This window comes from Papio anubis, chromosome 1 (genome assembly GCF_008728515.1).
Source record: "Papio anubis isolate 15944 chromosome 1, Panubis1.0, whole genome shotgun sequence".
Taxonomy (NCBI): domain Eukaryota; kingdom Metazoa; phylum Chordata; class Mammalia; order Primates; family Cercopithecidae; genus Papio; species Papio anubis.
The window spans coordinates 104321830-104393918 of NC_044976.1; the positions used below are offsets into that span (position 1 = coordinate 104321830).

At 33.9% G+C, this 72089-nt stretch overlaps 1 long non-coding RNA gene across 1 annotated transcript; it reads right to left on the reverse strand.

Moving 5' to 3' along the window:
• Positions 1-9024: 9024 nt before the first annotated feature.
• Positions 9025-49053, reverse strand: LOC108584440. Its single transcript, XR_002515354.2, has 2 exons — positions 46831-49053; positions 9025-12476 (listed from the first exon to the last, which is right to left on the reverse strand). It is a non-coding gene; the product is annotated as an uncharacterized LOC108584440 (long non-coding RNA).
• Between the last annotated feature and the right edge of the window lie 23036 nt (positions 49054-72089).

Below are 72089 nucleotides of genomic sequence, written 5' to 3' on the forward strand. Positions count from 1 at the left end.
CAGTCATGAAGCCATGTTATAAAGTGGCCTATCACACTTCAAAACCTTCATTTTGTCATTCTCAGAAGCTGTCTTCCTCCCTGAATATCAGATAGTGCTGACAGACTGAACCTGTCACCTCATTCCCTGTAGAGCTGCAGTCTGAGAGGGTATGCTGAAAGATCCAGAGTGACAGTGAAAATTGTTTATGTACTAACATTTTTCTATATATTTTAAATGAATGATTCAAAGTGCTGTTACAAAGCAGCTGTTAAATACTTGGAAGGAACTACCATAGAGTATATATTACATGTAATAATTTATTAAAATACAACCACAAAGCCTTAGAAAAAAGACTGTGTGTCTGAGTCAATTCTGATTAAGAATAATTTCTGAAACTTTGCAGGCAAAGTAAATTCATCTTCCTTTAATCAATAATCTTCTCTTTTTTGCCTCCACATCACTGCATCTACAATAGTTAAACAAATTATTATATTATTGTATTTGATTCCATCACGTATCTTTCCCACATTAGATTTTAAATCTATTAATGGATTTACCTGAGTACAATTATAACACTAGAGATACTCAAGTGTTTTTTGATTGAATCAATCTTACCTACCAATACTGGTATTATAAATAAATACAATTTATTCAAAATATATTTTGGGCCAGGTGTAGTGGCTCATGCCTGTAATTCCAGCACTTTGGGAGACTGAGGCAGGTGGATCATCTGAGATCAGGAGTTTGAGACCACCTTGGCCAACATGATGAAAGCCCCTCTCTACTAAAAATAGAAAAATTAACCAGGGTGGTGGCTTATGCTTGTAATCCCAGCTATTCAGGAGCCTGAGGCAGGAGAATCGCTTGAACCTGGGAGCTGGAGGCTGAACTGAGCTGAGTGCAGAGATCGTGCCACTGCATTCCAGCCTGAGCGACAGAGTGAGACTGTCTCAAAAAAAAATTTTTTTCGAGCACTTTATACAATTGTTATATATATATATATATATATATATATAAATAATGAAAAGTAAACATAGAAGTGTAAAAACAATGAATGTTCACAATAAACACACTTATAACATACATAAAGTGCAAAATATTTACATATATTATTCATTAATCTTACATATGTTTACACACATGGAATAACCACCAAGACTGAAATATAGAACATTTCCAACACAACACGAGGCCCTTTTTGTCAATCTTATCAGTATGCCTCCAGGGTTAAGCATTATTCCATCTTCTTTCTCCATAGATTAGAATTAGTTGTTCTTTTTGCCCCATTTTCTTCCTCTCAGTCCTTCCGTTTATACATTTTTGTGATGAACTGCCTTTATGTTTATTAATCCTGCAGTTAAATTCATCCAGTAAGTACTTAATTAAATTTTATACTTTTAAAATATCCATTTAGTTATTTTCAGCCATTTTAATTCCCTCTTGAATTTCTCTGTATTCATCAGTTTGTTCTCGTCTCTCATCCTCTGTTTTATTTAGCTTATCAATCACAGATATTTTTTTAAAAATCCCTTTCCGCTAACTCCAATTTTTGGATTATGTATAAATTTTCTTTCTTTTAAACTTTTCTTTGATTTTTGGTTATATTTTTCTAACGCTTCACATATATCAGAATTTTTTTTTTTTTAATTACATGACCAGACAAAGAACTATAGAGACTGCAAATGTTATCCTCTGCCAAAGAGACTTCTCCTTTAACTTGTTTGGCAAATAGGCTAAGGATCTGCTTCTTTCAAGTTGATCAGAGTAAGATTTAGTTCACCTTGCTCCTCAGAGTGGCTCTCCTGAAATTTTCAGCTGAGGCCCCGGTAGGTGTCTTATACTTCTGATCTGAGAAAGAGCAAGTGTTTAAGTTCTGCACGTAGAGATTGCATGTTTAACTTTTTACTTTCCTTCTCCATACAGATTCAAAATGTGATAGAAATTATTAAGGAGAAATTTACTTTTATGACAAACCCCATGCTTCTTTTATTTTTTATTGTGGTAAGAACACAATATGAGATTTACGCTCATGACACATTTTTATGTGCACAGTACAGTACTGCTAACTATAGGAACAATGTTATGCAGAAGATCTCTGGAACGTATTCATCTTTCATGCTGAAACTTTACACATTGAATAATTCCCCATTTTCCCCCTCCTCCAGCCCCTGACAGCCACCATTTTACTCTTTGCTTCTGTCAGTTTGATTTATTTAGATTATACTTATCAGTGAGATCATACATTGTTGGTCTTTCTGTGACTGGTTTATTTCCCTTAGAATAACATTTTCCAGGTTCACCCATGTTGTGGAATCTGCCTGGATTTTCTTTTTCTTTTTAAGACTGAGTCATCCATGGTCATTTAGGTTGTTCGCATACATTGGCAATTGTAAACAATACTGTAAGTTAACATGGGAGTGTAAATATCTCTTCAAGATCCTGATTTCAGTTATTTTAGACAAATATCCAGAAGTAAAATTGCTAGTTCATATAGTAATTCTATTTTTAATTTTTCAATAAACCTCCATACTGTTTTTCATAGCAGCGTCACCATTTTACCTTCCCAGAAACAGTGTACCAGGGTTCTAATTTCTTCACATCTTGCCTAACACTAGTTATCTGTTTTTTATTGTTTTGTTTGTTTGTTTGTTTTTTGTTTTTTTAACATACAGCCATACTAACATATGTATGATAGTTATAAATGTGGTCTTGATTTGTATTTCCCTGGTAATTAGTGATATTGAATGTAATTTTTAAAATTTTTTGGCCATTTGCTTTTCTTTCTTAAAGACATAGCTATTTTTAGATATGGGTCCCTTTTAAAATTTAGTTATTTGGTTTTTTATTGCTGTTGGGTTGTATGAGATTTTTTTATATGTTTTATATATTAATCGTTTATAAGATATATGGTTTTCAAATATGTTCTCTCATTCAATAGGCAGCCTTTTGTTTATTGTTTCCTTTGCTGTGCAGAGGCTTTACAGTTTGATGTAGTTCCGTAAGTTCCGCTGCCCATTTTTGCTTTTGTTGCCTGTGCTCTTGGTGTCATAACCATGAAATTACTGCCAACATTAATGTAAAACATTTTCCTATGTTTTCTTCAATAAATTTTACAGTTTTGGGTGTTATATTTAATGTTTTAAACCATTTTGAGTTTTGTGTGTGTGTGTGTGTGTGTATGGAATAAGGATCAAATTTCTGTGTGTGAATGTGTGTGTGTGTGTGTGTGTGTGTGTATGTGTCTGAGAGATAGCCAGTTTTCCCAACATCATTTGTTGGAAAAAAAAAAACAAAAAAAACTATCGTTTACCAATTGTGTATTCCTAGCACACCTATTAAATGTTGGTTTACTACATTTATATATGGTTTTATCTCAGGGTTCTCTAATGTTTTCCATTGGTCTATAGGTTTGCCTCTATGCCAGTACCAAACGGTTTTAATTAATGTGATTTTGTAATACATTTTGAAATCAGGAAATGTGATGCCTCCAGGTTTGTTCTTCTTACTCTTTTTTTTTTTTTTTTTTTTTTTTTTTTGGTCTATTTGGGACTTTTTTGCAGTTTTGTATAAATCGTGGTGTGTCAAGACGAGCGGCAGACAAAACTCCTCAGACACGAAGTTAAAGAAGGAAGGGGTTTATTCAGCTAGGGGCATTGGCAAGACTCCTGTCTCAAGAGATGAGCTTCCTGAGTAAGCAATTTCTGTCCCTTTTAAGGGCTCACAACTCTAAGGGGGTGCATGTGAGAGGGTCGTGATTGATTGAGCAAGCAGGGGGTACATGACTGGGGGATGCATGCACCCATGCACCCTTCTAAGATCAGAACAAAACAAGATAGGGATTTTCACAGTACATTTCTATACAATGTCTGTAATCTGTAGATAACATAACCGATTAGGTCAGGGGTCGATCTTTAACTACCAGGCCCAGGGTGTGGTGCTGGGCTGTCTGCATGTGGATTTCATTTCTGCCTTTTAGTTTTACTTCTTCTTTCTTTGGAGACAGAAATTGGGCATAAGAATGATATGGGGGGTGGTCTCCTCCCTTAATGGTATTTTTATTTTCAAATTCTGTAAAAACTGTATTTGGGACTTTGATAAAAATTGCATTGAATCTTTAGATAATTTTTGATAGTATGATGATATATGATACTATTTAGTCTTCCAATCCATGAATACTGGATGCAGGATGCCTTTCCATTTATTTGTGGCTTCTTTAATTTCTTTCAACAATGTGCTTCAAATTTCAGTGTATGTCTTCCACCTACTTGGTTAAGTTTGTTGCTAAATATTCCATTTCTTCTAGTGGAATGGAAGGCTATTTTTGATACTACTGTAAATACAGTTTTTTCAATTTCCCTCTTGGATAGTTTGTTTTTAATGTGTAGAAATGATTTAAATTTTTGATTTTATATCTTGCAAATTTGCAAATTTATTTATTAGTTCTTAGAGGTTTTTTTTAATTGGGTGCTTAGTTTTCTACATATAATATTATGGAATCTACAAACATGTCATTTAACTTCTACTTTTCTGATTTAGATTCTATTTATTTATTTATTTATTTTTAATTGCTTTGCCTAGGGCTTGTATTATGCTACATAGAAGTTAGAGTGGACATTCTTGCCTGTTCCTGACCTTAGGGGAAGCTTTCAGTTTTTTACTGTTAGGTATGACATTAGCTTTAGACTTTTCATATACGGCTGTTATTATGTGGAAGTAATTTCCTTCTATTGTTAGTGTTTTTTGTCTGTTTGTTTGTTTATTTATTTTTTTTTTCCATAGGTTTTTGGGGAACAGGTGGAGTTTGTTTACATGAATAATCTCTTTAGTAGCGATATGTGAGATTTTGGTGCACCCATCCCTGAGCAGTATACACTGTACCCAATTCATAGTTTTTTTAATCCCTCATCCACCTCCCACCCTGTCCCCCAAGTCCTCAAAGTCCATCGTATCATTCTTATGCTTTTGCATCCTCATAGCTTACCTCTCAGTTACGAGTGAGAATATACAATGTTTGGTTTTCCATTCCTGAATTACTTCACTTAGAATAATGGTCTCCAATTCCATCTAGGTTGCTGATATGCCATTATTCCATTCCTTTTTGTGGCTGAAGAGTAGTTCATGGTGGGTGTGTGTATGTGTGTTTGTGTGTGTGTGTGTATATACACACATACATGTATACATGTGAATCCATATATATGTGTATACATATATTCACAATATAAATATATAGTGATATATACATATATGCACACACACTATATATACACACACTATAAAAATATATATAGTGATATATATACACATCACAATTTATCATTGATTGATGGACATTTGAGTTGGTTACACATTTTTGCAATTGGTTATGGTGCTGCTATAAACATGCATGTGCAAGTATCTTTTTTGTATAATGACTTCTTTTCCTCTGGGTAGATACCCAGTAGTGGAATTGTTGGATCAAAAGGTAGTTCTGCTTTCAGTTCTTAGTTCTTTAAGGAATATACACACTGTTTTCCACAGTTGTTGTACTAATTTACATTTCCACCAGCGCTGTCACAGTTCTCTCTTTTCACTGCATCCCTGCCAACATCTATTTTTTAAAATTATGGCCATTCTTGCAGGAGTAAGTTGACATCACATTGTGGTTTTGATTTTCTAATGATTGGTGATGCTGAGCATTTTGATATGTTTCATAGCAATTTATATATCTTATTTTGAAAATTGTTCATGTCCTTAGTCCATTTTTTGATGAGATTGTTTGGGCTTTTCTTGCTAATTTCTTTGAGTTCCTTGTAGATTCTAGATATTAGTCCTTTGTCAGATGTATAGATTGTGAAGATTTTCTACAACACTGTGTGTTGTCTGTTTACTCTGCTGATTGTTTCTTTTGCTATGCAGAAACGTTTTAGTTTAATTAAGTCCCACCTATTTATCATTGTTTTGCTGCATTTATTTTGGGGTTCTTGGTCATGAAGTCTGCATCTGAGCTAATGGCAGAAGGATTTTCCCAGAAAATCTTCTAGAATTTGTATGATTTCAGGTCTTAGATTTAAGTCCTTGAGCCATCTGAGACTGAATTTTGTATAAGGTGAGAGAATTTGTAGGGTTTCAGGTCTTATATTTAAGTCCTTGAGCCATCTGGGGCTGAATTTTGTATAAGGTGAGAGATGAGGATCCACTTTTATTCTTTTACATGTGGCTTGCCAATTATCCCAGCACCATGTGTTGAATAGGATGTCCTTTCCCCACTTAATGTTTTTGCTTGTTTTGTTGAGGATCAGTTGGCTGTATTTGGTTTTATTTCTGGGTTTTCTATTTTGTTCCATTGGTTTATGTGCCTGTTTTTTTTACCAGTACCATGCTGTTTTGGTGACTATGGCCTTATAGTACAGTTTGAAGTCAGGTAATGTGCTGCGTCCAGATTTGTTCTTTTTGCTTGGCTTTGCTTTGGCTATGCGGGCTCTTTTTTGGTTGCATATAAATTTTCAGATTGTCATTTCTAATTCTATGAAGAATGATGGTGGTATTTTGATGAGAATTGCATTGAATTTATAGATTGCTTCTGGCAGTATGATCATTTTCACAATACTGATTCTACCCATCAATGAGCATAGGATGTATTTCTATTTGTTTGTGTTGTCTGTGATTTCTTTCAGCAGTGTTTTGTAGTTTTCCTTCTAAAGGTCTTTCAACTTCTTGGTTAGGTATATTTCTAATATTTTTTTTTGGCCACTATTATTAAAATGTTTGAGTTCTTGATTTGATTATCAGCTTGGTCACTGTTGGTGTATAGCAGAGCTACTGATTTGTGTGCATTAATTTTTTAATCTGAAACTTTGCTGAATCCATTTATTAGTTCTAGGAGCTTTTTGGAGGAGTATTTAGTGTTTTCTAGGTATAAGATCATATCAACATGTCAAGTGACATTTTGAATTCCTCTTTACTAACTTAGATGCCCTGTGTTTCTTTCTCTTGTCTGCTTATTCTGGCTAGGACTTCCAGTATTGTGTTGAATAGAAGTGGTAAGAGTGAGAATCCTTGTCTTGTTCCAAATCTCAGAGGGAATGCTTTCAACTTTTCTCCATTCAGTAGTATGTTGGCTGTGGGTTTGTCATAAATGTCTTTTATTATGCAATGTCCCTTCTATGCTGATTTTGCGGAGGGTTTTAATCATAAAGGATTCTGGATTTTGTCAAGTGTTTTTCTGCATCTATTGAGATGATATGTTATTTTTGCTTTTAATTATGTTTGTGGGGTGTATCACGTTTATTAACTTGTGGATGTTAAACTGTCCCTGCATCCATGGTATGAAACCCACTTGATCATGGTGGATTATCTTTTTTGATATGCTGTTGAATTCGGTTAGCTAGTGTTTTTTTGAGTATTTTTGCATATACTTTCATCAGGGATATTGGTCTGTAGTTTTCTTTTTTTGTTATGTCCTTCTCTGGTTTTGATATTAGGGTGATGCCAACCTCATAGAATAATTTAGGTAGGATTCTCTCTTTCTCTGTCTTGTGGAATAGTGTGATCAGGATTTGTACCAATTCTTTTTTGAATGTCTGATATAATTCAGTTGTGAACCTTTCTGGTCCTGAACTGTTTTATGGTGGCAATTTTATTACCATTTAAATCTTGTCGCTTTTATTGGTCTGTTCAGGATTTCTAATTCTTCCTGATTTAAGCTAGGAGGGTTGTATATTTCCAGGAACTTATAAATCTCCCTGAAGTTTGCTAGTTTATGTGTGTAAAGGTGTTCATAGTAGCCTTGAATGATCATTTGTATTTCTGTGGTGTCAGTTAAAATATCTCCCATTTAATTTCTAATCACGTTTATTTGGATCTTCTCTCTTTTCTTGGTTAATCTCGCCAACGATCTGTCAATTTTATTTATCTTTTCAAAGAACCAGCTTTTTGTTTCATTTATCTTTTGTAACTTTTGTTTGTTTTATTTAGTTTCATTTAGTTCTGATTTAATCTTGTTATTTCTTTTCTGCTGGTTTTGGGTTTGGTTTGTCCTTGTTTTTCTAGGTTCCTTGAGGTGTGACCTTAGATTGCCTATTTGTGCTCTTTCAAACATTTGATGTATGCATTTAAGGCTTTGAACTTTCCCCTTAGCACTGCTTTTGCTGTGTCCCAGAGGTTTTGATGGATTGTGTCACTACTACCATTCAATTCAATTATTTTTTAAATTTCCACCTTGATTTTAGTATTAACCTAATGATCATTAGGAGCAGGTTATTTAATTTCCATGTATTTGCATAGTTTTGAAGGTTCCTTTTGGAGTTGATATCCAATTTTATTCCACTGTGGTCAGCAAGAGTACTTGATATAATTTCAATTTTCTTAAATTTATTGAGACTTGTTTTGTAGCCTATCATATGGTCTGTGTTGTAGGATGTTCCATGCTCTGCTGAACAGAATGTATATTCTATGGTTATTGGATAGTATGTTCTGTAAATATCTGTTACGTTCATTTGTTCTAGGGTATAGTTTAAATCCATTGTTTCTTTGTTGACTTTCTGACTTGATGATCTGCCTAGTGCTGTCAGTGGAGCATTAAAGTCCCCCACTATTACTGTGTTGCTATCTCATTTCTTAGGTCTAGTAGTAATTGGTTTATAAGTTTGGAAGCTCCAGTATTAGTGCATATATATTTAGGATTGTGATACTTTCCTGTTGGACAGGATCCTGATATCATTATATAATATCCCTCTTTGTCTTTTTTAACCACTATTGTTTTAAAGTTTGTTTTGTATGACATAAGAATAGCTACTCCTGCTCACTTTTGGTGTCCATCTGAATGGAATGTCTTTTTCCACCCCTTTACCTTAAATTTATGTGAGTCCTTGTTTGTTAGGTGAGTCTCTTGAAGGCAGCAGATACTTGGTTGTTGAATTACTATTCATTCTGCCATTCTGTTCTTTTAAGTGGAGCATTTAGGCTATTTACATTCAATGTTAGTATTGAGATGTGTGGTACTATTCAATTAAACATGCTCTTTGTTGCCTGAATACCATATTTTTTCTTTCTTTTTTTATTGTGTTGTTATGTAGGTTCGGTGAGATTTATGCTTTAAGGAGGTTTTGTTTTGATATATTTTGAGAATTTGTTTAAATATTTAGAGCTTCTTTTAGTAGTTCTGGTAGTGCTGGCTTGCTAGTGGCAAATTCATTATTTACTTTTCTGAAAAACACTGTATCATTTCTTCATTTATGAGGCCTAGTTTCACTGTATACAAACTTCTTGGCTGATAATTGTTTTGTTTAGGAGGCTGCAGATAAGGCTCCAATTCCTTCTAGCTTGTAGGGCTTCTGCTGAGAAATCTGCTGTTAATCTAATAGGTTTTCCTTAATAGGTTACCTTCTGCTTTTTCCTCACAACTCTTAATGTTCTTTTTTTAGATAACTTGATGACTATGTGCTTAGGGAATGATCTGTTTGCAATGAATTTCCCAGGTGTTCTTTGAGCTTCTTGCATTTGAATGTCTATGTCTTCTTGTATTTGAAGTTTTTTGCAAGGTTGCAAAACTTTTCCTTGATTATCTCCCCCAAATATATTTTCCAAGCTTTTAGGTTTCTCTTCTTCCTCAGGTACATCAATTATTGCCAGGTTTGGTCATTTAGCATAATCCCAAACTTCTTGGAGGCTCCTTTAATTTTTTAAAATTCTTTGTCTTTGCTGTATTGGGTTATTACAAAAAGCTTGTCTTTGTGCTCTGAAGTTCTTTCTTCTGCTTGTTTGATTCTATTGCTGAGACTTTTCAGTGCACTTTGCATTTCTCTAAGTGAGTCTTTGATTTCCAGAAGTTGTGATTGTTTTTTTTCATTTTTGCTACCTATTTCACTGAAGATGTCTCCCCTCATAACTTGTACCATTTTTTGGATTTATTTCAATCAGACTTCACCTTTCTCTGGTGCCTCCTTCATTAGCTTAATCATTGACTTTCTGAATTATTTTTCTAGCAAATCAGGAATTTCTTCTTGGTTTGGATCCATTGCTCGTAAATTAGTAAGATTTTTTGAGAGTGATAAAGAAGGTTGTTTTGTCATATTACTAGAATTTTCTGGTTCTTCCTTTGGGTAGGCTGTGTCAGAGGGAAGACCTTGGGCTCGAGGAATGATGTTCAGATCCTTTTTTCCTATTGGGTGTTTCCTTGATGCAGTACTCTCCCCCTTTTACTAGGAACATGGCTTCCTGAGAGCCAAACTGTAGTGATCACTATTTCTCTTCTGGATCTAGCCACCCAGTGGGGCTACCAGGTTCCAAGCTGGTACTGGTGTGTGTCTGCACAGAGTCCTGTAACGTAAACCATCTTCTGGTCTCTCAGTCATGGATCGCAGCACCTGCTCCAGTAGAGGTGGCAGGGGAGTAAAATGGACTCTGTGGGTGTAATTAGTTGTATTATTGTTGTTTATTGCACTAGTTTTATGCTTATTGGCCTCCTACCAGGAGGCGATACTTTCAAGTTAGTATCAGCTGTGGTAGTACAGAGAGGATCAGGCAGTGGGCAAGACCCTAGAACTCCTAAGAGAATAGAATATGACCTTTGTCTTCAGCTACCAGGTTAGGTAGAGAAATACTACCAGGGTGAGTAGAGAAAAACCATCAGGTGGGAAAAATGTTAAGTGTGTCTGGGCTCAGATTCTCCTTGGGAGGGCCTTACTGTGTCTGCTGTGGAGGATGGGGTTTGTGGTCTCAGGTCAATGAAGTTATGTTCCCAAGAGGATTATGGCTGCCTCTGCTGTGTCAAGCAGGTCACCAAAAAAGTGGGGTAAAGCCAGCAGTTGCAAGCCTCACCCAGCTCCCATGCAATCCAAAAGGCTGTTCTCACTCCCACCGTACCCCACCCCTAACTGTACTGCGTTTGTTTCCAGTCAGTGGTCAAGCACAGCTGTGAGCCTCTGTGTCTCCCCGCCTGCCCATATCTGCACACCAGATTCGCTCCCTCCCCAGAGTTCTGTCCAAGAAACTTCATGTTCAGTTGGAATTGTTACCAAGTTCAGCTGGAGCATTCCTTCTCCCTGTGGCCTTTTCCCAGTTCCTCTAGCACCTCTGCCTAAGGACCCCTGTGAAACAACATCAGAAATGCCTTTGTTGAGCACCAGCAGAGCCCATAGGGCTCTTCCTGCTGCTGTCTCTAATCCTGTATTTTGTTTTCCTCTCTAAATTGTCTCAGCTCTAGGTAAGGTCAAATTTTTCTCCTATGATCTGGACCTTCAGTTTCCCCAGTGAGGATGTGTATTTGGGGGTGGAAGATCCCCTTTTCCCACTTTCACACTTTGAGCACTCACAGTGTTTGGGCTGTCTCCCAGGCCCTGCAGGAGCAATCTGCTTCCTTCAAAGGGCCTGTGGATTCTCTTGTCTTTCCTGGCATGTTCCTGCAGTAGTTCTTGGAGCAAAAGTTCACAATGTGAATCTCCACAAGCTACTCTCTGTCTAAATGGGAGTTGCAATTTAGCACTGCCTCCTATCCACCATTTTCCTATTACTAGTTTGTTGAGAGCCATCTTCTTCTTTTTAATGGAACTTTGTTTTCCAAGTAATATGAGACTGTGGGAGACTTCCCTTCACTTTGCCAGCTCTGCCTATTAGCATTCTCATCTGTCCTCAGAAATCGGCAAATGTTTAGTGGTGAGAACCAATTACGAATTTGGGGTTCTGAATAGTTCCAATTTTTCATACCAGCCCTCCCCACCTATCAGATTATTACTGTTTTGTTGTATTTTTCTGACCATAAAGGCTCTATGCCTAGGCAAAACCTGGCTTCTGCCAATACTAAAAAAGGGCAAATGCTGCAAGATTTTAAGTTTATCTTTTCCTGATTTATCTAATAGTTCTTCAAAGTTTTTAAAATATATAGTTATACAGTTTATTTATTTGTCTTTTGTAGCAGTTACATTAAGAGTGCTGGCTTGCCATGAACTTCTACATCTTACATCATAATATGAATACTTTTCATGTAAAGTTTAGTACTGTAGTAGATCATCTCCTTTTAGTTTTGATTTCTCCCACTTAAGCCCTGATCTGATCAGAGCAGTACTTAAGAAATATAAATTTTTAAAGATTACAAATGTGGTGAGCTTTAAATGAACATGTATTTGTGTGTATGTGTGTGTGCTGTGTATGTGTAGATGTTTGGAAAATAAAGATTCAACAACTTACTGTACATCACCATCTGAAGATTTTCAACAAGCATGTCAAATTCAATGTATCAAAGCAAAAATCTTTTCTATCCCCGCCATCCACCCACGTAACTGTTGCCTCTGTTCCTACTGTAATAAATGGTGCTCCTTATGGCTGCTAAAGCAGAAATGAAATTTATAGAACAATTCTGATATTATATTTGGTAAACTCATCTCTCCTTTCCTTCATTATGATTTACTTCAAGGTCATTTTTCGTCTTGCCTTCATTACAACAAACTTCCAATGGATTATACTATTCCAGTATGATTCTCTTCCTATCATTCTTCTTCATTGTTGCCAGAAATATATTTCTAAAACAAGAAAACAGTATTTCAATTTTTGACTTAAATCTTTTAAAAATAAATTTTACCTTAGTAAGTACAAATACACTGGCTTTGTACATAAGGCATTTAATCATCTCAATCCTGCCTACCTCTCTAGTGTATCTTTCACTCTTGCTTTATATACCCTTCACCGGAGCACATAATAGCCCTTGACTTTTTCTAAATGCATAATAATACTACCACCTCTACATTATTTTCTTCAACATTTATCTTAAGTTCTGGGGCACATGCGCAGGATGTACTTTTTTTTCTCATAGAAAAGCATGTGTTATGGTGGCTTGCTGCACAGATCAACCCATCACCTAGGTATTAAGCCCAGCGTCCATTAGCTATTCTTCCTGATGTTCTCCCTACTCCCACCACCCAGCAGGCCCCAGTGTGCTGTTCCCCACCTTGTGTCCATGTATTCTCATTGTTCAGCTCTTACTTATAAGTGAGAATGTGCTATGTTTGGTTTTCTGTTCCTGTGTTAGTTTGCTGAGCATAATGGCTTCCAGCTCCATCTATGTCCCTGGAAAGGACATGATCTCATTACTTTTTATGGCTGCATTGTTTTATGGTGCACTTCTCACTACCTGGACTCATTTGTTCTTTTCTCATTAGACATCTACTGTTCATTGGAATCACCTCCACATGCATGTCTTGATTGCTCTTTTATTATAGCAAAAGTAGAGTTTCCTCTGCTAAATGTCGAAAATATCCTCATGCATGCCTCTACCAGGGCTTTTTTTAGTCTTCTTTAATATGCGTATTGTATTGCTCACCCCAACTAGAAGGTAAATTCCTTGAGAGCATTTATTGGACTCCTTTTTTCCCAAAGCCAATCCCAGAATCTGTTACAGAGCAGGTGTTTAAATGTGTATTGAAAAGAGTGAGATTATGTTGATTAATAATCTGTAAATTAGTTTCTTGTGCCTTCATATATTCTCTATATTCTTCTTCTACAACAGTTTATGAACATTCCTCTATAAAACAACACATGGAAAAATATATTTTTTATTTTTGAATTTTTCATTTTGCTTATGTTCACTCTCTTTTTTCAATACAATTTTAGAATGCTTTTGGTGTGCTATGCTTGTTCTTGTCAAAAACTTTAAAAAATCAATATTTATTTAGTTAAACAATTATTAAATACAATTTTTGCTTAAGTATCAAATTGTTTTCCTGACTTCTGTTTATATCTGTGCTATTTATTTTTAAATAATGTTCATTTTTAGCATAGAATCAGAACAAGAGTATCTTATTTCCGCAACAGTTTCTTGCAGATCAGCACATACTTTCCAAGTTGTAATCTGACTCTGGAATTGGACAAACAGATTTTGATTTTAGCCACAGAAAGATATGACAACAGTGTAAAATCTTCACAATTTAATTAATTTGTTAGATTTTCTTATAATTATACTTTTCATATTTTATTAAAGTAAATTAAGCTTATACTTTTAAGCAAAGTCAAAGTTATCTTCTTGCATCCTTATTCCTTGAATATTCACTGAATTAAATATTAGAAGCAGGTGACACTAAACTGATTCCATCTGCTGTGATGCCAGAATTTTAACACTGTGACAACAATGTCATATCAAAATACAAAGACTGATAGGTTTGGGGAAAATGAAGTATGTGAAAATAAATGTTTAAACAATTAGTAAATGTGTTAATGTGCATTTATTTAAAATGTGAAAGGTAAAGAGATCTTGGCTGTATGATACAGATTTCATTTCTTGAAAATCTCTTCAATGGAAACATTTAAAAATGTTTTTATCACCTCCCTTTTATTTGCAGTAGTATTTTAATCAACATAAAATCTTTCCAATATGGTAATCTATTATTCCTGTGTACCTGCTCTGCAACATGATATATTTTCAGTGCCTAAATATTGATGATGTCAATTAATCCACACATGGGAACAGACCTGGGCTATAGAAGAAAAATTATTTAGTATAAGCTCAGTGGAACTTTGGGAGAAAATTAGTTTTACTAGTTATTACTGCTAAATATTTTCATGTTGCACAAATCAAGGACTGTAGTATCAAGAGATAGTTGGCAAGTATGGTCACTCATGGATTTCTGGGTGTTAATTTCAGAGTTATACTAATATCCAAGCTTAACATGAACAAAAGATTGATTGCATTTAATGTCAAAGCACATCTAAATTTCCACAGTGAAAAATTAACTTCGAAACTAGAAAATGATTATACCACAAACAAAACTCACGGAGTAAAATTTTAGGTGGATTACCTGTTAACTCTAAATGATATAGTATACCTGATAATATTTGGAAAAAAAATTCAAAAGAAACTTATGAAGGTGTAAGTTTTAAAATTTATGTAGATCACTTTAAAAAAACTTAATTTTATTAATCACTTAATATTTTAATAAATCTTATAAATTAAAATGACACAAATTTAAATGTAGCTCTTAATGTAATGCTATACAAAATGTGAAGTATTATATTCTCCCAAAAGTTATGCTGATAACATAAAAATAAATAAAATATTGTGTTAAAATGTATGGCATAGATAGGGGTTTATAGAAGGGAAAGAGACGAGTGCAGGTCAAATATTTGGAGAATATTTTGAGGAACAACTGGATTTTGAGCTGGACCTAAAATAATGCTTAGTTTTTGTGAAGTTGGCCATGACTTTGATAAAAATATACTATAATATGCAATACATATAAAATAACATTAATAGATGTGCAATAAATAGCATATATTTATTTTACAATAAAATGCATATACCTTGAATGTTTATATCAATGTTTTGACAGTCACATATACCTGCAGGACAGGTCCCTAGATTACCTTAGCTGACCCAGTTCTCCCTCGTCTTTCTTGCTTGTAGTTCTCAGAATAATTTTGTAGCATGTGCTATGAATGAAGCATCCTGAGACAAATAGGAACTGTCCAGAGCAGGCTGGCTGGACTCTGTTCTTCTTCTGGAACAGGATGTCCTGCCAAACTTTAGCCCAACAATGCCAATTATCCCCAGGGTATATAACCCAGAAGGGAGTGCTTTCTGGGATCCTTCAGCAGCAGTGCAATGAGGAACATGCACAGGTGAGATTCTATTTTCTTTAGATGGCTTTCCTGAGCCTTGGAAAACTGGCTCACCCGGAATTCTAGGCTTCTCTTGTCCCTTGCTTCCTATCTGTGAGTAAGAAATTTGCTTCACTTAATTTGTCATGTGATGTTTTGTTTCCTATAAATGGATTGATACTTAGTGCATGGTGAACTTGCTTCAAAATACCTGTATTATCAAGCATCGAAACAAGATATATTACATTTCTATCACCCTAAAACGCTCCTGTGTCCCGTTTTCCATTTCTTCTTTCTTAGCTACACACCTTCCTCCAATTTCTGGCAGACAAATTCTGCTGTATGTTGCAGTACATTAATTTATTTTATTCATATTTTTAATTGACACATAACATCATATATAGTTATGGGGTAGAGTGTAATATGTGGATGCGTGCATACATTGTGCAAGGTTAAAATCAGTATAATTATATCTTTCACCTCAAATATTTATCATTTCTTTGTGGTGGGAACATTCAAAATTCTCACACATATGTACATAGTGAGGTGGTATCTCACTGTGATTTTGATTTTCATTTCCCTGATAATTATTAAAGAACATTTTTTCATATAAGTATTGGAAATTTTTATGTCTTCTTTTCATAAATATCTGTTAAGGACTTTTGCCCATTTTTAAAATAATTACGTGCTTTTGCTATTGAGATGTTTGGGTTTCTTATTTATTCTGGATATTTACCCCTTCTCAGATGTATAGTTTGCAAATATTGTCCCATTCTGCAGGTTGCTTCATTTTGGTAATCGTTTCCATTGCTGTACAGAAGCTTTATAGTTAGTTAAAGTCATTCTTGTCTACTTTTGCTTTTGTTGCTTATACTTTTGAGATCTTATACCAAAAATTCTCAAAGACATGAAATATTTCCCCTACATTTTTCTTTTAGTAGTTTCATATTTGCAAGTCTTATATTTAAGTTCATAATTCACTTTGAGCTGATTTTTGTATGTGGTGAAAGATAGGGGTCCAACTTTATTTTTCTACATGTGCATATCCAATTTTTTAGGTACCAGTTATTGAGGAAGCTGTTTTTTCCACAATACGGCACGTTTTTGAAAAGGCACCTTTGCAAATAATCAGTAGACTGTAGATGTGTAGATTTATTTTTGAATTCTCTATTCTTTTTCAGAGATCATTGTCTCTAGTTTCATGCCAATTTCATGTTGATTTGGTTACTATAATGTGTCCAGAATTTATTCTTTCTGGTGGGTTCTTGGTCTCGCTGACTTCTAGAATGAATCCGTGGACATTTGCGGTGAGTGATACAGCTCTTAAAGATGGTGCGTCCGGAGTTTGCTCCTTCGGGAGTTTCCTCCTTCCAGTGGGTTCGTGGTCTCGCTGACCTCAGGAGTGAAGCTGCAGATTGCAGTGAATGTTACAGCTCTTAAAGGAGGCGTGTCCGGAGTTGTTTGTTCCTCCTGGTGGATTCATGGTTTCCCTAACTTTGGAATGAAGCCGCAGACCCTCGCGGTGAGTGTTACAGCTTATAAAGGTAGTGCGGACCCAAAGAGTGAGCAGCAGCAAATTTATTGTGAAGAGTGAAAGAACAAAGCTTCCACAGGTGGAAGGGGACCTAAGGGGGTTGCTGCTGCTGGTGTGGGTGGCCAGCTTTTATTCCCTTATCTGACCCCACCCATGTCCTGCTGATTGGTCCATTTTACAGAGCGCTGATTGGTGCATTTACAATGCTTTAGCTAGACACAGAGTGCTGATTGGTGCATTTACAATCCTCTAACAAGAGGGAAAAGTTCTCCAAGTCCCCACTCAACCCAGGAAGTCCAGCTGACTTCACCTCTCAATAGCATTACAGGATATTTTAATATCAGGTAGTGTGATTCCTCCAGGTTTGGTCTTTTTGCTTTGGCTGTTTATAGACTTTTGTAGTCCCATAAACATTTTATTTATTTTTTGTTTGTTTGGTTTTTTGAGACAGAGTCTTACTCTGTTGCCCAGGCTGGAGTGCAGTGACCTGATCTCAGCTCACTGCAACCTGTGCCTGTCAGGATCAAGCAATTCTCCTGCTGTCTCAACCCCCTGAAGTAGCTGGGAATACAGGCACACACCACCTTGCCCAACTAATTTTTATATTTTTAGTAGAGACATGGTTTCTCCATGTTGGCCAGGCTCCTCTCGAACTCCTGACCTCAGGTAATGCACCTGTGTTGGCCTCCCAAAGGGTTGGAATTACAGTCATGAGCCACTGTACCTGGCCTTAATTTTTTATTTCTGTGTAGAATGTCATTGGTATTGTGATAGAGATTATATTGAATCCGTAGATAGCTTTGTGGGTGCATGGCCATTTTAACAATATTAATTTTTCCAGTTCATAAATATGGGATATCTTTTCGTTTATTTTTATCCTCTTCAATCTCTTTCATCAGTATTTTATAGATTTCAGAGCAGAGATCTTTCATCTCCTTGGTTAATTTTTTTCCTTTTTTTGTATTTACTTAAAACTGATTTTTTTGCGACTTCTATTTTCAGATAGTTTACTACCTGTATATATAAAAGATACCAATTTTTGAATGTTAATTTTGTATCCTGCAAAATTACTGATTGTGTTTATGAGTTACAAGAGGTATTTGACATCATTTTTGGAATTTGCTATATATAAGCTCATGTCATCTGCAAACAGGGACGATTTGACTTCCTCTTTTCCAATCTGGATGTTTTTCATTTCTTTCTCTTGCTGAATTGCTCTGGAAAGGTTTTCCAGTACTATGTTGAATATCAGTAGTGAAAGTGGGCATTTTTATCTTGCTCTAGATCTTAGAGGGAAAGCTTTCAACTTTTTCCTTTTCCTATGTCAGCTGTGTGTTTTTTTATGTGACCTTTATTGTGTTGAGTTACATACCTATTAAGTCTAATTTATTGCAGTTTTTAACATGAAGTGAGGTTAAATTTTGTCAAATGTTTCTTCTGCATTTTTTGAAATAATCAGATTGTATTATTCTTCTTTCTGTCAATGCCCTGCATTATGTTTATTGATTTGTGTATACTGAACCATCCTTACATTCCTGCGATAAATTCCACTTGATCCTAATGAATGACTTTTACAGTGGATTGTTAAACTTGGTTTGCTGGTATTTTGTTAAAGATTTTTGCATCTATGTTCATCAGTCATATTGACCTGTAGTTTTCCTTTTTATTGTTTCCTTGTGTGTTTTTAGTATTAGAATCATACTGACCCCATAAAATGAGTCTGGAAGTATCCCCTCTTCTTCAATTTTCTGAAATAGTTTCAGAAGAATTCAATTTGGTTCTTAAGTGTTTGGCTGTTAAGCCATCAGATTTTTCTTTCATGGGAGACTTTTTGTCACTGATTACATATTTTCACTCATTATTGGTTTCTTCAGATTTTTCATTTCTCTACAGTTCACTTTTGGTAGGTTATATATGTCCAGAATTTTATCACTTTTTTTCTAAGTTATCCAATTTGTGTTCATGGCGTTGTCCATAAGAGTTCAGTGATGATCCTTTGTATTTTTGTAGAATTAATGGTAATAACTCCTTTTTTATCTCTGATTTCACTTCTTTAATCCTTTTTTCTTACTTTTGCTAGTGGTTTGCCAACTTTGTCTATTTTTAAGAAAAAAGCTATGATTTTTTTGTGTTATTTTTAGTCTCTATTTTAATTATTTTTGCTCTGTTCATTATTATTTTCTTTCTTCCACTAATTCAGGGTTTTGTTTGTTCTCCTTTTCCTAGTTCCTTGAGATGCAGTGTTATGTTGTTTTTTAAAAATTGCTTTTCTTTTTTGACGGAGGCATTTATTGCTATAAACTTTCCTATTACAACTACCTTTGCCATACCCAATAGGTTTTAGTATGTTTTGCTTATTATTTTTATTTGTTTCCATTTTTTAACTTTCCTTTTAACTTTGTATTGACCTACTTGTTATTCAGGAGCATGTTTTTTAATATCCATGTGTGTGTGTGTATTTTCTGTAGTTTCTCTTGTTATTGATTTCTGAACACTGTGACCAGAAAAGATACTTGATATGGTCTCTATTTTCTTAAATTTGTTAATATTTGTTTGTGTCATAACATATGATCTATTCTGGAGAATGTTCCATGTGTAGTTAAGAAGACTGTGTATTCTCGAGCTATTGGATAAATACTTCTATTAACGCTTGTTAAATTTTTTTGGTCTAGAGTATAGTTTAAATCCAATTTTTCTGGTTGATTTTCTGTCTGGATGATCTGTTAATTGCTAAAAGTGGAATGATAAAATTCCCAACTATTATTGTACTGCAGTCTATTTCTTTATATCTAATAACATTTTCTTTATATATATATAAGTCCTTCAGAGTAGAGTACATGTATATTTACAATTGTTATATCATCTTGCTGAATAGATCCCTTCTTATCTTTTCGTATAGGTTGTTAGTTAATGTCCATTTTATTTTACATAAGTATAGCTAATTCTGTTCAGGCTGAAACTGAAGGACAGAAAAAATATAATAATTAAACATGAATCTTAAGACAGCTTATATAAACTTTTTATATCAGATCAAAATTTTAGGCAGTAAAACAAAAATAAGGGAAAAGCTATATATATATATATATATATTCAGCCAGGTAAAATTTTATTCCACAGGAAATATTTGGTAACATTTTGAGACATCTTTGATCATCACAGTGGGGAGCAGAGTCATGTTTCTGACCTCTGGTAGATTGAGGAAAAGAATTCTGTTAAATCTCCTACAATGCTCAGAATAGCTTGCAAAGCAAAGACTTATTTCAATCAAAATGTCAATTGTGCTGAGGTTTAGACACCATATTAGAGTACTGTATGTCACATTGTGTTCTCCAAAATTATTTGTTGAAATCCTCATTCCCAGTATCTCATAATGTAACCTTATTTGGAAATAGGGTCTTTGATGATGAAATCCAGTTAATATGAGGTTAGTAGGACATACCCTAATCCAATATGACAGATGTTTTTATAAGAAGGTGATGTAAAGACAAAGACACACAGGGAGAATACCACGGGAAAACAGAAACAAAGATTTGTGTGATACAACTTTAAGTCAAAGAATACCAAGGTTTGATGAGACACCACCAGGAACCAGAAATAAAGAAAGGGGGAATTTTACTTAGACTCTTAGAGGAAGCGTTGTCCTGCCAGCACTATGATTTCAGGCATCTAGTATCTAGAAGGGGGAAACAATACATTTCTGTTGTTTTAAGTCACCTAATTTATGATACTTTGTTGTAGTCCCAGTAAGCTAATATATAAGGCTAATGGAGAAGCAGATAAAGAAGATATAATGTTTATGATCATGTATTAACATAATATGTAAAGTGATAATTGACAAGACTGTGATATCAAATATGTATATATCTATATCTTCCCTACTCTGCATCTTTTCTTCTTGCCCTATCGATTTTCTCAAAAGAAAAAGCGTTTCCAAATATTTATTTTGAAGTTTTGATAAATTATTTATGGAAACTGTTGGAATAAACAAAAAAACACATAGTAATATTAACAGATAATAGTATAATATATTGTGCATAAAAAGTTTTGTTATTCTTTGCTTCCTCCACTAGTTCTCATAACTTCTTACACACTGTAATGGTTAATATTAAGAGTCAACTTGATTGGATTGCAGGATGCAAAGTGTTGTTCCTGGGTATGTCTGTGAGTGTGTTGCTAAAGGAAATTAACATTCGAATCAGTGGACTGGGAGAGGCAAACTCACCCTCAATCAGGATGGGTGCCGTCTAATTAGCTGCCAGCACAGTTACAAAAAGCAGGTGGAAGAAGGTGGAAAGAGCCGACTTGCTGAGTCTCCTGGCCTTCATCTTTCTCCCATGTTCTCCCATGTTCGATGCTTCTGACCCTTGAACATCAGAATCCAGGTTCTTTGGTTTTTGGTTTCTTGGACTTACACCAGTGGTTTGCCAAACTCTCTTGGGCCTTCTGCCACAGACTGAAGCCTGTGCTGTTGGCTTTCCTACTTTTGAGGTTTTGAGACTCAGACTGAGCCACTTCTGGCTTCCTTGCTCCTCAGCTCACAGACGGCCTATCGTGGGACTTCACCTTGTGATCGTGTGAGTCAATTATCCTTAATAAACTCCCTTTCGAATATACATATATCTTACTAGTTTTGTCCCTCTAGTGATCCCTGACTAATACACAAACCTAATATAAAACTATGTGGCATATAACATATATATTTCATACATACACAACATTTGATGTATAATACTGTGTTACAGATATCAACACAAATAGTATATGAAATATATGTTGTTATAAGTTCTAATACATAGAGTGATATATAAATATTTACCATATATCTATATATCTATTGTATATTTATATGTATTCTATCTCTCTCTCACATACATAATAGGTATATTACATATAAATAATATATAAATAGTATTGCAGATGGCCTATTGTGAGATATATATATACACACACACACACACACACACACACACAGAGAAAGAGTGTTTTACAATTGACCATAATTCTGACCAAGAAGAAAAACTAAATTTCAACAGCATTAACATTACATTAGTTTACTTAGCAATACTGTAATATTTTTCCTAGGATTTTAAGAGCTATTGGTTATTTATTAATGAAAATACTAAAAATATATAAAACTATTCACTCCTAATAAAAAAATGAAAATTTGATAGATAATATTGAAAATGCCTACAGTAATGCCTTCCCTCTATTGACCTTCTTGATTAGTGCCCTTCCTCACTGATTCTGGTGTTGACAAGACTTGCTTTGGCCAATCAGGTGATAGCAAACATAGCACAAATATAAACTTTAAAACTGCTTGCACATTGGTTGCATAACAAAGTGAATATACTTAATGCCACTGAACATTACACTTAAGATGGGTAATATAGTAAGTTTTATGTTACATGTATTTTAACACATTTAAAAGTAATAATACACACACACAAAAAGCCCTTGTACGTTATAATACGCCTCTTTTCTGCTCTTTGAATAAGCTAGTGGAGAATCAGGGGCTATGTGGAGGCCAACCAAGTTACTTAGATGACAGCCACTAAACTCCAAATATATGAATGAGATTATTTCAGATTATCCTGGGGGTGACCTGCCCCTCCAAACCTGTGGGCATTTCTCGTTAGGTGGAATGAGAGACTTGAGAAAAGAAATGAGACACAGAGACAAAGTATAGAGAAAGAAAAAGTGGGCCCAAGGGACCGGCGCTCAGCATACAGAGGACCCACACCAGCACCGGTCTCTGAGTTCCCTCAGTATTTATTGATCATTATCTTTACCATCTTAGAAAAAGGGAAGTGGCAGGATAATAGGATCATCGTAGGGAGAAGGTCAGCAGTAAGACATATGAATAAAGATCTCTGTGACATGAATAAGTTTAAGGAAAAGTGCTGTGCCTTGATATGCATATGTAAACATCTCCATAAACCTTTTTAGTGCATAAAGAGCAGCATTGCGCTAGCAAGTCCCACCTTTCGCCCTAAGGCGGATTTCTCCCATCTTAGTAAGTAGAACATACAATCGGGTTTTACACCGAGATGTTCCATTGCCCAGGGATGTGCAGGAGACAGATGCTTTTCTCTATCTCAACTGCCAAGAGGCCTTCTTTCCTCTTATATTAATCCTCCTCAGCACAGACCCTTCACGGGTGTCAGGTTGGGGGACGATTAGGTCTTTCCCTTCCCACGAGGCCATATTTCAGACTATCACATGGGGAGACACCTTGGACAATACCTAGCTTTCCTAGGCAGAGGTCCCTGCGACCTTTGGCAGTGTACGTGTCCCTGGGTACTTGAGATTAAGAGAATGGTGATGACTTTTCACAAGCATACTGCCTTCAGGCACTTGTTTAACAAAGCACACCCTGCACAGCCCAAAATCCGCTAAACCTTGAGTCACCACAGCACATGTCTCTTGCAAGGACAAGGTTGGGGGTAGGGTCACAGATTAACAGCATCTAAATATCGAACAAAATGGAATCTCTTATGTCTACTTCTTTCTACATAGACACAGTAACAGTCTGATCTCTCTTTCTTTTCCCCACATTATCCAACCTCAGTTAACCTACCAATTGATAAGTGATGTGTGAACTATCAAAAGACACATCTCTCTAGCTAACAGATACATTAGAACTGATAGCTGACCAATTAAATTGTGAAAAAATAAACGATGCTTGTTTTAAGTCACCAAATTTTGGGAGAGTGTTATATACAGTAAAAGTTAATTTAGGTAACTCAGATTGAAAACAAGGAAATTCCAAGAATTATGCAAAAGGAAAATCAAATAATTATAAAATACTTTTACAACACTTATGTTTCAATACTTTTGAAGGCACAGATATAAGGGAAATATTCCTGAAAAATATAAACTGCCAAAATAACATAAAAGGAAAGAGAAAACTTTAAAATGCCTAAAAAGAGTAAATATCTACAATCAACCTAGTCTAAGATGATTGTAAAGGTGAGCTATATCAAATGTTAGAGTAAATTTGTCCCAATAAAATTTAAAAAAATCAGTCAAGTCAACTATTCATTGTATGTCATAATTATATAGCCTTGACACTACAACCAGGCAAAGACAGTACGAGGATGAAAAGTAAAAATCTTATTTTATTTATCAGTATAAATTTTAAAATATTTATGTATACGTTTTAAATTTTTGTATTGTGATCAGGCAAGATTTGTCCTAGATATTGCAAAATGGTTATGTAAATGAGGCATGTTGTTGCCGCTGTTGTGTGTGTAACATTAACATGATCATATCAAAGGACTAAAGAAGGAAGAAAAAAATATAAATTTCAATATTTATAGCAAAACTTTGAACATTTTCAAAATTTAATTCAGATTAAATTTTCTTAAAAGAGGATGATAGATCCTTACATTATAACAAAATTCAATTAATGGAAGTAAAACAGGCACATCCAATTTCATTTAAGATCAGAAATAAAACAGGATTTCTGCTATTATTTTTGCTCTTTACAATAATGTGCATCTTGTTTAACAATTTAAAGAGACATATAAATGATTGTATTAGTTTGCTTGGGATGCCCTTACAAGGTGCCACAAACTGGATGGCTTAAACAACAGAAATGCATGGCCTCACAGTTCTAGAAGCCAGATGTCTGAGATTCATGTCTGCTGGGTTGACTCCTTTTGAGAGCTGTAATGGAGAATCTGTTCCATGCCTCTGGCGTAGCTTGTGATGGTTTGCATCTCTGGGAAAACAGTTAATTTTATATAATAATAATATGCAAAATCCCTTCTTTAAGCTATCAGATTATAATTAGATTCATGTATTGACATGAGTGAATAATCTAGTAGTAAGGTTTATCATATTCACTGTATAAACGTTATTTAAATTTATGACTATTCTCTTCATGTATGCTATTTCACATAGGAATATTCTAAGATAGTTATAATATTATTCAATCTTAATAAAGATTTTTTTTTGAAACTTACATTTGTGAAAACCATACTGAGTATTTTTTAATCATGAAAAAATTAGTGTATAAATTCCATTAAACAATAATATTGTGATTTGGTACAGAGTGAAAACATTTTTGTTTTTTTTTGTTCTATATTTCACTGACAAAACCCAAAAAGAAAAAAAAAAAACTAAAAATAATTATTTTTAAAAGATTAAGCTTTAAATTAATTACTTTTACCAAGAAATAGACTTAGATATATAATTTAATTAAAACAAAAACAATTGAGTCTTTCTGTATATCCCATAGCCAGCTGCAATTATAAAGACACACACACACTCTGCTCATCATCCCTAGTCATCAGAGAAATGCAAATCAAAACCACAATGAGATACCATCTCACATCAGTTAGAATGGTGATCATTAAAAAGTCAGGAAACAACAGGTGCTGGAGAGGATATGGAGAAATAGAAACACTTTTACACTGTTGGTGGGACTGTAAACTACTTCAACCATTGTGGAAGACAGTGTGGCGATTCCTCAAGGATCTAGAACTAGAAATACCATTTGACCCAGCCATCCTTTTACTGGGTATACACCCAAAGGATTATAAATCATGCTGCTATAAAGACATATGCACATGTATGTTTATTGTGGCACTATTCACAATGGCAAAGACTTGGAACCAACCCAAATGTCCACCAATGACAGATTAGATTAAGAAATTGTGGCACATATACACCATGGAATACTATACAGCCATAGAAACATATGAGTTCACGTCCTTTGTAGAGATGTGGATGTAGCTGGAAACCATCATTCTCAGCAAACTATCGCAAAAACAGAAAACCAAACACCACATGTTCTCACTCATAGGTAGGAATTGAACAATGAGAACACTTGGGCACAGGAAGGGGGATATCACACACCGGGGCCTGTCGTGGGGTGGGGGGAGGGGGAAGGGATAGCATTAGGAGATATATCTAATGTAAATAACAAGTTAATGGGTGCAGCACACCAACATGGCACATGTATACATATGTAACAAACCTGCACATTGTGCACACATACCCTAGAACATAAAGTCTAATAATAATTTAAAAAGGCACACACACACTCCCAAAAGAGAAAGAGGAGCAGAAAGACTGAAGAAAACATATCAATTTATCAGAAAATAAATATACAAGTACAATAGAAGAAAAAGGGGTAGAAAACCTTTTGAAGATTTAGAAAGGTAAGTTCATTATCACATAAAATGTCTTTCTAAAGCTCTGTTCTTCCAACTGATTTTTTCTTAAAATTTCCCTTTGTGTTCTGAATTTGCCTTTAAACCATTGCTGAAACTGTCTCAGACACTATATTTTTAATTATTTAATTCTTAGAGAATCTCCTCTGGGTGAATGCCAGGGGCAGGTATTGTTCTATAGATCGCAACAGTAATAGGCAAAGAAGTAATAATTTGAGTGTTAGATAAAAATCCAGGCCAAAGCTGTTTTACTACTCTATTTCAAATCATTTTTAAAGCCATCATTAGATATTGTCTTTACCTATTAATATTAAAAGACTACTAGCAGTATTAAATTATGTAACAATTAGTACTTTCTGTAAACAATATTACCAATATGAACAGGGAAAACTAGTATTTAGTTTACATAGAGAGTTTGGAGTATATCACTATGTTTCTCAGAAAACATCCTATTGTTTTGTGTATGTTCTGTATAATTCTTTTGTTTTTTTAAAAAAAGCATATCAAGAGAGAAATTTTTAATGTCTACCAGTGTGCAGCATTTACTTTTCTAAAAACTAAAAATTATATGTGTTTATAGTATGAAGCATATTTTGACATATGTATACATTGCAGAATGGCTAAATCAAGCTAATTACCTTTCCATTACCTCACAGACTGTTTTTGTGTGTGTGTGTGTGGTAAGAACTCTTAAAATCTATTTTCTTAGCAACTTTTAAATATACAATACATTGTTCTTAACTATAGTCACCTTGTTGGGTCTCTTGAATTTATTCCTTCTGTCAAACTGAAATTTTGTATCCACTGACCAACAGAGAAATAGAAATATCAAAAGGATGAGTTTATGTATCACATATCATTCATCAGGTATTTTTAGAAATGGTATTATTTGAAAAATGTCTAACCATTGCCGTTAACCTGGAATCTGCTGCAATCCTAATATCACATATTTCGTCATCTTTCAATAATTGCCTAATAATCACTAAAAGGAACTGGTGTGCATGCTTTGAGTCTAATCTGTCTATTGCCAAAAGCAGTGGCCCAAAGGGATCAGTTTCTTTAGTTCTTTGTTTGCCAGAAAACACAAAGATACAAGATAAAGCTGTGTTTAAATTAAATATCAAAGAAAATCAAAGTCACTAGATTAGCAGAGACCACACAGAGTTCTTAGGGAGAAACTTTTGAAGACGGTGTCATGATAAATCCACTAAAATATATTGACTTTGCCAGCCTTAGTCCACATGGAAGATCTTCCATTCTGCAACCAGGCCGTTTCATGTAGAGATTAACCCAGTGATCCTGCACTTGAAAGAGAATGCTGTAGGACCTAATTTATATTCAAGCCTCACTGTTCTTTGGGGAAAGGCAGGGTAATCCATACAAATTGCCAAGTGATGAAACCACAAGCAGACATGGAAATGACAAAAACTGCCCTTGATACAACTACTTTTGGAAATAAAACCAAATGGAAATTGGTTAAAGTAAATATGCTGCTATGAACTCATTAATAATTTTTACTGAAAAGAATGTAACATTTTCATGATAATATGAAAAGCTTTGGCTGTTAAATTAATATATTTTGGCCATAGCCTCTAACTATAAGGTTGCCCAATATTTGGTGTTTGTAATTATGTTTATAGATTTACAAAAAAAATTATACATAGCAATATTTTTAAAATATTGTAATGAAGAAAAATTTCCCTTAATTAAAGTATACAATACCAATACATACTGTATCAATGTAATGTTATCGGGATTATATAATGATACTCTTCTTCTAACAGGTATGTAATGTAAGTATGCAGTATATGTTTAAAGTGTACAATATGTGTTTATGAAGTGGAATTCTGGTTGGCTGAGCAGTTAAAATAATTAATTGAAGCTATGGTCTTTCTTGGAAGCCAGTTTCTGTAAAAGGATGCAAAGTTGCCATCCTCACTATATATGTTTATTTATTTAGTCTTAGAGATTTTTTAGAGATAAACAATGGAGGAATTTTTTTTTCTTATGGAAGTTATATTCTATTAAGGGAAGAAATTGGTTTGCCTCATTTTCTTTCTACACAATTTTGGTACGTGTGGTGTATACAATTATATGTGTATATAAATAGATAAATAATGTTCAATTTCTGTATGTTATTTCATCCAACAATATTGCAACAACACCGTTTTGGACTGGGTAGCACAAATCTCAGGGCCTATTTTAAACTATTGTTTGTTATCTTTTTTGCAGCATTTGCCTTTCTCAATCTGTATCATGAGGTTATTTCATCATGCCTCAGCTACAGTGCTCTACTGCTCTTTGATAACTGCTGTCTATGTCTTTGAGTCCATAAGTATCTCTCACATTGAGGGTCAATTCAGCTGTCCTTGAAAAGGCACCACTCCACTTTCCTGTTATTCTCCAACATTATTCATATTCATCTGTACTCAAAATGCCAGTCTTTTTCAATTAGCCTTTAAATTGTCATTCCTCTCAGACAGATGCTTAGACATCATGACAATTACTTGTCTTTTTAGCTCTCAGTAGTGTGGAACTAAGACAGTGATCTTCAGATTGAGATCTTGTCCAATATAATTTGTTCATTCCCATATGTTTATTCACTAAAAAAGCAAAATTAAAATCAATAATTTTGCAAGATAAAGATGATATTCCCAACCATATAATTATACAAACATTTTAAACTGTAAATTTCTGAAATCATCTCAGTGAACACACTAAAACAATGTGCAGTCCTACTATGCCAAAAAGAAAAATGATATAGAAACACCTTAAATTCCTCAAAATGAGTATTAAATATTTTAAGCAGAATCACTGAAAATATGAATGAAATTCATAACTTCTCATAATGAGGTTGAAAACAGATAAAAATGAAGATAGTGTCATTTAGTTTGATTCACATGTAGTCCTGTATATATATATATTACATCACATTACTTAAAACAAAATAATGAATAAAATGTATAGACATGGGGCTGGGCGCTGTGGCTCAAGCCTGTAATCCCAGCACTTAAGGAGGCCGAGGCAGGCGGATCACGAGGTCAGAAGATCGAGACTATCCTGGTAAACACAGTGAAACACCATCTCTACTAAAAATACAAAAAAATTAGCCGGGCGAGATGGCGGGCGCCTGCGGTCCCAGCGAGTCCAGAGGCTGAGGCAGGAGAATGGAGTGAACCCGGGAGGCGGAGCTTGCAGTGAGCAGAGATGGCGCCACTGCACTTCAGCCTGGGTGACAGAGCGAGACTCCGTCTCAAAAAAAAAATATATATATATATATATATACACACACACACACACACACACACATATATATAGACATAATATAGTGATACATATTGATTTATACGGAGCCTAATTGTTAAGTTTAAGTTCTGTTGTTTATTAAAAAAATATATGAGTAGCCTAAATCCCCATTATTCCCTGATGTTGTCTCTAAATGGAAGGGAAAGACTAACTAAATGCCTTACTTATATTTTATGTATTTCTGCCTTCCCCATCACATTTAAAATTCTGCCAAGAAACATGATGGATTTAGTTAAAGTTCTGTGCACTGATCTTAGTATGATGTGTGAGTTCATACAAGGAGTTCAATAGCCATTCAGTGAATGAATGATAAAATGAATAAATTTGGTTACGCTTATAAGATAAACTATAATCAGTATAAATGACAAGTATTTATATGAAACATGAAAAGAAAAAATATGAGTTCATGCTGTTATAGTAAAAGTTTTATTGACAATTCACTGTGCAATTGTTTTCTGTAAAAACTCAGGATTCAAGATGTTTAGGATAGAAGTAGTTGTTCCAAAATCTCACAGAGATATCTTACCTAAAGTCATGACACATAAAAAGGAAATACCTCCTGGGGTTGTTTGTGTGTAAAGTAACAAACTGGCATTTTAACACAGATGCAGGGCATTCACATAAAAGAACGTGTTTGTGTAGATGTGTCAGTAAGTTTGTGGGGGTCTTAGGAAGACATATAAAATGATAATACATTAGCCTATTTACTCAGTCCTTGATGTGATATGATTAATCAAGCTTGACTTTTATTACTTTATTACAGGAGCTTATTTTTTGGCCAAAAGAAAGAAATGGCTTATAAAACTCTAGAATCTAGATTTTTAGATACATATACCTAATCGTTTGGCAAAAATAAGACAAGGATTTTCACTAATTGTGTATGTACTTGAAAAAACAAATAATTATAATAATTTCCTTTCTAAGTCCTGAGGAAACTAACAATGACTACAGCCACTTTTCCTTTTCTTGTATTAGCTACGGATTAAGTCCCATAGATTGAAAGTGAGACAAATAATATTATCAATTAAATGATGAAATAAATGTATATTTACATAAACTGGATTGAATTTAGTATTGAACTATGACTAAAGAAGACTTTCAAGTTTTCCAGATAATGATTCTTACCTCATCATTACAAAAACTAAACCACATTTGTGTAGGAAATCATGATTTGATTCCAATTTGTTAAATATTGAGTTATTCATTTGTGCACAAAGGTTCTAATAGCCCAAAGATGTCCTAGAAAAATCAAATCTTTATTGAGAATTTAACCCAGTTTTGAAATTTCTGACTAGGGAAACAAGAGCAAGCATATACCCAGGAATTTCAATGCACAATAATGTGACATTTGACATTCAAGAATTTATTGAACTCATAAAGCCAGAAGTCATTTTCATGACTGGTTTAGTAATTTTCTTTGAACTACATGACTATGACTATTTTTTAAAGCACTTGCAAAACCCAAGGAGCAAAATAAGAGAAAATTACCTGAAAATTGGAAAAGACTTTATTGCCAAGTAACTTATAAACTAAATAGTATAATTTTTTTGAACTCTAGTTCTTTGAAATAAGACTTCTACAACCCTTTCCAGATGTCTATATTTGCATTAGACTGGCACATAGCATTAACTCTACTTCAAGAGGTGAAACTTTGATAAATGCATGGAATTATAGCATATATTTGTTATAAGAGCAAATAGTGTACCACTAATTCATGTAATGATCATGTACACATATATTCCTAGTGGTCAGAGATAACACTAGAAAAAAAACAAATATTTTAAAAACATTTTATGAATAGTATAGAGATAATTTATTATTATTTTTTCTAGCAATGTTTTTGAAAAGTATGACAGATAAGAAGTAAACTTGAGTCAGTTTGGTGGCAATTATATAGCATAAATACAAAATATATAGTTTAAGTACATAAATTTGAAGTTAAAGTCAAAGTTATAATGAATCAATAACATTATGCTGCTAACTCTTGCTGAAAGTTAGAATAGATTTTAAAATACTGACTTACGGTTTTCATTGGAATTTCCCAACTGAATGATGACAAATAACATACTTCTTCCATATAATGAAATTGTATTGAATTATAAAATCCTTTCTTCTAGAAAGCAATGATTATGAAGTAATGTCAATTATACATTGAGTAAAAATTAAATTTGCCTTGCATATGTATTGGTTTATATGCAATTTCATTCATGACTTTTGATATATGATTATATATTATAGAGAGTACTAAATGTTTTTCTAAGTTATTTTATATTGCCTGATTATTTCAAATAAAACAATTATTTTAAATGAAAATCACATGGCTGTTTAGTTTAATAGTTGCTAAGAAAAAATACTTAAAATATTTGAATATAACCTTTCATCTTGTCAGAACAATTGCATTTGTTCTCATTATGCAATGCATAAATCACATTAATGTCTTTATTAATCCATGCAACAAGAATACTTCAATATGTTTGTTGTTTCTGTAAATGCATGTTAATATGCTTAATATTTTAACATATATACATCATAAACCTCACATATGTTTATAATTGTTATTCGTTTTATGTAAATTGAGTATTATTTTGAGAAGGAATTGTGATTTACCAGATATACACATTAATATTGTCAGTAATTTAATGTGATCAAACAAGTTCATCTTGGCCATTCTGTGTTGAGGTTCTAAGATTTCTGCCCTTGGCTTTTCCTCCTCTACCTGAACATATCCTACTTGGGAAATACTCTTACTCACATATAAAGATTCTCAATTCTTTATTTTCAGCCAAGTCTTTCTCTATATACTTCAGATACATGTATTCTAACAATATTGAAAATATCTAAAATATCCTGAATATTTTCCACTTTAAATTTCTCAAACACCTTATAATTCACTTTTCCACATTTCCACCAGCATCCACTTAAGGTCATTTTGAGAAGTACCCTCTACAGATGATTGTGGTTATTTGCCAAATATTGCCAATTCTTTGCTCTTTTAGTCAAATGTTAGACTTACATCTTCTGAATCTCTTATGGATTATTGTAACTACGTGATTATTTATGAAGCTGTTACTAATGTGAAAGTTCCTTTCAGATTTAGCATTTAATTTGTTAAGCTGTTTTAGAATTTACTTTGTTTATATTTTGCCATCCCAATTGGCAGTATTTAAGACTATGCTTACTCCATCACCCTGAAAAATTTTTCTCTTTATCTTTGATTAGTTGAGTATAAACAAAAAATACATTTTTACTGCTACAAGTCACTAAGATTTTGAATGTTTTATTACTACAGCATAACTCAGCTTATCCTTGAGGATGTAGAAATTGGTATACAGATAGGCAATGCTTCTATAAAATAATCAATTGCTTATTATTTGGCAAGCAGATCAAAAGCTATAATTGAATGATTGAAAAATGAAATTTGTATAATGTAGTGACAAAACATTTGGTAAATTGTGAGCTACAATAGTGTTATAAGCAAATAATGTAGCAATGGAGTAATAGAGAACAGAAGAAGTTAGAAAATAGAATGTTACCAGCCTTTGCTTGTCATGATTGGCTACACTTCACAAGATAATACAAGGAAGAAATTAACATATGAAATAATTGGCTGTCATTATAAAAAGGAATAAAAAGAAAGAGAAGCCAAAATTTGGCAACCAGATGTGTTGGAAAACACAACTACTTCTTGTCTCCAATGTGTAAAATATACAATTAAAAAGGTTTTGAGCAAAAACTTCTGCTTAGAACTTACTATTCTGCATAAATAAAATAAAAAGTATAGTAGTTACACTCGTATACTCATTGCAGAAACATCTTAATTGTCTGAGGTGATGTCCAGTAATTCTTTCAGATGAAAGATTTATAGCTTTCCTTCTTAAGACTGATAGGGCTAACACGTCATAATTTTTTCAAAGATATGAAGAGGCATGTCTCCAAACAATAAGCCAAAATCACAACAAAATATCCAAAAGTCTATGTGAAATTATTGGCACATAAAACTCATTAAAGTTTAAAAGTAGGAAGCTAAGTATGTGTAAGTGCCAAAGAATCCATCAATATGGATTAAAACAGTTTGTGACATTTTAGAATGTAAAACATCCCTTGGACCAACCTTTTGGGCATGAAGTTATTCCTAGAATTAATTTAAAGAATAGGATTATCACCCTGACACCGGAGAATACGGCTTAATAGTAAAGGAACTGGATAAGACTTCTGTTTATTTCTCATAAAGAGTGGGAAAATGGGTTTTGAGTGTGGGAAGGAGTGTAAATGAGATTTTTGATAGCCAGAAAGGAGAACTCTAGTAGTCATTTGTGCTCTTTACAACATTTTTATTTCTTTTCCGTTTTGAAGAAAATACTATAATTTTATTTCTGGTCCTGCTTGTGATTATGTGGGAACATTTGAGTAGTTGTGGCCAATGAGATAAAATCACAAGTGATACATAATACTTCCACATCAGACATTTGCTTGACAGGTCAAACCTTAGGAATAACATCCTCAGGAATGGCACTAATAATATTTGATTGAGCCTTCTCCATCAGTTTTGTTGTTGGAACCTTATTAGGACACTGCCCCTTCCCACTCACTATTGACTTTCAAAGGACATGCAACATAAGAAAAAAATACAATATTGTTGCTTTATATCATTAAGACTTGAGAGTGTCTAAACTAAGGCATGACCAAACTTTTGGTGAATGATGCATGGAAGTGTGTACTTTGGTAAATTTTCCATTCCAAGGGAGATCAATCCCTGAAAGTCCCAAGAAGACTATGAAAATTAAAGCCTCATGTGGCATTACATGTTGTAAAGAAAATGAACTAGGATAACAAGATTCCTCATGTTTAGTTCACAGATATGGTCCAGTGGCCTACTATGTCCAACGTGACAAATGACTTTTCTGGTATTACTAGGAAAGACAGATTTAGGAAAGTCTAGGACTTATAGACTGGGGTAATCCAGGTTGTAATAGAATAATCAGTCACATCCTAGAATAGTCATTGTGATTTGGTAGCTGATATAGTTTAGCTCTGTGTCCCCACCCGAATCTCACCTTAAATTGTAATAATCCCCATGTGTCAAGGATGGGACTAAGTGGAGATAACTGAATCATAGGGACAGTTTCCCACATGCTGTTCTCAGGATAGTGAGTTCTCACAAGATCTGATGATTTTATAAGGGACCTCCTCCACCACTCAGCACTTCTGTCTCCTGCCTCCATGTGAAGAAGGATGTGTTTGCTTTCCTTTCCACCGTTATTGTAAGTTTCATGAAGCCTCCCCAGCAATGTGGAACTGTGAGTCAATTAAAATAATTTCCCTTATAAATTACCCAGTCTCAGGTATTTCTTCATAGCAGCATGAAAACAGACTAATACAGTAAATTGGAACTAAAAGGGTGAGGTGCTTCTATAAAGATATCTGAAAATCTGGCAGTGAATTGGGAACTGGGTAACAGCTAGAGGATGGAACAGTTTGGGGGCTCAGAAGAAAACAGGAAGATGTGGGAAAGTTTGGAACTTCCTAGAGACTTGTCGAATGGCTTTGACCAAAATGCTGATAGTGACATGAACAATGAAGTCCAGGCTGATGTGGTCTCAGATAGAGATGAAAAACTTATTGAGAACTAGAGCAAAGGTGACACTTGCTATGCATTAGCAGGGAGACTGGCAGCATTTCACCCCTGCCATGGGAGGTCTGTGGAACTTTGAACTTCAGAGAGATGATTTAGGGTGTCTAGCAGAAGAAATTTCTAAGTATCAAAGCATTCAAGAGGAAGCAGAACATAAAAGTTTGGAAATTTTGACCTGAGGATGCAATAGAAAAGATCACCTCAGTTTCTGGTGATAAATTTAAGCCCGATGAAGAAATTTGCATAACTAAAGAGGAGCTAGGGCCAGGCATGGTGGTTCACGCCTGTAATCCCAGCACTTCGGGAGGCCGAGGCGGGTGGATCACGAGGTCAGGAGAGCGAGACCATCCTGGCTAACACAGTGAAACCCCGTCTCTACTAAAAATACAAAAAAATTAGCTGGGCATAGTGGTAGGCACCTGTAGTCCCCGCTACTTGGGAGGCTGAGGCAGGAGAATGGCGTGAACCTGGGAGGTGGAGTTTGCAGTGAGCAGAGATCACGCCACTGCACTCCAACCTGTGCAACAGAGTGAGACTCTGTCTCAAAAAAAAAAAAAAAAAAAAAAGAGGAACTAAACGTTAATCACCAAATCAATGGGGAAAATGACTCCAGGGCATATCACAGACCTTCATAGCAGCCCCTTCCAACATAAGCCCAGAGGCCTTAGAGGGAAAAATGATTTCCTGGGCTGGGACCAGGGCCACCCTGCTCTGTGTAGCTTCTGGATATAGTGCACTGCATCCCAGTTGCTTCATCTCTAACTGTGGCTAAAAGGGACCAAGATACCACTTGGGCCATTGCCTCAGAGAGTGCAGTGCCAGTCTTGGTGACTGGCAACTTCCACATAGTGTTGAGCCTGTGGGTACACAGAAGACAAGAATTGAGGTTTTGGAATCTCTGCCTAAATTTCAAAAGATGTATGTAAACACCTGGATGTATGGGCAGAATTTTGCTGCAGTGGTGGAGCCCTCATGGAGATCCTCTGCTAGGGCAGTGCAGAAGGAAAATGTGGGGATGGAGCCCGTACAGATTCTCCACACTGAGACACTGCCTGGTGGAGCTGTGAGAAGAGGGTAACCAACCTCCAGACCCGGAATTGTAGATCCACCTACAGCTTGAACTGTGTGTCTGGAAAAGTCACAGACACCCAATGCCAGCTGTGAAAGCAGAGGGAATGGGCGCTGTACCCTGCAAAGTCACAGGTATGGAGCTGCCCAAGGCCATGGAAGCCCACCTCTTGCATGAACAATGGAGTCAAAGGAGATCGTTTTGGAACTTCAAGGTTTAATTACTGCTCTACTTGATTTTGAACTTGCATGGGGCCTGTGTCCTTTTTGTTTTGACCAATTTCTCCCATTTGGAATGGGTATATTTACCAATTGCCTGTAACCCAATTGTATCTAGGAAGTGACTAATTGCTTTTGATTTTGCAGGTTGATAGATGAAAAGGACTTGCCTTCTCTCAGATGAGACTTTGAACTTTAACTTTGAAGTTAATGCTGGAATGATTTAAGGATTCAAGGGATGGTGGGAAGGGTATTATTGTGTTTTGAAATGTGAGAACTTGAGACTCGCAAGGGGCCAGGGATGAAATGATATGATTTGTCTGTGTCCCCACCCAAATCTCACTTTGAATTGTAATAATTCCCACATGTCAAGGGCGGGACCAGGTGGAGATAATTGAATCATGTGGACAGTTTCCCCTATGATGTTTTCATGATAGTGAATGAGTTCTCACAAGATCTGATCATTTTATAAGGGACTTCTCCCTTTGCTTGGCACTTCTGTCTACTGAAGCCATGTGAAAAAGGATGTGTTTGCTTCTGCTTCCACCATGATTGTAAGGTTCCTGAGACTGCCCCAGCCATGTGGAACTGTGAGTCAATTAAACCTATTTCCTTTATAAGTTACTCAGTCTCAGGTATTTCTTCATAGCAGTGTGAGAACAGATTAATACAGCAATCTAAGGCTTGAGGCCTTCCATATCACAGTTAGGAGGAGGAATTAATTTTTTCTTCCTAAAGATGATGTAAATTACAGAATATAATTATAAAACTGGCATGGGCCTGATCTGAGATTAACCATTTATCTAAAATTTATCAGTAAGAATAAATAGCCTAATTTTTAATATATTTTTGTAAGAAAATAAATTCAAATGGCTGTAAAAGTGTTCCAAAGCTACAGGCATATCTACTAGAAAAGTGTCCTACTTCCTTGGTATAACCTTAAGTGAATTCTAGATTAAAAAGAAAAAAAATCTTCGAGAATAGACTAACAGGAAATCATAGAAATTTGACCAAATTAAAATAGTATTCTCACTCTTAGCAGTATTGTTTTTCATTGCAATACATTTAAAAGCAAAATAAGATAGAAAAAAAAGCATGAGTCTGATGGATAAGGTAGCATTTTGCAGTTTCATCCTTTACTCTGATTAAGGAACAAAATGACAAGAAAGTCTCAATTGCGTTGTAACAGGAAAGATAGGATCCTGGATTATTTTGAAAACTTTGAGAGAGCAAAAAGTCAGACAGCCTTTTCTCACATTTTTGCTTGAGGAAATATCATATCTTATTAGGTGACTGTCCATAATGTGGAACCAGTTTTGACTAAAGATCCTCACTAGCATCTTGGCCATTATTATTTATGCTGATAAAGAAAATGAACAGCAAGTTCTCTTAACCTGAATATATTTTAGCTTCTTTTCAATAGTAGTTTGTATAGGCTCCTACATGGTTTAAATAGCATGAACAGTATGATTCTATGCATTCATTTGCCATGAATTTGACATATTTTTTAAAATATTGTAGATTTGAGATCAATTTGCAGGACACTAGAATAAAACTCTTAGCTAAGCTGATATTCTTCTACACAAACAGATCATATTTTTCCAAGTTGGGGAACTATGGAAGGGTTGAGATATTTTTCTGTGTAGTGTCTTGTGGACGGCTCATATGATGGCAGTTAATGAAGAGGCGTTTCCTGCAAGAAAGGTACTAACTTCTCTACAGTGCCAAGTTTCAGTGCGCTATGTTTTCTTAAATAAATAAATAAACAAACACAAACATCTTTCCAATTTATAGAATGGTAAAATTCAAAGCAGAAATTATAAGGCACGCTCTTTGTGGGTATTCAGGATTGATAGTCATTCAGGTGGTGGACACAGAGTCCTGGCAACAGAAAATAATTTAAAACTCTAAAGACCAAATGGTGCATGTGTGAAACAAGCTTAAACAACAAAATGAAAAGTAAAAACATTGGCTAGCAAAACAGTCTCAGGATTCAAGATTCTTTTTTAGAGAAACAGAATGTTTGGTTTAGCCTTGAAATTATTTGTCTTTTCACAAGAAGATGAAATATAACCTTTGATTTCCAAATCTCCCAACTACCTAGACTGAAAGTTAATGTGTTGCACTATCTGAGCAAATTTCTCTGAAATGTATTCCACTTCATAAAATGACATTGTTAGAATTCTTAAAATTAAAAATAGGCATGCACAGTGTTTACAGATTATATATCATGTGTATTTATTATACAGCTAAACACATCAGAGACACTAAGACAATTTTAACTAATAATCATTTGGGATACCCAATTTTAATACCTAATTTCTACAGGAAATTAATTCTTTACAAATATATGACGAGTTTAATTTACAGCATTAAAATATCTGGCTTTTTGTAGGCAAAGATTATGTTTCAGTATAATGAAATATACTGAATATACTGAAATTATACATACATATATTGGGCTGATAGAGTTTGAAGTATATTGAATTTAAATATACTGAATATTCTGTATAAATATTTATATATATTTACATGTATATTTTGGTATATTAAGTATATTTGTATGTTTATATTATAAATATCCAGTTATATATACACATACATAAATCAGGTTAATATAAAGTATATTGAATTGAAATATGCTAATTGAAACATACTAAATATACTGAAACATATAAATTAATATATTTGTGTGTGTGTGGCTAATGAAGTTCGTATGTGTTCAGGGCAGAAGTCTGTCAAATATAGATACTAGACTCTTTCCATCTGAATCAAAATTTGCTAGAATATTCATTCAATAATTCAGTAACACTTTCATCTTTATAAATCAACTCTATTTTAATTTCATTTTGAGGCATTCTCAGAATAAATAGTATAACATATTTTTAAATATACTATTTATGTATTAGGGAGTTCAAAAACAAAATTAAGATATGCCAGTCAATTTATTCACTTAAAAAATGCTTATAAAGAGGCTAGGCACTGATATGATTCTAGGAAATTCCTTCTCAATAAGAAAGACATAAAATCTGTCCTACTGGAACTCACAGTCTACTGGAAGAGACAGGGAAAAATATGTAAGTTAATAAAAAATTACACAAATATATTTATTTGTGATTAGTTAAGAGATACATCACCAGAAACTTTCATGATCTAGAAGTTTATTTAAAGATTTCTTAAGGAAGATTGTATGTATTTTGGGAAGTCTGAGAATGGACTTTTTGACAAAGTAATGTGGAGTGTACCAGAAAAAGTCTATCATACATCAAGCACTTATTGTAAAAGGGACATTGAAAGATACACCTGAAGAATAGTTAGTGAATGGAGAGCAGCCCAAGTTGAATCTAGAGATAGGGAGGCAGCAGGTCATATAGAATATTGACAAAAACACAACAAACACATACACATAATTACTTATATGAATAAATATAATGCAAATAAGCATATTCATGGATGCCTATTAATTATAGGTAAAACCCTACACTTCTTCCAATGTTGACATTATCAAAAAAAAAAAAAAAGAGGTCTGTTTTTAGAAATAAAATAAATCATGACCATTGATATGGTTTGGCTGTGTCCTCACCCAAATCTCATCTTGAATTGTAGTTCCCGTAAACCCCATGTGTCGTGGGAGGGGCCAGGTGGGAGGTTATTTAATCATGGGGGTGGTTACCCTCATACTGTTCTCATAATAGTGAGTGATTTCTCACAATATCTGATGATTTTACAAGGGGCTTTCTCCACTTTTACTTGGCACTTCTTCCTGAAGTGAAGGAGGACATGTTTGCTTCCCCTTTTGCTATAATTGTAAGTTTCCTGAGGCCTCCCCAGCCATGCTGAACCGTGAGTCAATTAAACCTCTTTCCTTTATAAATTACCATTCTTGGGTATGTCTTTACTAGCAGGATGAGAAGAGACTAATACAGTCAATTTTTACCTCAGGCTGTAAAGATACCTGAAAATGTGGATGTGAGGTTGGAACTGAGTAACAGGCAGAGGTTACAACCATTTGGAAAGCTCAGAAGAAGACAGGAAAATGTGGGAACATTTGGAACTTCCTAGAGACTTGGAGTGCTAGAAGACAAGAAGATGTGGGAAAGTTTGGAACTTCCTACAGACTTGAAGGGCTCAGAAGACAGGAGGATGGGGAAATTTGGAATTTCCTAGAGAATCGGAGGGCTCAGAACACAGGAACATGGGGAAATTTGGAACTTCCTAGGGAACTGGAGGGCTTAGAAGAGAGGAACATGGGGAAATTTTGAACTTTACCCTAGAGACTTTGAGGGCTCAGAAGACAGGAACATGGGAAAATTTGGAACTTCCTAGGGACTTGCAGGGTTCAGAAGATAGGAAGATGTGGGAAAGTTTGGAACTTCTTAGAGACTTGGTAAATGACTTTGACCACAATGCTGATAGTGATATGGATGACAAAGTCCAGGTTGAGGTGGCCTCAGATGGAGATGAGGAACTTCATGGGAATTAGAGTAAAGGTCACTCTTGCTATGCAAAGAGACTGGCAACATTTTTTGACTACCCTGAAGACATGTGAAACTTTGAACTTGAGAGAGATGATTTAGGGTATCTGGTGGAAGAAACTTCAAAGCGGCAAAGTGATCAAGAGAAAGCAGAGCATAATAGTTTGGAAAATTTGCAGCCTGATAATGTGATAGAAAATAAAACCCCATTTTCTGGGGATAAATTCAAGCCTAATGAAGAAATTTAATAATGAGGAGCCAAATGTTAATCATCAAAGCAATGTAGCAATTTCCTTCAATGCTTGGTCTTTCGATGGTGTTTATCCTGAAGAGATGTTAGATTTTTATCAAAAGTTTTTTCTGCATCCATTGAGATGATAGTATGTTTTTGGTTTCTAATTTTGCTTATGTAGTAAATCACAGTTATTCACCTTGTAACTATGTTGAATCAACTTACATTTTAAGAATAAAGCCTACTTGATCATGTGGAAGTAACTTTTTGATGTGTTGCTGGATTTTATTTGCTTATATTTTGTTGGGGATTTTTGGGTCTATGTTTATTCAGGATATTGACCTGATGTTTTCTTTCTTCATTGTGTCTTTGCCAGGTTTTGGCATTAGGCTCATGTTGGCTTCAAAGAATGATATGGGAAGAAGATCCTATTCTGTGATTTTTCTTGGAATATTTTCATGTTATTCTTTGTGTGTATGGTAGAATTAGCCACAAACATTATTCTTTGTATGTATGGTACAATTATTCTTTGTATGTATGGTAGAATTTAGCTGTATATCTGTCTGGCCCAGGGTTTTTTTTTGTTGTTTGTTTGTTTGTTTTAATTTGGTTTGGCGTTTTGTTTCTTTGTTTGTTTGGTTAGTAGGGTTTTTGTGTTGTTTTTATTACTGATTCAATTTCAGAGTTCAATATTGGTCCATTCAGGGTTTCAGTATCATCCTGATTCAATCTTCAGGAACTATGTGCTTCCAGAAATGTATCTCTTTCCTCTAGATTTTCTAATTTGTGTGCATACAGTTGTTCATAGTATTCTCTGGGGATTTTTAAAAAAATATTTGTATAGGATCAGTTGCAGTGTCATCTTTGTCATTTCTGATTGCACCTATTTCAATATATTCCTTTTACCTTTGTTAACCTAGCTAGTGTTCTATCAATATTATTTATTTTCTCAAAGAACAAAGTCTTAGTTTTATCAAGCTTTTGTATAGATTTGTAGATCTTAATCTAATCAAAAAATTCTCTGATTTATTTACTTTCTTCTGCTAGTTAAGATGTTGGTTTGTTTATTCTTTTCTTTCTAGTTCTTTTATGTGCAAAGTTAGATTATCAGTTTCAGATATTTCTAACTTCTTGAAGAAGGTCTTTTAAGGCTATAAACTTTCCTCTTAGCACTGCTTTGGTTGAATCCCAAAGATTTTGGTAATTTCTGTCCCTATTTTTATTAGTTTAAATTTTTTTTATTACTCTTTTATTTCAATGTTCACTCAGGAGTTATTCAAGACAAAGTTGTTTAATTTCCATGTATGTGTGTACTTTTGAGAGATGTTCTTGATATTGGCTTCCATATTTATTGCATTGTGGTCCAAGAGTGTACTTGGTATAATTTCATTTTTTAAAATTTATTGAGATTTGCGTTAGGACCTAGAATGTAGTAAACCTTAAAATATATCCTATGTGCATATGAAAACTAAGTCCAATTAGTCAAGTGTCAAAATTAAGTCCAGAGTTTCCTTGTCAGTTTAGTGCTTTGATGATATAAGTACCAATGTCATTTTTTGCAGAATTGGAAAAACCTATTATAAAATACATACAAAATCAAAATAGAGCCTGAATATCTAAAGTGATCCTAACCAAAAAGAAAGCTGAAGGCATCACATTACCTAATTTAAAACTATACTACAAGGCTACAATAAGTAAAACAGCAAGGTATTGGTTGAATAAACAAAACAAAACACAACACCCCAGAAAACCACACACATCAACCAGTGGAACAGAATAGAAAACTCAGAAATAAAGCTGCACACCTATAGCCACCTGATTTTTGTCTATTCTGACAAAGGCAAGCAATAGAAAAAGAACTCTCTATTCAATAAAGGATGCTAGAATAACTACATAGCTACATACAGAAGACTGAAACTAGACACTTACATTTTACCATATACAAAAATTAATTCAAGATAGAGTAAAGCTCTAAATGTAAAACCTCAAACTATAAAAAAATTGTAGAAGAAAACTCAGGAGATACCCTTAACGACATCAACTTTGGCAAATAATTTATGACCAAGTTTTCAAAAGTGATTTTAATAAAAACAAAAGTTGGCAAGTGGGACCTAATTAAACTAAAGAGCTTCTGCATAGTAAATGAAACTATCAGCAGGTTAAACAGACAACCTTCAGAAATGAAGAAAATATTCACAATCTATGCATCTGACAGAAGCTTAATATTCAGAATCTATAAGGTACTTAAACTAATCACTTAGCAAAAACCACATAGCCCCATTAAAGAATGGTAAAATACATCAACAGATACTCTGTATAAGAGTATATAAAAGCTGCCAACAAACAAATGGAAAAAATGCTCATCGTCAGAGAAATGCAAATCAAAAGCACAATGAGAAACCATCTCACACCAGACAGAATGGCTATTACTAAAATATTAAAAAACAACAATGTTTCTGAGGCTGTGGACAAAAGGGGGTACTTATACACTATTACACTATTGGCAGGATTGTAAAATAGTTTAGCCACTGTAGAAAGCAGTCTGCGGTGTTCTCAAAAAAAAAAAAAAACTTAAAACAGAGCTATCATTTGACCCAGTAACGTCACTATTGGATATATACTCAAAGAACTATAAATCATTATACCAAAACCACACATGCACTTGTATGTTGATTACCACACTATTCACAATAGCGAAAACATGGAATCAACCTAGGTGCCCATAAATAGTGGATTGGATAAATAAAATGTAGTTCATACACACCATGAAATACTATGCAGCTAAAAAGAATGAAATAATGTTCTTTGCAGCAACATGGATGGAGCCAGAAATGATAATTCTAAGCAAATTAATGCGGAAACAAAAAGTCAAGTGCTACATGCTCTCAGTTGTAAGTGGGAGCTATATACTGAACACACATGGACATATACATGGGAACAATAGACACTGAAGACTACTGGTGGTGAAGAAAAGAGGGTATATGTTGAAATATTACCTATTGGGTACTAGGCTCACTACTTTGGTCCAATATCCTCATGTAATAATCCTACACATGTACTCCCTCTATTTAAAATAACAGCCGAAATTTAAAAAAATGAAGTGCTAGGTTCCCTTTGGTGCATCTACCTCTGTTTCCAATGAGATTGGGGAGCTGTAGACCTGTTTCTCTTCAGAAATGCTGGTCTGTGAAGATGTAGTTATCTTAAACTAGTGGGGGAAACAAAACCAATATTGAAGTTCCTACTTAGATGTCTCTATTCCTCTAGGTTAAATAGGGCTATGTGTGTGTACATACATTAGTGTCCACACAGACATGAATTTGAGGATAAAGTCCTCTGCCTGTACTTATTTGATGTATATCTCACTTCTTTCCACTTTATGAAGTATCACAGACAGAAGAAAGGTGAAGGTGGAGATATCCTCTATGTGAGAGTTGAATTTCTCATCTCGACATTGTAAAAAAAAACTATGTTTTTCAAATACAAATGTGAAGTACCTTTTGTGATAATAAGCCAATTTCTTTCCTAAGATGGAATACAATAGCCCAATGTCCAGTTTTCTGGTGTAAAATATGCTCAAGCAAAAATTTACAATAAGCATTAATCTAACGTGAGATTTAAAAGAAGAAAAGAAGTCCCTGTAACCAGCCTTCTCAAATAGGCTTATAGTCAGTGGAGACATCTATGTCTCATTTTTCTGAAGTGCAAATTTACAAGTATAGGTTAGTTAAGTATATATTCATTTGAAATCAGCATTGTCTCAATCACAATTATTGTTTCTTTTCTATTTTTGGTGGTATTATTATTTATTCATCTTATGAATAATATTGATATCTGACATGTGCTACAAATGCTTAATGCTGTCTCCATATTGAGTTATGTTTACTCATATCTTCTGCATAGTCTCTCTGGGTTGAAAATCTTCTGGTTAGCTGAGATATTTGATCTTGAGTTTGTGTCTCTTTTCTTACCATTTATTTTAAGTTCAGGGGTACATGTGCAGGTTTGTTATATAGGTAAATGTTTTTCTTGGGTGTTTGTTGTACAGCTTATTTCATCACTCAGGTATTAAGTCCAGTAATCATTAGCTATTTTTTCTTATCCTCGCCTTCTTCCCACCCTGCACCCTCCAAAAGGCCCTAGTGTGTATTATCTCACTTTATGTGTCCATGTATTCTCCTCATTTAGCCCCCATTTGTTTTCTCGATACTATTTGAATCACCACAATAAATTATAAACTATTACTTGTTTACTTTGTTTTGCTTTTTGCATACACTGGATGTCTAATGGACATTTTCTAAATATTTCCAAATGTAACTCATTTATACAATTTTTCATGTATAGTTTATTCATGTTCCTAGCTAGTTTTCATTCTGAGGGCTATTCTTTATGTGTATTTTGGGGAATACTGTGTGCTATATAAGACTCACAGCATTATTTTAGATCTATGTAAAATAATAAATCAAAATAAATAATATATTATGGTTTAGTCACAATTTCTCTTCTCTCTTGAGTAAATAGTTCCTTTGATAAAAATAAAAAGACATGAAAAGATAGAGAAGTAGTGAAGGGAAGTGAAATAATCAGTGGGTTCTATATGTACAAGTTGTTTTGATAAGGTTTTAAAGACTGAAAATCAGGTATACCAAAATGATAAAGAATTATACTGTGTATGGCTTCATCAAATTCTTCACATGGCATAAAGAGTATCATATTTTTATAACCAGAAATGTGCCAGAAAGTGCATCTAATGCTAGAGAAAAATTCAACTGGCACTTCATCAGGCCAATTGATCAATACAGTTGCTTCTATAAGTGAATTATGGTTGTAAGAGGTATAAAATTTTCTAAAAATTTATCTTTCCAGTGAATTAGAAAGCTCTTCAAAGTGTCCATTATTTGATCTGGGTCTCAAAATACAAAGAAATATTCATTAAGACATCAGCAAAGGAATTTACCTGTGTAGAGTAATATTAACCATCCTTCATTGAGCACTTACCAGGTGCTACACATCATTCTAAGAACTTTATTTACAAAAACTTACTTGCTTCTCAAGACCCTATGACGTATGGAATGGTATTATCTGAATATTTCCTGAATAACAAAATGTTGAATTAACTTCTTTTAACTAGAAAGTGGTCAAGTACAAAATCAAAAAGTGCTTTATGTCATTGTGGAATGGTAAGCATCTCAGAATGGTTAAGGTACACAGAAATACAGATTATAACATTTTTAATGTTTGAACTGTATATTATATTTTACATAGAGCCTACCACTGCACATTGAACATAGCAGATGCTTAATACATTTAAATTAAGCTGAAATTAATAATTATATTTATTCCTATTTATTATGAATTATTTTTTAATAGTACTTTTAAGAGGAATAGTACTTTTAAGAGTACTTAAAAATAGTACTTTTAAGAGGAAGTATATTTTAATAGTACTTTTAAAAGTACTTTTAAGTACTTTTAATAGTACTTTTACTTTTAAGTAAAAAGAACAGAAAAGTATTTTCAATGGCAGTGGATACAGTATCAGTAAATTCTTAAGATAGGCAGCATTATTCAGAAAAGTGTTAAGCTGTAAGCTCAGCAGTCTGCATGGCTGCCATTATAATTATAAACCCAGCTCTGTGACTTACTACATGTGTGACTTTGTAGAAGTTTCTTTATTTTCACTCTTCTTCAGCTTCCTTATCTCTAAAATAGAACAGTGATTATACTTAACTCAGGGTTTTGGTGAGGATTAATTAATTAGCATGCATACAGTTTTTGTAGCAGTGCATAGAACATTCAAAATGCTCAATAAATGTTAGTTACGAAGACAATGATGGATATGATGGTTCTGAAGATACAAAAAACATTAAAATGTAAACATTGTTTTTTACCTTTATACACTACAGCTAAATAACTTTCTGTGACACATTTCACTCTACAATCAGAAATTCTAGTTTCATAGTTGCGCTTTCCTTCTTCTATTCGCCAGTGCTAATCTCATTTCATTTAAGATATATTTCTTTGTCGATCATTGTTTTCGCAATATTCACACACTACGTGTGTCTAGTCTCCACTTAAAATTCAAGCTCATAAAAGCTGGGGCCTATGCCTCATGTTCCTTTTGCAACCACAAATCATGTTACATGTCTAATAGGTGCTTAATAATAATAAACAATCAATTAATAAGGAATAACCCCAGCATTTGTCTGACTGCTTGATCATTTCAGGTCATCTCAGGTGATGAAATAGGATGCAAATAAATGAACTTTGTGGTTTAAACAGTGTGACTTTACATATGTATCCAGAGAAAAACTTGCGTGAATTTTATATATCCTAAAAAATCAGGCCAACTGATACTTATTTCTAAATAGTACAAAATTTAAGCCCTCGGTGAAGAGCATTTCAGAAATGTTCATTTTGATTGTGCACAGGAAAGAAAGGGCATAACTTAGAAACAAAATCTGGAGTTGAGGTTGATCGTGACTTGTGAGGAGATAGCTGTTTCATAGGTAAATGCCTATTTCCTTCTAATTCATTTTATCTATTCTGGATGTGGATGTTGAAGCTGTGAGTTTTAAGTGGGGTCAGAAAAAGAAGAAGAAGAAAGAAAAAAAAGAAAGAATCTTAAAAGAAAGAATCTGGGCCACATTTGGCTTCAAAAGCTTCTTTGCTCATCTATTTGACTGTTGTCCTAAATTTAGAAAGTCAAATTTCATTTAAAATAGTATTTCTCTGTGTCAGTTTTTGGACTACAAATGAGAACACAAAATAATAATGTTTTTAGACTCATGTTTATAAATTTTTACCATATCTCTAGTGTTTATTGCACATAAACAAAACTTAAAACCACATATCCAACTGTGTTTCAACATTTTTTGCCTTAGAAACACTGAGTTTATAATTTATTTATTCAACAAACATTTATTGAATCTTTATTAAAATTTTCCACTCTACATAAGACTTGAGAGTGGAGCTAAAATCTATTTCATCTTATTAAATCTATAATATCTTAGTTTAGCAGAAAGGGATTCTAACCATATATGTGCTGAATAAATCAATAAATTAAATATGCCATATAGTATTTTCATTGCTGTTAGGAAAGAAGTGAAGACTTTACACATAAATTACCTTGTAGAAGATAATTTCAGTGAAGAAGTCTTACACTACTTAGCACTATTTACTTGAGCCAAACTTCTGCTAATTATGTACAAAAAGTCAAAGATATTTTAGAGTACCAAACAGAAAATAAAACAGACACTGCCCTCTAAGAGTGTTCAATTTTCTCAAAGAGATAAAAGAGATTAAAACTGTATTTTTACATAACAATATAAGAAAGATGATAAAAACATACTATAATAAATGTACAAGAAATCAAATATTTATAAATAAAAGATTTTTTTACAGTCTTCAGAACCATATGAAAGCATCATGTCAACAAAAAGCTCTTGTTTTGACATTTCTGTTTGGTATAAAAAAACTCAATGAAATTGGAACAAGAAATGAACTTACCTGATTAATATTAAGGAAAAGCCAAGAATTAATCAGGATTTAGGCACAGATGAATCTAAAGACTTACATTTCATTGTCCACCCCTGTCTCTGGAATGATTAGACAGCTTTTGCTACAAGTTAAGAAGTTGGCTGTAACACAAACACACACACACACACACACAGACATACACACACACAATCTTTTTTTCCAAGCATACATAAAGAAGAACATACATGCCTAATTTATATTTAGCATATTAGGTAATAGTGGAATCGCTTGGTTTCATATTCCATGTATATTATTTTCCTAGCTATGAGATCCTGGCCAGGTTTGTGTGTGTTTTTTGTTTTGTTTTGTTTTGTTTTGAGATGGGGTCTCACTCTATTGCCCAGGCTGGAGTGCAATGGTGTGATCTCAGCTCACTGCAACCTCCACCTCCCCAGGTTCCAGCAATTCTCCTGCCTCAGCCTCCCAAGTAGCTGAGACTACAGGCATCCGCCACCACGTCCAGCTAATTTTTGTATTTTTTGTAGAGACAGGGTTTCACCATGTTAGCCAGGCTGGTCTCAAACTCCTGACCTCAGGTTATCCACCCTCCTCGGTCTCCCAAAGTGCTGGGATTATAGGCGTGAGCCACCACACCTAGCCTTCTATTTATTTTTATTTATTTTTTTAAACCTATCAGAGGACTTGATTTCTACCTCAGAATTGTCTGAAGGATTAAATAAAATGATTCAACTTGAAAGGTTACTATCAGGCCTGTCAAATAGTAGGTATTCAGTATAACTGTTGTTATTAATATAATTATTATTATAATAATTTCACATGTAATAAAAATGCCCTCTCCAATGCCCAAAGATAGACAACTGTCTCATCTTCTGCATAACTCCAAGGTGATGTCATGGGGCAGTGGTTCTCTGAATCTAGGATGCTCAATATGATGTCTTCAACTCAGGTGTGGTTGTAATTTATCATGGTCCAGAAATTCTGAGCTAAACAATAAATTTAACCACACATAACACCTCCAACATACGATTATAGTGAAAGGCCAGCAAAAACAGCAACAAACAAAAGGGCAGGACAATTATAGTAACAAATATAACTTGACAGTGAAAAAAGAGACACAGCACACAATGTTTGGGGTTTTGTAGTAAATCCCATGTCTACCCGATGTGGGAATTGACTTCTCCCAGACCTGGCAATGGCGTACATTCTGGATTCCATATATGGTTACTTCTTTTTCTATTCTCTGAAACAACCTATTTTGCACAGTTTATCAATAGCCACATCTGAGAGAGGAGAAGTGGGAACTATAACTCATTAGCAGAGCTTGTCTGTTTAAGAACCAGGGATTTCTGTTGGAGAGAGCTATGTATTAGGCATATGTTATCAGGCTGAAAAAAATATCTGGAAGTATAACTCCCTTAAAACTCAGAAACATACCATTCATTTTAATTACTAGAATCTGTAGAAACAACGAATACAAATTTGGCCACTTTGTAATAGGCCATGTTCTAAAATCTACTTTTCCCGATAGTAATATAGCCACTTCAGCCTTTTAAAAATTAAATGTTTTTAAGTTATATTTTTACATATTTTAACTTTAACCTATTTTTTTATAATTAATATGAACTTATTTTAGACAGCACGTAGTTGTGTCTTCATTTTTATAATTAATCACTCCAAAATTTGTCATATCTCTCTCTACTGCCTCTCTCCACCCGTTCTGATCACTGACAAGTATTGATAAGCTTTCAGTTGCTTTAAATTAGTTTGTGTTTTCTGTAATTTCATATAAATAGAACCATATAATATGTACTCTATTTATCTAACATCTTCAACTCAGCATAATTATTTTGAGATTTATCCACTTTGTTGCATACTTAAATAGTTCATTCCTTTTTATTGCTGGGTATTCCATTGTATGCATATGCCACAATTTATTTATCCATTTGCTTCTTAATATATTTTTGGGCTGCTTTCAGGTTTTGACTATCACAAATAAAGTTGCTATGAACATTCACATACAAGTCTTTGTATGAACATCTGCTTTATCTTCTCTCTGGAAAATATTAAGAAGTGGAAAAATTGAATAATAGAGTTGAAATGTGTTTCACTTTTTAAAAACTGTCAACATATTTACTGTTCCACCAGAGCAGTGTAATGAGACTTTCAGTTGGTCCACATCCTCAGCAGTGCTTGCCATTTTTAGTGCTTCTAGTTTTAGAGTTTCTTATAAGTTTGCAGTAATATTTTGTTTTGGTGTTATAGTTTGCATATCCCTCACGGCTAATAACGTGGAGAACGTTTTAGTGTTCTTATGTGTCATCCTTTAATCTTCTTTAAATTTGTTCCTCATTTAATTTTATTTGCTATTTGCATATCTTCTTGTTAATTTTATACTATTTATTACTAGGATAGTGGCTATAATTAACAAGTAAAGTCAACTGGCATTGGAGTTTTCTCTGTTGGAGCATTTTTAACAATGAATTTAATTTTTGAATACATGTATAAATATAAGGCTATCCATGTAATTTCCTTTTCAGTGAACTTTACAGTTGGTATCTTTCCAGGAATTTTACTTATTGTATCTAAGGTGGTAAGTATATTTACATAAAGTACTTTTTATATAGCATTCTACATATTTTTAAGATATAGTAAGGGTGTATATCATTAATAAAGTTACCTTTCTCATTACTGATATCAATAATTTATGATTTTACTCTTTATTCATGATGACTCTGGCTAAAGACATCAATTTTACTAAGCTCAATGATATAGCTGTTACTTTTACTAATTTTCTCTATTTTTATATTTTTTAATTCATTAATTTTAACTCTAATTTTTATTTCTTAGTTTGGATTAATTTGTTACTTTTTTTTTTAATATCCAAAGGTCAAAGCTGAGATTATTTGCTTCTCTATTTATTTTTACTGTAAAATGACAAATTACCGTTGTATACAGTTATGGGAAAAAGTGATGTTATGATTTATGAAAAAAATAAAGAATAATTATGCTAAGCTAATTAATATATCATCACCTCAAATACTTATAACTGTTTATAGTAAGAACATTTGAAATTTACTCTCAGCAATTTTGAAATAGACAATACATTATTGTCTACATTTACCAGTCTGCAAGATCTCAAAAATAAATATATTCTTCCTATTGAACTGAAACTTTGTAACTTGTGACCATTATCTTCTCATTTCCTCCAACCTCCAGCCTATGCTTCCTGCTCCTATGACGTTGATTGTTTTAGATTTCACACACAAGTGAGAACATATAATATCTGTCTTTCTGAGCATGGCTTATTTCACTTAGCATAGTATTCTCCAATTCTAAACATGTAGTTCCAAATGACAATTTTTTTTCTTTTTCGTGGCTAACTAGCATTCCATTGTGTATAAGCTCCATATTTTATTTATCCATTTGTCTCTTGATAGACACTTCAATCATTTACTTAAAGGAATACTCAACATTTGCATCAAATGTATAAAAGTGCTGCAAAAAACATGGGAGTACAGACATTTCTAGTACATGGGTTTGTGCTATTTATTTAATTTTAAACACTGCTTAAGCCATACTTCTCAAATTTCATAAGTTGTATATTTTTACTCAATTAAAATACTTTTGATTTATAAGATTTTCTTTGACCCAGTTATTCAGAATTGTGTTGTTTTGTTTGTAAATACATGAGAGATATTTCTGAAATACTCCAATTATTTATTTGAAATTTAATTTTGTCTTTGTCAGAGTATATATTTTATGATTTGCAATTTTAAAATTAATTGAGACTTTTTTGCTTCATCTTATATATTGGGATGTATGTATGTATATATGTATTCATTTAAATTTTTACACATTAAAATTTGTCATGTTGACTTTTTTAAAGGCGCAATTCAATAGGGTTAAGAACATTCACACTGTTGTGCAACCAATGAGATGTTTCTCAGCTTGCAGAACTGAAGCCTTAAACCAATTAAACAATTAAACAATTCCTCATTCACACCCATCTCCCAACTACTATTCTACTTTCTGTCTCTATGAATTTGACTACTCCAGATATTTCATATAAGTTAAGTCATATAATTGTTGTAATTTTATGACTAGCTTATTTCACTTAGTCTAATGTCCTCAGGTTTTATCCATGTTGTAACCATAGCATGGGTCAGCATTTCCTTTATTTTGAAGTATGAATAATATTCCATTGTATGTATATACCATAATTTGTGTATCTATTCATTAATCGTAGATATTTGCATTACTTCCAACTGCTGGCTACTACAAATCATGCTGCTGTCAACTGTGAGATGTGTCTATATCTGCATCTATCTCTGAGTGTGTTTGTGTACTACTATGCAGTATTAAAGACAGAAAATAAATAAAGTTGTTTATGACTTTCTCTTCTGATCTTGCTTGCTCAACCTAACATTTACTTTATTATAATATACAATTTTAACTTTGACTTTTTGTAAGACTACCTTGGCCTAACTTATGAGTTTGTTCTTTTACTAAACAATATTCTTCTCATCTTTGGAGCACCTTTATCAATGAGATGACAAACTTCAAGGAAATTAAACTCAGATACTGCTTTTTACTGGCTTTTCTTGGAAGGCAATTAGCAAGGATTTTGATGGAGGGGCTTGATTACTCTATCAAAAGAATACTACTACTAGGTTACTTACTAAGTGCTTTAGAAGATATCTCAAAGAAGCATGCTTCTTTCCATGTTTTTGCCTCTCTACTCTTCAATTGATTAAAAAAATTGAGTTCAGCTATTTAAACACCATGATAATTACATTCATTTATGCAAGCTGCTTAGCATTGTGCCTTATCATTATAAGGCACAATAAGGATTAGTCACATTATTAAATATGCTAGATAATTTTGATATATATTGTATTTGATTAAAACCCTAGATACTATTTGTGTGTGTTCAGATACCCTATTACTTTTTTCAGGAAACACCATCAAATCAAAACTCAGAAAAAAGAAAATTCATAGTTTCCTTCTGTTTGCCTTTTTCTGGCTTCCTGCCACTCTAAAGTTAATGGATGCCATGTTCCATCTATACAATAAAGATTCTAAATGTATATCTCCTGTCCAGACTGCTTGTATTAGAGCTCACTAGAGGAACAGAACCAATAGGGTATTTATAGATATATAAGAGGGAATTTATTATAGGAATTGACTCAGGCAATCAGAGAAGCTGAGAAGTCCCATGAAATGCTATTTTCCAGCTGGAGAACCAGGAAGGCTGGTGATGTAATTCAGTTCAAGGCCCAGGGGATGCAGTGGTGTAACTCTCAGTCTGAGGCCAAAGGCTGGAGAACCAGGGAGCCTGCTGATGTAATTTCTGGAGTCTGAATGCCCAAGAACCTGAAACTCTGATTTCTGAGGGCAGTAGATAAATGGGCCAGTTCCCAGACAGAGAGAGTTAATACACATTTTTGCCACTTTTTTTGTTCTATCATGGCCATTAGTGGATTAATTGATACCTGCCCACTCTGGTAAGGAATGATCTTCTTTACTCAGTTTATAAATGCAAATGTTAATTTCTTCCAGAAACTCCCTTATAGAAACACTTAAATATAATATTTTACAAGCCATCTGGGTATCCCTTAACCCAGTTAAGTTCACACATAAAATTAATCATCAAAATACTTCTCTTTCCTTCCCTTTCTTGACTAGTTATTAATCAATATCTCTATTTTGAAGACAAGCAATCATTTACAAATTAACATGTTCAAATCTGAACTTGTAATATTCCACATGTACCCCTCAACCCGTAGTTGTCATTATCTCAGTAAGGGGTATTTCATATTTCACTCACTATACAGGTATTAATTTAGTGCCTTTTATGTGACAGACATTGTGTTAGGCACTACATGATAGCTGTAAGCAAAACAAAACTCAGCCTTCATGGGACTTACATCCCCATATACCTGATGCACAATTCATACAATTGAGACACCTCTTTCCCATTAGCCCTCTAAATCTTACCTCCAGTATAAATAATAAATTAATCAACTTATCGTGTTCTTCACTATGACTATATAGTGGTTCTTCACTACTATATATAGTGATTGATGATTCCACCTCAAATTTGTTAAAGTCTCTCATTTTACTTGTAACGCATTCCCTACCATAGTCTTTATGATTCTGTAAAATTTATCCCTATTAGAAAAAGAAAATAGAGAAGAAAGGATGCAATGAAAGATCTTATCCTTTTTCCTTTTTCTATGATAACGTAGATACTTTTCTAATCATGTTTTTCTTTTCTAATATTTTCTTGTTTTAATGACATTATTTTGTGGATCCCTCCTACTCTTTATTGAGTATTATTAAAAAAAAACATGAAGTATTATATTTAGGGTCTAGACTAAACTCCCCTAACAAGTATACTCCAAATAACTGAGTTCAATAAGCTAGAAATTTGTCTCACATGGGAAAGACCAGAGATAAGCCTTCCACGGCTGTGGAGGCAACTCTGTCATCCTTGACATGAGGCTTTAATTCCTGGATTAATGTTGGCTATTCCACTTCTGTCTTTCTAGTAGGAAGACAGAAATAGAAAGTGAAGAGAAGAAATTTTAGTTTTTAAATGAGATTAAATTGAAGTTGCACAAGCATCCCATTGGGAACTTAGCCACGTAGCTCTATCTATCTATAAAAATATATTGGAAAATGCAGCTTTCCTTGTGCAGTCATCTTGTCCTAAAACATGTTGGAGAAATGGGTTGATATCTTTCCAATGAAAAAAGAGACAATGAATACTGAAAATGAATCAGAAGTCTCTGTCCCAATTAGATCTTTTTCAAATTTTGCTTGGTGAAAATTATAAATTATCTATCTTTTTTTTTTCTTTTTCTTCTTTTATTTTTATTTGTTTTTGTTTTTTTCTGTTTTGTTTTGTTTTTTGAGACAGAGTTTCACTCTTGTTGCCCAGGCTGGAGTGCAGTGGTGTGATCTCGTCTCACTGTAACCTCCGCCTCCCTGGTTCAAGGGATTCTCCTGCTTCAGCCTCCTGAATAGCTGGGATTACAGGCATCCACCACCAGGGCCTGCTACTTTTTTGTATTTTTAGTAGAGATGGGGTTTCACCATGTTGACCAGGCAGATCTCGAATTCCTGACCTCAGGTGATCCACCCGCCTCGGCCTCCCAAAGTGCAGGGATTACAGGCGTGAGCCACCATGCCTGGCCTTTGTCTTTTCTTTCTAATTTTCCTTCTTGTCTTTTAAAATGAAGCATAATGTATTAATCAGTCAATGTGTATGACTCAGTGAATTTTTCAGAAAGAACTCTTCTGGCATACATTTTTTAATCCAGGGATTCATAATTTTATAAGTGAAATATGACATATTTTAAATTCTAAAAATAGTAGGTTATATATTAAACATAAGATCTGTATAAACCATTACTAGGCAGCTGACAAAAATAGTATCTTTCAATAAGAAAATAATGAGCAGTATTTTTCCATATGTAATCTAACATTTAAAATTTTTTGTTAAGAATTAGGCATATTGATTTCCAAGTAAAAATGATAGTGAGAAGCATAGTTCTAGATTTGCTACACAGCATGTATACTTAAATAACTCAAGCATGAAAAATAAGTAAATGAAAGGCAAAATCTCCACTTCTACTAATCGAACAAATAAAAAATGCTTCAACCTCATGCCATGAACTCTAAGCAGCAAAAGTCCAAGGGAAAGATATGAAAGCTTCCCTATAAATTCGTTCTCACACTGCTACAAATAAATACCTGAGACTGGGTAATCTATTAAAAAAAAGAGGTTTAATTGCCACACAACTCTGCAGACTGTACAAGAAGCATGGTGGCATCAGCTTCTGCGGAGGCCTCAGGAAGCTTACAATCGTGGTGGAAGGTAAAGGAGAAGCAGGGATGTCTTACATGGCTGGGACAAGAGGAAGATAGAGAAGGGGAAGGTGCTACACACTTTTAAACAACTAGGTTTGTGATAACTCACTCTCACCATGACACCACCAAGAGGGATGGTGTTAAACCATGAGAAGCAACCCCCATGAAATCCAACCACCTTCCAGCAGGCTCACCTCCAACATTCAGGATTACAATTAGACATGAGATTTGGGCAAGGACACACATCCAAACCGTATCAGCTTCTAATACAGAGTAGTGAAAACTTTAATTCACTACCCACTTACCAGAACTGTGATTATATAAAGCAGAATAAAGCCAGGATGGATATTTAACAAAATCTCAAGAGAGAAGACAAAGATGGTCTGCAATTAGCTCTAGCCAAGCTGTTTCCCTTTCTATTAATAGTTTTCATTTAGAGGACAATGCAAATCTTAAAACTGTGGCTAAAAACTGAAGACAATCAGGTCTCAAATAAAGCAGAAAGTGCAAGAAGAAAAAGCCATCCATAGACCAAAGCCAATAGATGATCTGAATAGAAGTCTCCATAGACATAACAAAAACATATGACCTAAAAGAGGCAAAAGCATAGGACAACAATAAATATTTTAAAGAAAATGGGTGAAACCCTGCCCCTAAAAAATATGAAAATTAGCCAGGTGTGGTGCCACACACCTGTAGTCCCAGCTACTCAGGAGGCTGAGGCAGGAGGAGAACTGCTTGAACCCAAGAGGCAGAAGTTGCAGTGAGCTGAGATCATGCCACTGCATTCCAGCCTTGGTGACAGAATGAGACTCTGTCAAAAAAAAAAAAAAAAAAAAAAAAGAATAAAAAAAAAAGAAAATGAATAGAACATTTAGAACTTAGGTAGAAAAGTGTGGCATGGAAGAATATATAATTTAAGAATTAGGAGAACATTCTGTAGTGTTAATTTCATAACACAGAAGAACTTAATATGATTGTAAATTTAATAAGAAAGGGATAGCTGAGAGACCATATATTCAAACAACGGAATGAGATTAAAATGGAAATAGCAAAACTGAAGGAACAAGTTAACAACAAGAATATCAATGTCAACTAAAAAATAAATAATAAGCTAAAACAAAGGCAAAAGACGCAAGTGAAATTTTACATTTTACTTGATACAAGAAAAGTCTTGAATTAACTGTAAGTCAAAGAGAAAAAGCACAAAGTGATCATATCAATTCACAAAATGCTGTATCTTATAGAAGACAGGAAAAAGCATCTGATGAAATAACAATTGGAATCCCAAATAGATAGAACATAAATGTATTTAACTAAATTACTGGTGGATGTTGTCTTGTAGTGAAGAAAAATATGTGTAAACTAAAAGCACACAGAAAATTTCAGAAAAAAATAGAACATGATTGACAATAAATCTTGTTAATTATTGACAATTTTTTTAAAAAAACAGATATACTCAAGTGTCCACATAAGAGGAGATAGGGCCAAAAATCAGCTTATTCTTAAAGTTAACTACATAATATTCAAAGCCTAAAATGTTTAGGCACAAAAATATTCTAAATTAAAAAATTTCACTTTTAATAAGATAAACTGAAGTCCTTATTTATAAGCTCACTATTTTTTTTTACAAAGTGTTTTTAATCTAATAGTCAAGAAGAGCAATAAAAGAGTTTACGTTGTTAAAGAACTATAACATCCTACATAATCAAATATGTATCTTTGGCTATAGTATTTAATTTTACTTTTAAAAATGCTTTATTTGTATATTGCCTGTGTGGTTACAATTAATATAAACTACTTATTATTTTAAATCTAAAACAAACAAACAAAAACATTGAGAATTTTGAAAAGTAGAATGAAGAATCATGGTGATTATTCTCTTTATATCTTTCAAATTTGTAAGAAAATCCTGTTTTTAAGGATTACTTCATGTCCTTTGTAGGGACATGGATGCAGCTAGAAGCCATCATCCTCTGCAAACTATTGCAAGAACAGAAAACCAAACACCACATGTTCTCACTCATAGGTAGGAATTGAACAATGATATCACTTGGCCATGGAAAGGGGAACATCACACACTGAGGTCTATTATGGGGAGGGGGGAGGGGGGAGAGATGGCATTGGGAGTTATAACTGATGTAAATGATGAGTTGATGGGTGCTGATGAGTTGATGGGTGCAGCACACCAACATGGCACATGTATACATATGTAACAAACCTGCACGTTGTGCACATGTACCCTAGAACTTAAAGTATAATAAAAAAAAGAAAAAAAAGCTTTAAAAAATCCTATTTTTAAAAAGTTAATTTATTAAATATTAGTGTAATGAGCATTTTGTTTAATTGAATTGTAACTCCACCATGCATTATGGTATTAACAGTCTGGCTCCAGGTCTACAAGGCACCTGGTGTCTGCCCCATATTGATTCCCTTTAAAAATGTTCAGCACTCCTCCCTTAAGGGGGTATTTGATAATGAGAAATTTAGCTTTAGCTCAGAAACTCTTGTACACTTCTTTTTAAATGAAATATTTGTGTGTTGCATGTTCATTCTTTATATTTTAGATTTTTTTTCTAGATTTGGCAGAATATTGCATATCTTGAATCACAAACTCTCAGCCCCATACTGAGAATGTGGCTACTTTACCACTTAGCTATCCTCCTCTCTAAATGTGGAAAGGAGATGCTCTTCATTCTGCACTAAGACATGTGGAGATTGCTTCCCCTGTTCACTTATTAAATGTAAAAAGTGTACCAGAAAAGTTAAATATAACACTTAAGTGGAGGCTCAGCAATATGAATTAGACCATCCCCAGTAGAGGTGAGAAGCCGACAACAGCACTCACTTCAGCCACAACAGTTAGTAAATTAAGGGCCACAAGATGAGCTGAACATCAGAACAGCTATTGGGACTGAATCTCCTGATAAAATATCTAATTGAAAGGAATTTATCTGGTGATAGGGTAGAGCCGAAGCTTCAGATTATTATCAGTAACTGTATTGTATAGTAGCTGCTATGGTTTGAATGTGTCCCCTTACAGTTATGTGTTAAAAATTCAATCAAAATTGTGCTAATATTAAGATGTGGTACCTTTTTGCTTGCCCTTGTGAATAGATTAATGTTGTTATCATGGGGTTGGCTTTCTCGCCAAGGGAGTGGGTTCCTTATAAAAAGGGAGAGTTCCCTTCCCCCCAATCTTGCCCTCTCTTGGCCCTTTTGCCATAAGATGATGCAGCAAGAAGACTCTTGACAGATTCCAGCCCCTCGGTCATGGATGTCCCAGCCCCCTTAACTGTAAGCCAATGCATTTCTGTTCATTATAAACTACCTAATGCGTAGTATTGTTACAGCAGCACAATACAGACTAAGACAGAAGCCAAGGATTCTGTCAAAAATATTTAGCTGAAAACATTTTGAGTGCCATAGTGCAAAAAACAGTCAGGAAAGACATTGATGGTAGATATCCCATGAAAACATTATGCTTCTATTTTGAAATTATTGTCCATCTTCACTAGCAATAACCACTTCAAATAAAATACTGGAATCAACATTGCTATTAGAAAATCTTTGCCAGTGGGGAAAAAAAAAATGGTCTTCTTTGAAGCTTGCATTTGGGCTGTTGGGAATGGTACCAAATAAAATGTGTATTATTTGAAAGATGTGCTTTAGAGCAAATACTATTTAAGATTTATTTTTAATTTGTTTCTTACTTGTTTTAAAGTGATTCTCATTGACATCATGGTCAAAAGGCATTTCTTAAATATATCTGGGTTTGTGTAATGGATCTACTCCCTATGATATTTAATATTAAACAAATACTCTAACCACTGTTTCTCTCTTCTCTACAAGGAAATGCATTTAACTACTACTTTACTTTCGTGATCATAAGAAATTATTATAGGTTATAGCTACTGTGAACTAAACCACAGTTTACACTACTAAATTTATTCCAACAACGGATATTTTTGACCAACTTCCACTCTTAACTCATTTATACAGTAAGTATTATTACTAAAAAAATTCTGTAAAATCAACACTCTCTCTCTCTCTCTCTGTCACACACACACACACACACACAAAAACACACGCACACACATTTCTATGTAACACTAATAACTCCAGCCTCAGGAAAGGTCATGGACAGTTGTTAACCAACTTTGACAGACTTTTTAAATCTAGAAACATAAAGTTAACTTTGCTAGTTAAATCCTTACATATTTGGCTGTCTATAATAATTAGTATCTCCACACTTTCTGATGAAGTTACTCTGAGTTAAAAATCTCAAAGAGAATATATAACATGGTTGTCATTTTGTTTTATTTTCTTGTATTTATAAACAGAATAGCATCATGATTATGCATCATGGTCATGGAAATACACATGTGTGCACACGCACACACACACTCACACACACAGATACACAGATACACACACCCTATTCCTACCCAGAGAAATAACCACTTTAAGATCAATATTACAACTGTTAGAGATCTGTCATAGTAAAAAGAGCTCTATTGAGAAATATTAAGTTAAACGAGATTCCAATGCTCATTCATTTTCTAAAATATTACTCATGTTAGAGTATTTTTAGTTAAAATATTCAACTAAGCTTCTTAAACAAATTATCACTTAAATTTCCAAATACCAAAGCCACCTTATGGCAGTCAAAACTGGTGATCCTAATGCTTTTCCCCAACATGGCAAGTTTTTAATAATTCCAAAAATATATGGTTTTGTGATATTAATCACATCGATTCCATTGACATGACTATTTGGTTTCTTTTTTTATTTTTATTTTTTTAGTTAATGGGTGCAATGTTAAGATTTTAACCAATAAAGGAGCATCAGTGAACTACAGTAGTGAATGAAAATGTGATGAAAATATAAAAAGATTACAGAAGTGTGATTATTTAATATTGTATAGAAACACCTTACATAATCGCACTGTGCCTTTGCAGAATTTCTTTTTCATGCTCTATTCATAAGCACATTTTAGCTGGTTTGATACATGTTGAGTTTAATAATGTTTCATAAATATTTCCAGAGCTGACAATAAGAGAAAGTGAATTACTGATACACTTTAAAGACAAGCAAGCACCCTAAAACTCTAAAAATAAAGTCAATGTGCAAAACTACTGTTTGGAGAAAATAAGTATCCTTTTTTTTTTTTTTAGATATTGCTCTACAGAGAGGGACAGCAGGAGAGACAAAAGAGGTGGAATTTACATAACAGAACACTGGAGATGAGAAAGCTGTTGGAAGACAGGGCTTCAGAGATCCGCAGAGGAACTCCTCCAGTTCTGAGTATTGATCAGCACCTCCTCATGCTTTTGACAAAAGTGTTTGTGGCACAGCATAGACACACAAGTAAAGATAAGATATGATAGCACCTGGCTGGTACAGAGATCCAAACCTAGTACTGGTCTTACAGACTATACTAAAGAAATTCACGTTGCTCAAGACATCGAGTAGAACATACAAAAGGGTCCTGCCTTAGGTTTGTGGAATAACTAGCCCTAAGTCAGAGTTTCTCAAATTCAACTTTTTTGAAAAATTCAAGTATTTGAGTGTAAATTCAAAAATTTTAATATTTTAGGCTATGATTATTTGTGGTTGGTGGCCTGCCCTAAACATTATGAAATGTTCAGCAGCATCCATGGTATCTAACCCCTAGATGTCAGTTGCGCTCATCCCTAACTTTTGACAATCAATTTTGATTACAAAATTGATTACAGGCGGGGCGTGGTGGTTCACACCTGTAATCCCAGCACTCTGGGAGGCCGAGGCGGGCGGATCATGAGGTCAGGAGATCGAGATCATCCTGGCCAACACGGTGAAACCCCATCTCTACCAAAAATACAAAAAATTAGCTGTGCGTGGTGGTGGGCACCTGTAGTCCCAGCTACTCGGGAGGCTGAGGCAGAAGAATACCGTGAACCTGGGAGGTGGAGCTTGCAGTGAGCCGAGATCACGCCACTGCACTCCAGCCTGGGTGACAGTGTGAGACTCCATCTCAAAAAAAAAAAAAAAAAAAAAAGAGAGAGAGAGAGAGAAAAAAAATTGATTACAAAATCCAGACATTGCCAAATGTCTTCAAAGGGTAAAAAAAAATTGCCTGTATTAAAAACTACTATTATAGAATGAACACTTCTATCACCCTGCCTAAAAAAATTTGTTAAAGCAAGAGCCAACAGGATCAAACCATTTTCAGATAACAACTGCAGATTAGAACAAATTCTGTGAATATTTATAAAGACACAAAATTACCCAGCCCATAACAAGGTAAAATTCACAATATTTGTTATTGAATTTTAGCTATTTTTAAAAGAATTCCAGATGTGCACAGAATCAAGAAAATGTAATTCAGAATAATGAGATAAACCAATAAAAAATTACTCAGAACTGAAATGGAGGGAAGCTAGAAATAGCAGGCAAGAAAATTAAAACAATTTTTGTTTCTGTATTGTATATACATAATGTAAAGTAGGGGCAGGGAAAATGGAAAATGAAAATTTTAAATTGATTTTCTATAGCTGAGAACTACAATGTCTGAGATATACTAGATGAGATTAAGAACTTAATAAATATTGCAGAAAAACAATATTACATTCAGAATACAGGAATATAAAGTAGTTAAATGAGGCACTGAGAGAGTAGAGGGAAAAAAAGGAAGAGAGCATCAATAAGTGGTAGAAAGATGTCAAGGAGCCAACTGCATGTATATATTGAGAGATCCGAAGAAAAGGAAAGAGGAAAAGAAGAAAAAAAGTATGTTTGAAAAAATAATTGGTGAATTATTTGTAATATTTTATGCAAACTGTAAAGCCACAGATCTGAGAAGCTCAACAAACCCCAAACACTAGAAACACGAAAATAACTATAAGAACTACATCATCATCAATTTTCTCAGTATCATTGATAAGAGAACATCATAAATGTAGCAGATATAAAATAAAATGTTATATAAAGAGGGGAAGAAAATGTGACAGTAGCAGAAGATTTATCACTGGAAACAATGAAATAAGAAAGAGAGTAGATATCTTGAAACTTGTTTTATTTTTATTTTTTATATTTTTATTTTTTTTTAGATGGAGTCTCACTCTGTCACCCAGGCTAGAGTGCAGTGGTGCGATCTCGGCTCACTGCAACCTCTGCCTCCCAGGTTCAAGCGATTCTCCTGCTTCAGCCTCCCGAGCAGCTGGCCCACCACTGTGCCCAGCTAATTTTTGTATTTTTAGTAGAGATGGAGTTTCACCATCTTGGCCGGGTTGGTCTTGAACTCCTGACCTTGTGATCCACCTACCTAGGCTTCCCAAATTGTTGGGATTACATGGGTGAACCACTGAGCACAGCCAAAACTTGTTTGTTTGTTTGTTTGTTTGTTTTTTTGAGGCAGAGTCTCGCTCTGTTGCCCAGGCTGGAGTGCAGTGGCCTGATCTCAGCTCACTGCAAGCTCCGCCTCCTGGGTTTACGCCATTCTCCTGCCTCAGCCTCCAGAGTAGCTCGGACTACAGGCACCCGCCACCTCACCCGGCTAGTTTTTTGTATTTCTTAGTAGAGATGGGGTTTCACAGTGTTAGCCAGGATGGTCTCGATCTCCTGACCTCGTGATCCGCCCGTCTCGGCCTCCCAAAGTGCTGGGATTACAGGCTTGAGCCACCGCGCCCGGCCCAAAACTTGTTTTATAAAGAGTTTCATTGTAGAATTCCACATCGGCAAAATAATCTTATGAAAATTAAGGTAAAGTACCCTTTCAGACATACAAAAGCTGAGAAAAATTATTATAGACAGTAATTCAATATAAGAAATGCTTTTAAAATGTCCTTTACACATAGAAAAATGAGACCTGTAGGAAATTTAGATCTGTAAAAATTAATGTACATTATTTGAAATAATTGCATATGTAAGTGTATGACATTATTTTATTATTTAAAATATAAATATATGTGCAAATTAATTAAAAATAATCTTTGAAGGATGATAATTTAACCAAAAATACTCACAATGTAATATTGTTATTACACTAACCCCACAACTAATGGCTGTTATAATAATAATGACGAAATAATAGAATTGGACACTAGAAGAGACAAAGATTGGCAGTGACCCCATGGCAAGTTCTGTTAGTCAATATTTCAACCAGGAGAACACTGATCAGCTGAGAACATTTTTTTTAGACACATATCAATCTTAAAGACTATGCCTTTTTCTTATTTACTCTTCTCTATTCACTCCCAAACTCCCAACACAATTTCTCTTTCTTTTACACCACAAACTCCAGGCTCTGATTGCTTCACTAGTGAATTATATTAGATATATAAGAAAGAAGTAATATTGATTTTACACAGAATACTCCAGAGTTTGAAAGGGAAGAAATACTTCACAACTCATTCTATAAAGTCAAACTTACCTGATGTCAAAACCAAAGGCCTTACAAAAGAAAGAAAGAAAATAAATAAAGAATGCAAGAGAGAAGATATTGATGCAGAAACAGTATGGGATGACATCTAACATTATTTTTGACAAAAATTCTCGGCAAGTTGAGAACAAAAGGAAACTCTTTTAACCTGATAAATGGAACCCATAAAAATCCTACAACTGATACTATTCATAAAGGAAAGTATGTACTGCCTTTCTCATAAGATCAGAAATAAGATAAATAATGTCCACATCCACTTTTAGCACTTCCCATTTCTAGCCAAGAATTTACTAAAGAGTCTATCCATTCCAATAAGGCAAAACCAAGACAGTGGGTTTGGCGGAGATAGTAATGATGACAGAGACAGAGAGATGGAGAAGGACACAAAAAGAGATGGAGAGAAAGCAGAGAGACACAGAGAGAAAGTGGGGGAGGACAATGTCCAGATTGGAAGGGAAGAAGGAAAAAATTCTTTATTTAATGACAAAATTGTCTATGTACCAAATCTGATGGAATCTATAAAATGTATTTTAAAATAATTTTAAAAAATGAATTCAGACCCAGACTTTATATGTTTCACAAAAAATAACTCAAAATAGATTGTAGACCAAAATGTAAAGCTTAAAACTAAAAAATCTCCTATAATATAACATATGAAAAAAATCTAGAGGACCTTCATTTTGGTGATGACTTTTAGAGATATTAGTAACACCAAAGATATGAAACAAATAATTGATAAGCTGAAGTACATTAAATTTAAAATTATCTGCTCCATAAAAGATACTGTCAAAAGAATGAGAGGACAAGCTACAGGCTGAGAGAAAATATTTTTCAAAGGGCATATCTGACAAAGAACTGTAATCCAATGTATGTAAAGAACATTTAAAACTCAAAAATAATAAAATGGACAACTTGATTAAAAACTGAGCCAAAAATCTTAACGGATATCTCAGCAAAAAGATATACAAATGGCAAATAAGGATATAAAAGATGCTTCACATCAAATATGTCATTAGGAATGTATAAATTAAAATAGCTATGAGATAGCATTACAAACAGGATCACCACTATTAGAATGGCCAAATCCAGAACACCAGCATCACTAAATGTTGGTGAAGATACGGAGCAACAAGAACTCATACTGTTGAGGGGAATGCAGAATGATACAGTCACTTTTAGAAGACAGTTACAGTTTCTTACAAAACTAAACATACTCATAACACATAATCCCGGAATTGTGTTTCTTGGCATTTTCTCAAAATTGTTAAAAAGTTTATGTCCATATAAAAATCTGCACACAGATGTTTATAGTAGCTTTATTCATAACTACCAAAACTTGGAAACAACCAGATGTCCTTCCATAAGTGAATGTGTAAATAAATTGTTACATCCTCATAATGTGGTATTATCCAGCACAAAAAACATGAGCTACCCAGCCACAAAAAAAATGGAGAAATCATAAATGTATGTTATTAAATGAAATAAATAATCAAAAAAGGATTACAATTATATGACATCTTAGAAAAGACAAGTATGGAGATAGTATTAATAATAAAATAAAATCAGTGATTGCTAGGGTTTGAGAAGGAGAGGGATACGTAGGCATAGTACAGAGGATTTTTAGGGTGATGAAGCTACTTGTATGAAACTGTAGTGGTGGATATGCAGCATAAAAATTTGTGCAAACAAACAGAATGTACAATGTCAAGAGTGAACCCTAACTCTGGGTGGCATGATTTGTCAACATATGTTCACCAATCATAACAAAAGTACTACTGTGGTAAGGGATGTTGATAATGGCAGAAGCTATGCATGCATGGAAACAGGGTATATGGTAAATCTCTGTACCATCCACTGAGGTTTTCTGTGAATCTATAACTTCTCTGAAAAATGAAGTCTATTAAAAATAAAAATGAACGTCTATTAAGAGAATCCCAGCATATATTTTAAAATTAAATTTTGTTATTTTTCAATTTTTATAGTTACATATTAGATGTATATATTTATGAGGTACATGAAATATTTTGATAAAGGCACCAACATGCTATTTTTCTATTGGTGGAAACTGACAAACTGATTCTCAAATATGAATGTAAATTATAAGAACTTAGAATAGTCAAAAAGTAATTTGAAAAAGGAGCACTAACCCTATCTGATTTCAAGATTTACGTTAATCTTAACTAAATTTGTGTTACTGGCATAAGATGGACAATTTGAATAATGGGACAGAATAAAGAGTATATAAGTAGTCTTAATCATATATCGACAACTAGTTTTCAACAAATGTGTGAGACAATCTAGAAATTAAAAAAAATAAGCAGTCCTTTCAGCAAATGTGGATGGAATGATTGAATATTCATGTTTAAAAATGAACTTAGACCAACCTTGAATCATATACAATAATTAACTCATAAAAGATCATAGACCTAAATGTAATGTCTAAAAGTATACTCCATGTAGGAACAAAACATAGGAGAAAATATTTGTGACTTTGGGTTAGGTGAAGAATATTTTAAATATGATACCAAAAGCAGGATCCATAGAAGAATATACTGATAAGTTATCTCTGAAAAATATTATATATCCAGTTTTCAATACATATTATTAAGAGAATGAATAGACAAATCACAGACTACAAAAAAGTCAAATAAATTGTTTATTTTCAATTTTCAAGCACTTCATCATCATCATAATCTAAAATTATTTATTTATTTATTACCATATGTCTGGTACTGTACTAAGTGTTTCACATGCATTATTTCATTAAGTCCTTTCAGCAATCCTATAAGGAAGATAAAAATTTTCTCATTTCACACATGAGTAAAGAGAAGATTTAAAGAATTAGGTAAATTGCTTTGGGTCAAAAAGATGAGTATCTGAATATAATTGCCTAATTTTCACTTTCTCTGATACTTGATACAATAAAGCCCCATAATTAATGGCTGATATAATCATAATTATTGAATGAATTAGACACCAAGAAGGACAAAGATTGGCATCACTCAACAAGTCAGCAGAAACAGCTTAGTCAAGGATTGAACTGGTCACAAACTTCCCAACCTAGAATATATTGTGTTATGTGTGTCAATCCTATGTAATTAGCTTATTTCTTATTTGCTGCTTTCTCTTTCACTACCAAAATTCCAGTTAAATGTCTTCCTTTCCCTGTTTTTCTTTCCAGAAAATTGTGCTGAATTGTCACTTAGAATAAATCTTAATTCCCCAACCATCACAGTACTTGACAGGTTCTCATAAGCTCTTAAGCATACATATGGAAAAATACTGAAAAATGGACCGAATTAACTTTTGTGGCTTTTTCCTATTTTCTTTACTTGGGTATAAATGTCTCTTTTTTTGTGAAGAGAAACAGAAGAACTCACGAAATTGAATCTATTCTGACTAAATTCTTCACAGAGAATTTTTGAAGATATGATTAAGATAAAGACAAATACAATTACTTAGTGACTACTATTGCGGATAAAATTATTTAGAAAATCTCTATGCTCAGATGATTTATATCTGTTTTTCATTCTCCTCAGTAGTTCCCACCATTTTGAACATGTTAATTCAAGGTGAATTTCACTTTCCTAATAAAATTGTATCTTAAGAAATAAGAAATAATATCTCCTAACTGTTCCAAAAGACTTTCCTGAATTATCCTCTCTTCCAAATAGCATCTATTTCATTTCATATTTAAGTTCTAAGAAGTCTTCAATCATATTTATTGAAGTGTGAATTGCATTACTTGTCTATATTCTGTAAAATATCAGGTGACTTTCTCAAGTGGAGCTCTCTTTCTTTGCTTCACAGAATCCAAGTAATTAAAATACACCATTTTTTTTTCCTGATGTTTATTTGATCTTTCTGAAGGGATTTTATCTGACTGTAAAAGAATGCTTTTGGTTTTTATTTGTTTTGGATTCAAATATTCTAGTAGAAATCCTGATATTTGCTAAATAGGTTTCACATTGCCAGTTTTATATTTATTGCATTGATCATTAGACTAATTGACAAATAAAAGAGTCAATTACTTGCCCAATTTTTGGAATCTGGGTGGGGGAAGCCTTACTTATCTATCTAGTTTTCAGGTATTCATCTTCCTAAACTCAGCTTTGTTAAACTTCTTCCAAGTCCATGTGCCCGGCAGACAGTAACAGTGATTTACTGAAAACACTTTAAAAGAGATAGATCTTATACTCTATTAAGGGACAGCTTACTGCCCAGAATATATAAGTAGCCAATTTGCTTGTTACATACAAGAATCAATTAAACTAAAACATAAAAATAAAGTAAAATCTCAATAGATATAAATGCATATGAACAATTTAAGATGAAGAATTTAACAAGAAGAACGTAAACAGAAGAAAATGTGTTTATCCTCACCATTAACCAAATAATTATAGTTAGGTTAATCTCCCACCTGATAAGTTAATTAACTTAAATTACTACTGAGTATTATTATTAATAATACTTGATGGCCAGGTGCTGTGGCTCACGTCTGTAATCCCATCACTGAGAGGCCGAGGCGGGCGGATCACTTGAGGTCAGGAGTTTGAGACAAGCCTGGCCAACATTATAAAACCCTGACTCTACTAAAAATAAAAAAATTAGATTAGGTGGGTGTGTTGGCACACACCTGTAGTCCCAGCTACTTGAGAGGCTGAGATCAGAGAATCATTTGAACCTGGGAGGTGGAGGCTGCAGTGAGCTGAGCTGAATTCACACCACTGCACTCCAGCCTGGGTGGCAGAGTGAGGCTCCATCTGCTTAAATAAATAAATAAATAAATAAAATAATAATGCTTGATGGCAAGAATGTGATAAGCCTGTTGTATAAGCATTCAGCCCTTCATTTATTTAAGTCATTTACAGAGCACATATAAAGTGCAATAAGCCATGATGACACATCAGTGAACAAGAAGAAAAGGTTTTTGCTTTCATGGAAAATATGGTTAATCACAGAAAATATTAAACAAATACTTAAATGAAAATACTTATCAAAATTCTTACAATCTTAAAATATATATCTTGCCTATTCGAACTCAAAAAAGTTTAGAATTTGAAAATTTATTGCTGAAATTGAATTGTCTCACAATCACACATGCAATATGTATATAACTCATAAGTTTTCCTCTTTCTTCAGATGTAAATGATATTGATTAATTAATTAATTAATTAAGGTAATTGAGATATCTTGATTGCTCCAAAATAATTTAAGGAATAATAAAAGTTATATACAGAACAATATTTATTGTCTAAATATTTTAAATACTCTAGTATTCTTTTGTGTTGTCCCTTTAGAGTCAAAGATAAGTCAAGTAAATGATCAGGCATAGAAAGGAAACAGAAAGGGCTACAGTTTTTTAGAGACATAGTTTAATTCATGATTTTTTACCCTTATTTCTTTCAATGTTTTATAGCATTCTCTAAGAAACATATTTTTAAAATTAGAAAGCTCCATTCACTATTAATTTTCAATGTTGGGGATGTAACAAATCTATGACTTGGTAGCCTATTGTGAGAGGCCATATGTTATTGTGTGTATGATAAGAGCACTCACTCTGAGGTCAAGAAACTTTGTAGTAAAATCTCAGCTCTCACATTTTCTTGTGTGAAAGAAATAACTTTTTAAGCTCAGTTGATTTTTCATGTATGTGGTAGCAATAATAGTAATGTAGATTACATCAGGGCAGGTATTATTGTTTTGTTTATCACTGTATAATTAGTGCCTAAAACTGTTTATGTCAGCTAGTACCATGCCAGTTAAATATTTTAGAATAAAATAATCAACCAATTAATGAACAACATACTCTAACTCAAAATATTCATGTGAAGATTAAACTGTAATGTCACTAAATCATTAGGCGTTATTCTGATCCAACATTCCACTTCCTTTATGGCCTTTGGGTTTACAGAATATATTTCATGTTCCTGGATGTTTCACTCTGCTTTAGTAAAGGGTATGTAGAGAAGTTACTTAAGTTTGTTGATGTGATTGTGTAAATGCCAATTCTAAATTTTTATCAAAAATATGAAATGACAAGACAACTCTAATTACAGTAATTCACTTACATGTGATACTGGATTGAGAGCAAAAGAAGAAGAGTACAATGAAGTTTCTTATAGTGATTTCAAAGCACAAAAATGATAGCATTTATAACTCATATTATCTGGGGAAATCTATTATACTTAACCAAACAATGAGCAAAGTCATCTTCAAAACTAATATGTGATTAATAGAGTCTCTTAATACATTAATACTCTTAAATTACATATGTATAGTGTGAATCACAATAGTTACAATTAATTTTTCTTTAATGCTGTTATTTTTTATACACTGATACATGTCAGACATATTTAGGACCTGTATTAGGCTGTTCTCACATTAGGATGCTGTAAGGAAATACCTGAGACTGGGTAATTTCAAAAGAAAAGCGGTTTAATTGGCTCATGGTTCTGTAGGTGGTACAGGAAGCATAGTGGTGTCTGCTTCTAGGAAGACCTCAGGAAACTTCCAATCATGGTAGAAGGCAAAGGGGGGACCAGGTGAGTCAAACGGTGGGAGGAGGAGCAGGAGATGAAGTGGGGAGGTGCCACAAACTTAAAACTAAGAGATCTTGAAAGAATCCACTATCATAAGGATAACACAAAGTGGATGGTGCTAAACCATTCATGAGAAATGAGCCCCCATGATTCAATCACCTCTCACCAGACCCACTTCCATCACTGGGTATTACAATTCAACATGAAATTTGGTTGGGGACACAGATCCAAATCATATCATTACAACCCTGACCATTCTTATGTCTCATATTCTCACACTGAAAAATGCAATTATGCCTTCCTACTAGTTTCTCAAAGTCCTAATTCATTCCAGTATTGACTTAAATGTCTGAAGTTCAAAGTCTCTTCTGAAACTAGGCAAGTCCGTTTTACCTATGAGCCAATAAAATTTAAAAAAAAAATTTTACTTTCAAGATACAATGAAGATACAAGAATTGGTCAAATATTCCCATTTCAAAAGACATAAATCAGCCAAAAGAAAGGGACTACAGTCCCATGCAAGTCTAAAACCTAGCAGAACATTCATTAAAACTTAAAGCTCTGA